Source organism: Poeciliopsis prolifica, unplaced genomic scaffold (assembly GCF_027474105.1).
Source record: "Poeciliopsis prolifica strain line A6 unplaced genomic scaffold, Auburn_PproV2 SCAFFOLD033, whole genome shotgun sequence".
NCBI lineage: Eukaryota > Metazoa > Chordata > Actinopteri > Cyprinodontiformes > Poeciliidae > Poeciliopsis > Poeciliopsis prolifica.
Genome location: NW_026562408.1, coordinates 1,795,908 through 1,867,996, shown reverse-complemented (window position 1 = coordinate 1,867,996; position 72,089 = coordinate 1,795,908). Strand labels below are relative to the sequence as shown.

General features: G+C 38.0%; 1 protein-coding gene and 2 non-coding genes across 3 annotated transcripts; all 3 read left to right on the top strand.

Moving 5' to 3' along the window:
• Nucleotides 1–21,338: 21,338 nt before the first annotated feature.
• Nucleotides 21,339–67,783, top strand: pdlim4 (PDZ and LIM domain 4). The gene is made up of 7 exons (XM_055051533.1): nt 21,339–21,618; nt 32,463–32,614; nt 43,283–43,364; nt 53,502–53,767; nt 55,842–55,996; nt 61,905–62,043; nt 65,100–67,783. The coding sequence occupies exons 1-7, from the start codon at nt 21,526–21,528 to the stop codon at nt 65,302–65,304; spliced, it is 1,092 nt and encodes a 363-aa protein (XP_054907508.1). The 5' UTR covers nt 21,339–21,525; the 3' UTR covers nt 65,305–67,783.
• Nucleotides 67,784–68,411: 628 nt separating this feature from the next.
• Nucleotides 68,412–68,485, top strand: trnai-aau (transfer RNA isoleucine (anticodon AAU)). Its single transcript has one exon. It is a non-coding gene; the product is annotated as a tRNA-Ile (tRNA).
• Nucleotides 68,486–68,654: 169 nt separating this feature from the next.
• On the top strand, nt 68,655–68,728 carry trnai-aau (transfer RNA isoleucine (anticodon AAU)). The gene has a single exon. It is a non-coding gene; the product is annotated as a tRNA-Ile (tRNA).
• Nucleotides 68,729–72,089: the final 3,361 nt, after the last annotated feature.

Sequence of the window (72,089 nt, the reverse complement as noted above, 5' to 3'; positions counted from 1 at the left end):
CGGTCATACAGGGACCTGACAGCCCGCATCAAAGGTGGACCAGAATTGCCTTGAAGCCGTGCGGAAGTCTTTTTCCATGGCCTCTCCGAACTCCTCCCACACCCAAGTTTTTGCCTCAGCAACCACCCGAGCCCGCCGGTACCCATCAGCTGCTTTCGAAGTCTCAGAGGCCAAAAAGGTCCGATAGGACTCCTTCTTCAGCCTCACCGAAGGTGTCCACCAACGGGTTCGAGGGTTGACGCCACGACAGGCACCGACAACCTTTCGGCCACAGCTCTGGTGAGCCGCCTCGACAATGGAGGTATGGAACATGGTCCACTCAGACTCAATGTCCCCAACCACCCCTGGAATGTGTTCGAAGTTCTGCCGGACATGGGAGTTAAAGCTTCATTTCATAGGGGATTCTGCTAGACGTTCTCAGCATATCCTCACAACATGTTTGGGCCTGCCAGGTCTGACCTGCATCCTCTGCCACCGGAGCCAACTCACCACCAGGTAGTGGTCGGTGGACAACTCCGCACCTCTCTTCATCCGAGTGTCCAAGACATACGGCCGCAGAGCCGATGGAACAATGACAAAATCGATCATCGAACTGCTGCTAGGGTGTCCTGGTGCCAAGTGCACATACGGACATCCTTATGCCTGAACACGGTGTTTGTTATGGACAATCCAAGACGAGCACAGAAGTCCAACAACAGAACACCACTAGAGTTCAGATTGGGGGGAGGGTTCTTCCCAACCACGACCCTCCAGATCTCACTGTCATTGCCCACATGAGCGTTGAAGTCCCCCAGCAGAACGAGGGAGTCCCCAGCAGGGGCAATCTCCAGTACCTCCTCCAAGGACTCCAAAAAGGGTGGGCAATCTGAACTGTTGTTCAGCCCGTAGGCACAAACAACAGTCAGAACCCGTCTCCCCACCTGTAGGTGGAGGGAGGCTACCCTCTCGTTTAATGGGGTAAACCCCAACGTACAGGCGCCGAGATGGGGAGCAACAAACTTAACAAGGGTTAAGTGCTACAACGCACATTATTTTACAAAAATAGTGATAAAACTACCACTTATTACACTTAACATGCACTTATTAAACACAAAAACGAAACTTCATACCTTCTCCCACGGAATCTGAACAGAAAGAGCGCGAGGGAGAGTGTGGGAAAACCCTTCACAGATTACAATGGTATGATCCACTAATTTATATTTTTAAACTCCAAACTGACACTAGAAACAACAATCCATGAACTAAATATATTCAACAGTGACAATAATAATTCCCATTTTTATTTACAACACATGTAATTTTTAATAAAAATAATAATTTTGAGACAGGAAGTTACAATGGGCCTGTCGTCCTTTCAAAATAAAACTGCCGGTGCTCAGAATTTCCTATCAGAAAATCTTTTCACTTAACAATCTAGTGCAGAGGTCGGCAACCCAACATGTTGAAAGAGCCATATTGGACCCAAAAAACGAAAAACAAATCTGTTTGGAGCCGCAAAAAAGTAAAAGCCTTATATAAGGCTTATAATGAAGGAAAAACAGGCTCTATGTGTTTATATTAGCGTATTATCAAAATGACTAAGTGTATACATAACTAGTATTCATGATTAAATGTTTATTTTTCCTGCAGTGCATCCCGGAAGGAATAACGCACCACGTGACTCTTCTGTTACAATATGAATGCATTTACAAAATTAAAGAAACGCAATAAAGAAATCAGATTTTTGATATCATTTTTATTATGAAGAGCGACAGGGAAAGTGTGATTTTTTCCCTTTTTGGAACACGGAAAATCTGCCCCGAAATGCAGTTTGCATAACGACGATCGCTCTTTGTAAATAATCACCGTTAAGTGTGTGATTAAAAAAAAAACAAAAACAAACGGAGTGTAATAAAACGGCAGCCTTTTGAAAACGTAAAGTATATAAAATTAAATTAATATTGTTTAAGTTCAATTTCTGTGCAAATGCCAAGCAAGTCAGTGCAATAGTAACACATAGCAGCCATGAGCAACACGACCTGAGCAACGAAACAAAATAATATCGCTGTCATTCTAAAAGTATACTGATGAAAATTACTGTATCCCTTATTTATGTAAATCCGTAGGTTCAGCTTTTATTAAGGTGCGCTCCGGAAAGTACGATACTCTTTTAGATATTTGACAACTTATCGCTGCAGAGCGAACATTCAGACAATCCTTCCACACTGGCAACGAATGCAGAGGATTCGGTCCAAGAATTGTAAAATTTAATATTTCTTCTACACATTTTTATAGCACTGGAAAACATCAAGAATGATTGTGTTGTGTCTGTCCTCCTACAGAAACCATATTAAAACACAAAATATATTTCCCACCCCAATCTTTTTCCATTTTCAAACATTTTTGATGAAGCTCCAAAGAGCCACTAGGGCGGTGCTAAAGAGCCGCAGTTTCCCGACCCCGGATCTAGTGTAATAACATCACACTGCTACATTAGTCAGCATCAGTCATCAGGAGTCATCACAAAAGGCAAATTCAAAAAATGTGCCACGTATTAATACATTAGAATAATATTTATGTTCTGAATTCAGATTCCTTTTTTTGGTTTGTTCAGATGTTTCTTAAAATCCTACACCAGCCCTTTAGTAACTGCTTTGGCTCGGTGCCTCAATAAGGATGAGTTTTATTTTCTTCCCTTTATTACTGGACCATTTAGCACTGTCTGGTCTTGGCCTTACATACTTGTCAGGGTTACCTGTCATCATCTTCTTAGTGTTTCCACAGCAGAGACAATATAATTAGTCTCTGCTCATGTCTGGAACATCCAATAAACTCAGATTTGCAAAAACTGTTTTCCACTTTAAAATATACTGGATGCATTGTTTGTTCCAACTTTATAGAAGTAAGAACCTTGTTTTTGTCTGTTTTTTGACTGTTTTTGCTCTTTCACTGGGTACAGTCATGTGAAAAATTCTCCTTCATTTTAGGAAGAACAAAAAAACAGAAGGAGATTCAATAAACACAAATAATGTTAATGACTAAGGTCGAAGTGGAAGAAAACAGTCTCTTTCAAGATGTTGTGATTAAATGCTTTATGAAACTTGTGTTATGAAACAAAATAAAGGTTGATAGGAGAATGACAAGAGGAGAGCAAACCACAAGATGAGTCAAGACCACCATCAACTCTGGAGGAGATCAAATCCCTTCCAGATGGCGCGACGAGTTATTGTTAGCAAGAGACTAGAGACAAACCCACTCTACTTCAGTTAAAAAACAATCTCAGATGATTAATTTGGTAAATGAACTGAATTAATGTAGCATTATCTAGTCAAACTAAAAAACTAAAAATACATTCAAATATTCCAAAAAGGCAAAATTAAATAAAAGAAATGAATGAAAGCTATTCAAAAGGCAGCAGGAAGAAACATTTAAGAAGCAAATTTGTTATAATTTGACATGTAATATAATAGACAAAAATATTCAACTTTATAATAGTGAATTTTATTGAAAAAGGGACAACTTACAGAAAATATTAATTCAGTCTCAAAACTGGATAAACAATACACCAATAAACAAAACAAACACACACAGTTTATGTTCACATACCTGAGAGTTTTAAACAATATGTATAAGATATAAAAACCTTTGGGAGCTGCAGCTCCTCAGATCAGAGAATTGATTAGTAGCCTTTACAGAAACAGCCGATCGATCGCCTGGCGTCAGTAGGGCGAAATGAGATGGTGCAGTGAGTTTAGTTAGAAATGAATTTATAAGGCTTCAGAGTTGCACAGAGCAGCAATATCCACAAGGTGTCAGTAGTTCTCAATGGCTAGAAACTTTTCACTGCCTGAAACCTTCAGCAACACCAAGAAACTTTATCAAGTCTCTCTGTCACTGATTAATAATTAGAACAAATATTTTAATGCTTCTTTCCATCAGTTGCTTGTTTTTATGTAGTTTTTGTTCATGTCTGTTAGAAATATTTCTCTTTCCTCTAGAAATGAATTAATTACTTTTTTATAGAGCTACAGTTGGAAGTACTGTTGCTTTGCAGCAAGAAAGTCCCAGGTTCTGGAGCTTGGGTGCATGACCCCAGCTTCCGCCCTCAATCCAAAAACACTACTGTTATGTTGATTGGTCTCTCTAAATTGTCCCCAGGTGTGTGTGTGTGTGTGTGTGTGTGTGTGTGTGTGTGTGTGTGTGTGTGTGTGTGTGTGTGTGTGTGTGTGTGTGTGGGTGTGTGTGTGTGTGTGTGTGTGTGTGTGTGTAGGTGTGTGTGTGTATTGCCCTGTGATGGACCAGTGAACTGGACAGAGGTACCAGCAACTCTTCAAGAAATACTGGGTATAGACAATGGATGGATTTCTAAAAAACATTCATCAAAGGAGAAAGTCTATTTTCATGCACCTCTTTGGAATCAGAGCCAAAATTGCATCAGTGTCAAATTGCTACACAAAAACCACATATCTTCTTCCACCTATTTATTTAGCCAGAGTTAAAAAGTTCCAGATGTTCCAACTGCTCATTTTGGTTAAATTCATCCCACACTTTGCTCTGGGTGCTAAACTGGCCAATTCAAGGGTCACAGGGTGAACAATGGCCCCCGCCCCCTATGGGGCAGCAATGATTTAGTGAGGACATATATATGGACAGACAGTGTTGCACATGTGTGTCGTCATGCATGCTTTTACTCTGGTGGTCGTCTGCTTGTGCTTTGGCCTTAAGCGTTGAAAGTGAACACAGGGACTGAGGTTTGGATTTCAGCTGCTTTAATCAAAACCTCATCAGCTGAGTTCAGAAGCATGACAGGAAGGCCAGTCTCTGATTTTAATTCTTCCCTGGTGAGAGTCCAACAAACACTGAAACACACAGAGAAAACACACTGGTGTCTTAGTCAGTAACTGCAGCAAAATAATGAGGCTGAAAAAAAGACAAAGTGCAGAAAGATTTAGAATTCCCACGACCGTCTTTCTGTCTGGTTTCTATTCCATCTGTGCCAAAGAAAGATTTGCTATAATCCATGTCAACTATTTATTTATCAAACACATTTTTCTTCTGTACACACAGTATTTTAGTTGTAGTTTGTAGAAATCTGGTGCCAAACAGTGATTCACGGCTGATTGGGATCCACAGTCTGTCTTTCAGCGCTGACAAGGACGAGGAGCATCAGGGTGCTGTTCACACAACACTGATCTCAAATGCTGTTTGGAAGTGATCCATAACATTTGTTGGAACGATCCAAATGTCCCACATGGGTGATGCCTGGCCCACAGAAATCACAGGAGGCTAAAAGTGAAGTTTGCTTACAGGCAGTTTTGTGACATCATGTGAATCCATCCACTTGAGTGTTTGAGGTTTCAAGAATCCTCCCTGGATGAGACTTACACTCAGATCAAACTAGAATAAACAAACTGTTAGATTCACAGTTTATCTTCATTTTTCTTCTGTTTGTCTGTATTTAGCTGCTACGTTACTGCAAAACACAATCTGAGTTTAGACTAATTGAGGAATGTAGCAGCTACAAGAGTATGTACAACAAAATGAATAAACATGCAAGCATAAGTACAACATTTCTGGTAAAAAAAAAAAATCATGTCTGGTGCTTAATTTTAAAGCACAATAAATAATAACAGTCATTAAAAAGTTAGTGAAAGACAAACTCTAAGGTCCGGCAGTTCGCTTTACAGTTATGTTTATGAGAAATACAAATAAATATATTGGAAAAACATGATGAAACTGAACTGATGAGATATATGCCAACCTTCATGGACAGCTGTAGCAAAACAAAATATTTTAGTTCTGATTTAAAGAAGCTAACAATCTTATTTATTCCCTGACATTATGGAAACAGTCACTCAGTGACAGTAAAGGAATGTTGTCATTTGTGGTCATGTGGTGACACACAAATGGAAAGCTTTGTCATCAACTCACATATGGAAAGTAATTTGAACATATTATAGTCTGAGCTAGGGGGAGCATTTGGATATTAAATAAACAATGTCTGAAAACTGAGCCCTGAGGAATCCCACAAGCTACTTCATTAGTTCTCTCAGAATATTCCAAACTAGGAGCAATAGTAAATAATCCTGTGAAATCAAAGAGTTTAAAGGTTAATTTAGTATAACTGGGGTTTCTGGTTACATCCAGGTTATTTGACTACTTAACAATGATAAAACATGTTCAGCTGCACATGTTTTGTGCAGCTGAACAAATGAAATCCTTCATTTCCACATTTGTCAGTTTGCTTCCTTCTTCCTTCTTAACTGTCTTTATGGCGGCTCTCCTGTATGAGCCTGAACGTGTTTATTTGTGATTGAAGTGTTCAATCACGCCTAAAATATCCTTTGACCGAAGCGTTATTGGGCTATTCAATGAATCAGGGAGTTACGACTTGACAAATATTGACTCGGCTCCTCTTGGTGACGAAACAAGCAGCTCCAGCAGATGCACAAACAAGTCGTCGACCATTCCGGTTGCGAAATGCAGAAAGAGGGATGAGGATGAGTGAGTTCACGCTTCGACCTTCCTAAGACCCACCACACAGCCAGCACAAGGTACAAGCAGGTCAAAGCTGAGGGCCTGCAAAGCGTCGGGGGCCTTCCAAGAAGACTTGACAATCAATGAAAGCTGGATTCTTCCTTCAGCTAAACATAAATCTATTTTATTAGTGGTAGCAGGAGGGAGATAAGCTTAACTGGATGTGACCACAAAATGAAATTCAGCTCAAGGCTCTTTACAGTTCAGGTCTTGTTCTGTCACAGCAGGTGATTTGTTTGGAAAACACCAAATTCAATATACTTATTTATCAACCAGTGTTCATTAAGAATGTTGTGTCTATTTATCACATGCTCCTTGAATCTATTTTTGATTTATTTCATCTTTCTATAATTGGTTATAATGCTTTAATTGAAGCCTTGCTGTAACTTGGTTTCATTCACTATCCCCGGTTTGTTTGTGCTAGCATTATGTTGCTAACACAAACACTTTAAATAAAATGTTAGCTTCATTTAAAGCTAACACTTATAAACCATTAGATGAACATAAATGTTTCTGTTGTTTTAAGGAACATTTCTGGTGAATTATTTCCACTTCAGCAGCTTCCAAGTTTTTAATTTGATCTTTTTTTAACTTTAGCTGTAAATTTAGGCTACCTTAGCAATTAAAATCATTCACTTCCTTCTTTTTAAATGGAAGTTCTTTATCTGCACTGCAAATACGCTGCATCCCTGGCAATGTCACCATGCCTGTATTAATCATGTCTCATGATCTGCTGACACAAACCAACAGATCCTTCTCTTTACAAACTGGTGCCAAGTTGGTTTATGGCATAAACAGAAAAACCGTCACCCCAGAGAAAACCAAGAGGAGCTCCAAACATGACCTGAAGGTTGGGTCTCCAGAGAGCAGCAGCCCTGGTGCACAGAGGGGCTGGACTGCTGGTGGACTTCATACCGTAGAGGGATTGGAAACCTCCCCTCTGTCTGCTTTGCTAGAAGTTCCCACAGCAATAAAACAAGTAAATGAGAAAGGCAGATTAACAGATGCTGAAGGGCAGTTTGTTTTTTGCCTCTTGTGCTGGAAGGGTTGGCGCTCCATGACCCAGTTGGCTGCATTGCTTTGTCTTACCTGAGCAGACAGCCATTACTGTCTGTAATTTTCATTTGTATGTAGTTTGAGACGTGTGAGCCTGACCTGAACATTGAACCTGAACTGGTGTTGTGAGGAAGTCAAATCATCTTCGCCGTGTAAGTTATGAGCACACTAAATCTTTAGAAATCCCCTTTACGCATGGCCCCGGATTTTCTGCCCATCACATTACACCGACACGCAGCGCCTCCGCAGTCACTCCAGAAGGGTGGTGGAATGATAACAGCATAGGGAGGAATAAAAAAAACTCCCTCACACATGTGGTGAAGCAATATAAGAGTGAGGGAAGGATGGCAACTTTTCAACTGAAAGATATGGAGCAGGGCCACAGGTTACTATAGCATTTTATTACACAACTGATCACTTTAGTTCTGCTTCCTGTTGGGAGATGTGAGACAGATCCCTCAGTGCCAGGGAGAGACAGAAAAACTGCTCTAACTGTGCCAATCAGATAGCTCACACTTCGGTGCTTTCCTCTTATCTCATTTTTTTTCATCTCAATCATTTAAAGCAAAACTGAAAATCATCCCTGGTAAGAATCTAAAAATGTTCAGACTTATCACAATATGCAAAAACATCAGCATCTTAAGAACAGCAGAAAAGCCAAAACTCTAAGTTTTGGGTTTTGATGCCAGAACGAAAACACATTTAGTCATAATGGTGACATCAAACTGGAAGTCTGTAATGGCAAGTCAGCTCCTGACAGGGTTTCTAAACCTTTTCAGTCTGTGTCATTTGTTTTGTGATCCTGTCACTGCTGTTTGTAGAGACAAGTGACAAATTAAAGGGAAAACCTGAACATTTCTCTCACTATGAGGTGAGGTGAGCAGGAGTCACAGTTATGTTGAGCCACACTCACTGCCAACACCAGAACATGTCCGTCATGATGATGATGATGAAAAGGTGTCTTATATAAACCACTGAACTCCAAGCAGACAAAGTCCAGAGCAGAAGAAGAAAAATGAGACAATGAGAAAAGCAGGGTTCCTACACTGCAGAAAACAAACTGCCAACTATTTTTGACCTAGTTTCTAGTGCAACATCTTAGTACACTTGAAATGAGACAAAGCAAACAGGCAACTGTTCAGGAGCTTGTTTTAAGTCAGTCATTTATTAATATTGATGAAAACATATTAGTTCCACTGGCAGATTATTTCCCTTCAGGGAAAAATTTTTGTCCTTAGAATCAGAAATGTCTTCTATGATTATTTATTCACTAATAACTAGTGGTAAAATATATAGCTTTATGCTTTTCCTGATATATGACTTGAAATGTGCAGTTACAGTCTTCATAACATACTGTCTTGTTCCTCTTGCTAAAAGTTCAGATGTAGCTGTTGCTAGCAGTGCCAGGCTAACACTTTGTCCAGAAATAATTTGTTGATAATTCCATTTGTATGTATTTTATTGCAACTCCAGTTAGTCATGTGGGTCTGCTTCATAGACAAAAACATTTATATTGAATTCAATGTCAGACTTTTTTATTCACTCACCACCATTGAGTGGTGAGTGAATCAGTTTGTACATTTAAGCACAACAGATCACATGACATAAACAGGAAGGTGCAGCAGTCAGTACTGTCTCTCTTGTACTGTAAATGTCATTAAAAATGTTGAACAGACTGTGAGCGTTTAGGGAAACTCCAAATTCTTGTGAACTCAAATTACAGTTTTTCATGTCCGGCACTTAAGTTAATAACTCTATGAGACACAAAAAACACAAGATCCCAACAGCAGCCAGGAATTGAGTACAGATCAGGTGATGGTTTAAAAATGCCTCAGTCTGGACCTTGATCCCGTCCTGACAAACACACTGGGACATTAACATCAACACATTCACATATCATTAAAAACAACAAAAACTCTACACCTCACACACCTTTTGATTAGTTGTTAGCTAGTGCTGAATTTGCAAACACAAAAACTGAGTCACATTTCCCAATTTAGCTTTTACCTTCCTTGAAACTGTACATGATTATGTTTCTCTTCATCTGAAGTTGTAGGTACCAGTTCCATTAAGGGGAGGAGGATTTTTTTTACTATCAGCTGGAGGCTGTGTTAACTTTTTATTTGTGAAGCTTGGTTTGAAATGAGGTGAAAGATTCTAAACACATAAAATTCTCCTATATTATCCCCACTGAGACAGATTTCCAGAGCTAATTTCATTTTTACGTGCAGTGATTTATGAATGTCTAATTCTAAAAAATGCACAGCCTTAGAGATAGCCACAGAAGATTGTTGTTTTTATTGCTTAAATCTATCACTGACTGTCAGTGATCCTGATCCACGACGAAAATATCAGCAATAAAAGTTGCAAATGGATTTGTGAGACTTTGCTCTTTACTGGGCCAAATACATGTGACATATAAATCAGCCAAACCTTAAATCGGTGCCGTAAAACGTTTGTCTCACAGTGGGATCAACTCAATGATGGACCCTGACAGGAGAATGTGGAATGAAAGGGAAGCAACACGCGATAGCCTGGAAGTCATTATGCAAAAGAGGTTTCTCTCTCTCTGCTTCAGTTTCCTGAAAGCGATGTATTCCCTGCAGCCCCAGGAGGCCATAAACAGGTTTGGAGAGCATTTTCCAGGGATGTCTGAGATTTGTGTGTCCAAACAGTGGACACACAAACACACATTCAGAACGCATCCAGCAAAAGATTTAAAATGATTGGAAGAGATCTGGTGATTCCTAAATTATAATATTCTTTGTCAAATGGTTGCCAAGAGTAAAGTAAATGTGGCTTCATAGTCAGAATTTAAGGCAAACAGATTTGTTCCCCTTCAATCCCAGGCTCCTCAGTGTGACATACATTTGACTCCACACTGTCTGTCTTGGTTCAGCCAATGCCTGAGCTGGAAATAAAAGACAGAAGGTAAACACGGTTTCAAGGAATAAAATGAAACAAATAGACACCTGATTACTTCCTGTTTGAAGATATCTGTAGCAGAAAGTTGAAGTTCTGCATGGTGGGCCTTTTGGGAGTTTCTTTTCCACAACCGCTGTTTGACCTTTCAGTTCAGGATAAACTTATAAGATTAACTTTATTTTGATTTTGGTACTCTATAAATAAAGTCTATAAATGAACTAGATTGAATTCAATTTTCTAAAAAGGTGGAGGCAATAAGGCAACAGCTTGAGTAAAGTGGTTTGGATGGTTCTCTGCATGTAATCCAATTTTTGTCCTCAAACCCAAACAGATTCTTTCTTTTATCTTCTCACATTTTCATCTGGATGTTCTGCAGACAAAACCTCTAAACAAAACCTTGCTCAGGTTTTATTAAACGGCTGTCTTCAACATTTTTCTTTATCTGTGTTGTGAAAGTGGCTGACCAGTTGCTGTAATTCTTCCCATGTTTCTGTACTCCTGCAGCTCGGAAATAATGATTGAAAAACCTCATATTTGGAGAAGTTGTTTGTCAGCTTTGTGGGAAACACGCATACTGAATCCTACTGAAGGGTCAAAAAAGGTCAGACGACATAGTAAGAATGAAAAAGGCTCTTTCAAAAGTTCAACTGTCTGAAACTTTCTTCCTCTTCAGTCTAAATCTATTGGTTGATTTGATGTTTTCCTTTGTTAACAGGTTCTTTGGTTCAATAGTTCGTTGGTTTTTATCATCACAAAGTTCATTTGGTTTATTGTTCAAATTTCTTACAAATCTATCTTTTCAAGTTTACACAGACTGATAATCTGATATGGTTGAACTTCATCACCTCTGTTGTTTATAATATATATATATGTATATTTCACTTAGAATCTAAATATTGAGATCAAATACACATTCCTGTTTTGGGATGTGTTTAGATATTGGAGGCTGGAGGCAGTTATGAGATTAATCATTTAGATAAGAAGATAGAAAACATTACAAATGAATCATCCACATCGATGCTGAGAGTGTTGAGAATGTGCTCAGTCATTTTATTACCCATATATCTGACACTGAGAAAAATGCAATTACTTCTCAAATGTAGCCTCAACTCACTCAACCTGTGATGCTTATGGCTTTATGCTGCATGTATTGTTGGAACCTTTTTGTTTCAGTTGATGGGATTTGGTGCTTCTGCCCTCATCCAAACCTCTGTGGTGCGAGTATCAGTAAGTTACCTTTAGTGAGACTGAGACATTAAGTACTCAGAGAAGCACCGTCGAGATTGAAAGTTCAAAAAAACTTGAAATATTTCAAGTCCTTCACATGCAATGTAGAGCTAAGAAGACAGCTGTGGAACATTTAAAGGGGCGGTACACCTGGAGTGTTGCTTTGACTCTTTCAGGCGTTTTGTGAGATTTTTAATCTCCATGGCAACCATTCAGCTTTTCTAAGCACCTGGGTGAATTTAGTGCCACCTTACAGGCGTTGCTCTGAGCTTCAGTTTTACGTAAAAAAACAACAACCTACAAGGCCTCAGAGCAGAGCAGCCTTCCCCTGCAGCTCTCCCATTCCTCTCCTTCACACCAGCCTATTAGCAAACACCTGGTAGAAATACGCATTTGCTGAGCTTATTACAGGAGCTACTTCTCAGAGTAAAGCTGATTAAAACATTAAAGGGTTAATAGAGGAGCCATGTTGTGATGACTTCCTGAAGGAGGAGTTTCAGAAAGAGCAGGAGTTTTTAAATAGACTGAGGCCTAAGTTTCAAGGGATTAAATTAGAAAGTCAACATTTTTGCAAGTCATATTTGATGTATATATATATATATATATATATATATATATATATATATATATATATATATATATATATATATATATATATATATATACACAAAGCGTTTTTATAACAGCTGAAGTTAACATGGTTACTTGATTGTGCTATAAAATGGCACTATGTGCCTGGAAAACACATAATACTGCCTCTTTAAAAAAAACACTTGCACCACAATTGACAAAGAGGCAGATCACAGAGCACTGCAGTTGTAAACTTGCTTAAGAGTCATTCACAAGAACACACAGAAATTGGTGAGTACCTTATATAGTCCCTTCCACTGTGTAAACAGCCTAAAAGGTTGTATTTTGTCTGTAGGAAAACAGAAGTGAAAAATTAAGCTCTTTAAAATTAACTCAATGTTGGAAAAGCAAAAATGAGAAAAACTGTGCATAAAGTCCACTGAAAGTAAGAAGCAGGATCTATTTGTGCTCAATTTTGAGGGGATTTTTATGTTTACATCACAAACATGTGATTGTATAGGACAGATCGCCAAACACAGATAAATGCTAACAGGCAGCCACTTTGGCAGGTTTACCAGCTGGCATCATCGGTGGCGGCCTTCGGCTCGCTCTGCGGGATCGAACAGCCGTAAACACAAACAAAGCAGTGAATGTGCTGAGATCAGTTGTCAACAGTGGGAAACATTTGTGTGTTTTTCCCAGGTCACAAAAGCCTCCCTCAGAGGACAAAGAATGTTTTGTTCCACTGCTGATCTACTTTAGAATCGGTGTGCTGCCATTTGAGGCTGATGATTTGGAAAGATTTGCATCCTGATCAGGTCTTTCATTACAAACCTCAACGCTTACAGCCAAATGTTCCTCACTTTATGACATCCACTGGGGCTCAAAGTACTTATTCCAGTCAACTCAGGCAAACCTCAAAGACCTAAAATGGCATCTCAAGTACAAAAAATATTGTGTGGCTGGGTAGTTCCTAACCAGCTTAAGCAAACTTTTTTATCTACTAATCAAACAAATGTCCAAATTGTAACCACCTTCTATATGTCTTTATTTATAGGTTGATGAAATGGGTAGATATTTATATTGTAAGCAAGACTTTGTATATAAAACTGACATCCTGTGTTGTAAAGAAGGAAGAACTGCAAACTTATCTTAAAACCTAAAATATAAATTTCACATAAAATATGGTATAAGTTTTTATTCAAGTTCCCAACATCATTAAACTATTATGTTATTGTGTGTTATGCTTTGTTTTGCTTTTTTCTAGAGGAAAAGAAAAAATTGAAATACTTTTAAATACCTTTGAAAAACTACTTCCTTACTTATATAGGGAACATGTGATGGTTTTGTGTGTTGCAAGAACTGTCACAACAACTCATCTATTCTAACTATATCCAAAATGTGATAGAAAACTGATTCTTTTACTACTATAGTATATTTTAATACTGACAAATAAATACAAAAAATGTCATGTTAAATCCTAATTTAATTTAATTTCGTCAGAAAGAAGAGTCAAATTTCACAAAATCAAAAATCTAAAAGTGCAATTTGTTTACATTGAAACTAAGTAAAGATTTCAAGCTTAGAGTTTATGAGTGAAAAATATCTAATAATTTGTTTTGAAAATCTTTTATTTTGGAAAATCTTAAATTTTACCTCCATTTTACTTATTTCCTGTAACAGATTCTGCACACACATTTGGATTCTTTTGTGAAGCAATTGAAAACCAACAGTATCCAAACTTGTGAACCCAAAATAAAAATTGTTTAGTGTAACATCATCCTGACATTTCTAAACTGACCTTGTTTATGATCTCCTGGATTCTGCTTTAATATGATCTGTTTGAGAACAAATTTTCGGACTGTTTTCCTGTAGCTGCATATTTAGCAAAAAAAAAGTTTGAGTTTCAAGGCTCCAATATGCATAAATACAAGCAAAGACATAAGAGAGAGCAGTGAGTTTTATACCCATTCATGTCTCTGACTGATTTGTTTTGACTTGAGAATATAAAATCTTCTACACAGTTCCATTTTGACAAAATAAAACCTCCTAAGAGTAAATGTCCTTGCTTTGATGCAAACCAGCTGCCCTGTTGAGAATTTGCTGCAATTCTGTGTACATTCTTAGAAAATCCTTGAGGTTAACACACAATTAAAACAGGCTCATAATCCTCAGCTTACTTCACAAAGGGCCAACTTTAATTACTTCTGCCAGTCTTGTCTGTTGTTGTTTTCTCTCATTTTGGGACCTTGATTGTTTACAAGAAAGCAAGACGTCTGAGATGCAGCCTGAAACCGAATCTGATTGGCTGCTTTGGGAATAATGTGGAGACTAAGAGAGATTTAGACATTTACTTTGTACCACTGGTGGGTGGTTGGAGTGTCTTTTCTAGTTATAGTGGATGTCTTTGTTCAGAAAGCTGAGAGATGATGAGCTTGAACAAAGTGAGAGTCAGCTTAAACTGCAGCAGAGAAAAACTATCAGATGTCTCAATTCAAATACAAGACTTACAGTGGCTGTTGGAAAAAATAATAGGTTTTTATCAAGTAAATTTAAACAGGGGGAAATCTATAGCAGCTTAAGGTTATATGTTCAATAAACAAAATCAGAACTGATGCAGCCTGTAGGCTGTAAGAAAGTTTTATGTCTGTTTTCACAGCTCTCTAATGATGGGATTCTCACACTTGTATGAGATTCAGTAAAAATAGCATGCTGGTCTATTTATGCAACAATTCAAAACTAAAATAATGTGATTTTATCCACTTACTTATAGCAGAGAAGCAGCAGTTATTCATATGCACTTCATTATGATCCATCCTGGCTGATAAACTTCAGTTTTTCAGTCAGTAAATTAACTGGAACAACTTTCTTTTGACTAATGAGTCTAAAACTGACATCAGCGAGCATACGCTTTCAATTATCCACAAAGTAAGAGTTATTGCTGATTTCTGAACATATGAACAGCTGAATATTGAATGTGGTTCTCTAATTTCTTCACGACTGTCAGTCACATCATAGCACACATTAATTTGGCAATAAAAAAATCTTTTTACCACAATAATAATGTCTTTACTACCAGTTGCTACTCAAAATGCTGACATTTCTATTTTCATTGTCTATCATTACCATGGTCTATTTTCAGACCATTCTTAGTTTATGATCGATTACAAATAATAATTGCAGTTTTTGCCAACATGTGACCAGAGGAGCAGTTGGTTATCATGGATACCGGTTAGAGGAAAAGCATCACCACAGAGTCGCATATAAATCTAAAGAAAGTCTTTCAGTTTCATTCATGAAATGGCAGATAGTTATTTCTTAAAGCCAGTTTGCTGCTGGCTTTAAGCGAGTTGGAACTCCTCACACCTGAAGAAGACATTATTTTCAGCATCCTGCAACACCAGTTTCACATCTGTGTTAATTTATAGGAAAACAAGAACTGAAACATTTAACTTGCTATTTTAGCTTTTCTAAAATTTCACTCCTGCACATTGCTGCAACATAAAATAATTCTTACACTTCTCAGCTGTGTCTTCCTTGTAAACACCAAAAGTCTCCTTCACATCCATTAGTTACTCTAACAACAGTTGGGAAGCACCACCACATTAAACAATAATGACTAACATCTGGTGGATGTGCATGTGTGCACCCAGGACATGTAGTTAAGCTCAAAATGCCACAAATCATTTGCAACACAAGATAATGCAATAGTATGTTTTCTCTATACTCCATTATCAGCTTGGCAAAAACTATGAATGTCTTATTTACTTTGATTAAATGTTATTTTTTTACCTGTATAAATACAGGGTTAGTCTTGTGTCAGGCTCACCATTTGTTAATTCACAGTAGTCAGTAAAACAATCTCAGCAAGCACATCACTATTTGGATGTTAAAAACTATTCAAAAGGAATAAAATCTTGTGCTTCAAATTAAGTTTATTTCAAATTTAAAAGGTTTTTCCCATGAAACAGCAAGAATGATATAAACTTGTTAATCTTAAATGTGCATGTCTCTGTTTTAGCTCTGGATTTCTTGTGAGCTTGAATTATATTTGTCTGTTCTCCATTTCTGAATATTGCAACCACATGAATTAAGCTTTATGATTTCCCTTCCATTATTTGCTTCCCCACAAGCTGCTTTAGGCTCAGTAGTACACATGGCAGCATTGTTTCCAGCATGTGCTGTTTGAACTAGGGGAGACATTTGAGGGTTTCTTGTTATCGAGATAAATCTGTTACTAATCAAAAAAAAATGTCAGCAAGATTTTCCTTCTGCTTCTTAACTTTGTCACAATAAAACCTTTGTTTGGTCTTAGCTTTGTTGCTATTTAACTTGTTCACCTGAAATATTTGTAGAACATTTTTGTGACTAACTAATTCACAAAAAATATGCAATAGACAAGGTTATCATTTGTATCTTCTTAAGAAGTGATATTATGCTGATACTTTGCAGTTTAACCCTCATGGGTTTGGTTTTCTTTAGTGTATCATAGCAGCTATTTCTTGGTGGTTCATTTATTCTTTTTTTGTATTTGAAAAAATAGCATGATTTTAAGCAATATTACATGTTTTAAAGATGGCAATAAAACATGGAGTAATATTTCTTAAAACTACATGTTATAATAAAAATATTATAGGCATGACACAGCTGCAGCTCTGCTATCTAAGTTGACCGGTAGTGCAATGGGAGTTTTATTGAGAAAAGCTTTCTTCTTCCAGAGTCTTTTGTTTAAGAATGACTAACAAAAACCAGTTCTTGGAAAAACAAACAACAAAAAAGACAGTTAAAGTTTAATTTGCAGCTTTCCACAAGTGGGGAACACAGCAAACAATTGAGACAAAAATGTTCATTTTTGGTCTATATTCAAAGTACCTCATGCTCAGCAACTAACACTGGACATCGCAAAATTCTCAGCACAATGGCCCAATCAAAGTTCAGAGGAATCTAATTGAACATTTTGGGCAAAACTTGAAAAAATGTGTTAACAGACAAATTGTCTGAGCTTAAGCTATTTAGACATAGAGACAAAGCCTAAAATTGTATACAAATGTAAAATGAGGATAAATGCACTCCAGCTATTTTATACTTTAACAGCTAAACTCTTCATAAAATATCACATCGGTGAAGAGCAGGGAGAGGCAGAGGGTAGGTTGTTAAACAATGAACTGGTCCATCAGGAGGCAGGCTGGACAGCTGATTACTGAACAAGGACCAGAAGGTTGATTAGAAAGTGGGTGCAGCTGTGAGGGAAGGCAAGTCACTGAAACTGAAATGAGAAAATGGAAGAAAAGTCTGATAGAAAACACAGGAGAAGAAGGAGCAGAAAATAAACTAAACCTTAAGACAAAACCAAAGCCCCAAAAATCATGACAGCCATATTTTTTCACTCAGTTAAAAATTAAAATCCAATTGTGGTTTTAACATCCGTAACGGTAGTTAGAACATTTTTTAGAATGATTTCCAGTTTAGGAACATTTGTATCATTAAAAAAGTTGTTTCAGATTTACGTGACAACTTGTCAGAAGCACAGCTTGTGTCTGCCTTGCGTTTGGCAGTGGGCACAGTGGACACATTTTTATCTAGAAAACAGCTGTATCCTGCTGGAATCATATGTTTATGAGAAAGGAGAAACTGAGCCAAAAGAACTGTCTTACACTGACAGAGTGAAAAATAATAAAATAATAATAATATTAAAATCAAACTTTAATTGTGTTTCAAAATTACAATAATTTCAATCTAGTAACAATTAGGGTTCTGATTTTTTACAGATATCTACGTTTTTAAGAAAAAACTTTGTTTTTGTTTGACATAATTTTTAATACGGTATCATTTACAAAACTTATTTATTTGCCTGTTTGGGTGAATAAAAATATTAAAACAATGTCATTAGAAATTAATTAATTTGATTGTGTTTTATACATGACTGCACTAAACAAAACTTTTCTGGCTGGTTTGATGCCAGGATTTGTGCAACTGAAGAGATGACATAATTCTTTCCAACAAGTAACAAAAACCCAGACAGGCAGACAGCTCATGACTACATTTTGTCTTACCTGCTTCCGCTCGCATTCTTCAAGTCTATGCAACACGGAGGTAAAACCAGGATAAGTATATTTGCCGTGCATTAAAAGGACCTTAGTTTCTGTTGAAGGTACGCTAAATTATGATCATCAAGAAAAAGAGAACAGAACAGAAAAAGGAGAGGTTCAACTAGATTTACTGCAAACAGGCTTTTGAAGAAGATGTTGACGTCCCAATAAATCTTCAACACAGACAGCTGTCCTCAAAGGCTTTCTTCTTCTCTGGTTAGTCATCCTTTGATGAAGCCAGGGCTGCAAGCAGATGAGCCGTCTGCTCACAACAGTCTGAGGACAATCTCTGGTGATGTAACTGTTTGCTTTATTTACAGGCCTGTAAAGATTGTGCACATATTGTTTTTACTACTTTTGCTTTGCTTAGATGAAACTCAAAATCCAGAGGAACATGACAAGATTTATCTCTTTGGATGATTGCATATGATTTCCCAAAAGGATGAGTGTATAAAGTTAAGTATCTACACCTGCAAGCTGTTTCTACAGATCTTTGAGAAACATTGTCCTCTTAGGAGGAAGAAAAAAATCTTTTATTAATTGTTATGTTTCCATAAAGTGAATGGAGTAAAACTTTTTGGAAATTATGTCTGTCTAAACACAAACCAAAACCATTTAGAAAACACATCAGTGCTCTGTCTGTGCTGCACCTCTTCAGATCGTTTTCTGAACTAAACACAGCTACTTTGTGTCCATGCAGTTTACAGTTTGACTTGAGAGAAATGTCAGCATATATAGTGTATGACTTTCATTATGCAGTGTGCTCTGAAATTTTCTCATTAGCTGCTCATTGTGGAGTCTGGATTGAGAGGCTGGCATCGATTCAGTGCTGATTCACCTGATGTTGACGTCCAGCTTAAATGGAAGCACACCCTCTTAACTTTACAGATGCATTTATTCGTTAGTGTCTGATTCAAACTGACTCAGATCTCAAGATAGGACTCCACATGTGTGCCACCTACTAAAGGTCACACACCTATGAGGTCATTCCCTCTGCATTAGAGAAAAAGAAAAAGAAATCTGCTCAAACCCACTGACTCTCTCCATAAGTGGCTGGATCAAATAAAGAATCAGGCAGTGAGGATAATAACGGGAGAGGCGTCCTCTGCTACTAGGCATCCATATTACAACACTAACACTTGATCATTCCTTTCTCTGTCTTATTCATCATGACTTTAAACTGAAGGCCCTGGTCAGTGACTAAGGTGCTGAATTTAGGTTTAGAATATTTTCATCATATTGCCGACAGTCTATTAAATATTTGGGGGCATGAATGCAAAATACCCCAAGACTAAATATTGCCTGTCAATATTTAGTATTTTCTGAAGTTAACTTAATACTCAATACTACCAAACCAACAACATCATAATATGCACTGAGAATATTAATTTGGTGGCGTTCCAAAATGCCTCCATTAGCTTGCCAAGACATCTCAACTTTCAGCTTGAGGTCTTAATTGACTGCAGCTGGAAGCTTTTTTGTGCCAGTCTAACAGCGTTTGTTTGACAGAACTCATTTCATAGAGTACCTCACAGGAAACGTATCCAAAAACTTCTTGTCGATTTAACTGTCAACATCATTTATGTGGATGGCCAAGTTGAACCCAATGATATCCAGGACAACAACAACAACAACAAAGAAACAATCACCTGCTAAAACACCACTATTACTGAAGCTGATGTTCCTGTGGATGAAGAGACTTTGAATCTGATGCCAGAATGTTTTAATCTGAAACATGGATCACTGAATTATCTCATCTTAATGATCAGCACTTGATGGAAGTATAAAGTCCTGATGGTCAGCTCTGAGGACATTAATAGTCACCATTTTAATCCAATTGGAGGCATGAATGCTTTATTCATTTTAAAAAAATCTTTATTGATTTAAAAATATCAAAGCTACCTTCTTCTTCAAACAGAACTGGACTTCAGTTCTAAACAAAGCTGTGTTGGCTGATGAATAAAAAAGATTTGTGATGGACAGTAAAACATTGACTGTGTTGTTCTTAAACCACATCTTAACTAATTTGTCTGCATTTGTAAGAGTCAGCAGTCATTTGACAAACTGTTAACTTTAACTTCCTGGTTCTTAAGATGTTGTTTTGATATTTCCACAAAATGTTCTTTCCTTTAGATGCCCTCATCTTATGAAGTTCACAAATCCCCAATCCATCCATCCATCCTTCCTTCCATCCATTCATCAACATAAGATACACAGGACAAACAGTCATTCACACATATGATCATTCCTAAAGGCTATTTGGAGAACCTAATTAAGCTCATATAAATATTTTTGGACTCCTGAAGTGAGCAGGAGAGCCTGGAGAGAACCCCGCATGCCAGAGGAGATTATGTAAACTCCAGGACCCAAGAGCTGCAGGAGCTTTTTGCTGCAAGGCAGCAGCGTTTCCAACAGCACAGCCCTGCAGCCTGCAGCACTCTGCTCCACAACAAAACCCCCAAACAACCTGATGATGCAACTTTCCCCCTTTTTCTACAAAATGTAATGACTGTCATGTTGGTCAAACACTTACATTTAGAAAAATAATTGGAATCTCTTTTTGTCTCTCAAAATAACTGGAATAGAAACAACTTTTGCAGTAAAAAAATCAGACAGACCAGCAGCAATGTGAAGATTCACAAAAAAATAAATAGAATATAAAAATATAAAGTAGAATATTAGATGCATTCCTTGCATTTTGTCATTTTGGCAAACCTAGGCTACCTAAAATGAATGTAAAAAAAAAAAAAAAAAGTGAGAGGAAAAACAAACAGGTCATTCTTATGCTGATACAAAAGTAGTTTTAATTGTATGTTGATATTTTAATCAAATGAGGGGAAAATATTTTCTTGTCCTATATTTTAGTGAAGACTCGGATCAGAGTCCAGTGGGTCTCCTCCCACTCTCACGCCTTCAGTCGGGGTGAAAGCGGGCGGGACAGCCCGGCCAGTGACGTCACAGGCGGCTCTTTACTTAAAGTTGAATCAGGAGCGGAGCGCAAAGTTTTCAGAGCCAGGACGGCGTTGCCTAGCAGCTGCGGGACGACTGACTGCTTCACGCTCGCTTTTTACCGGACTTCCCCCTTTCCTCCTCCGAACAGCTGAAATCTGATTTATTGAAAGGAATTTGTAAAACAGCAGTCATGTCGTACACCGTGACACTGAAGGGACCCTCTCCGTGGGGCTTCCGCCTGGTGGGAGGACGGGATTTCAGCACACCGTTAACCATCTCCAGGGTACGTCGACTCTTCCTGCTATCAGTCCATCCATTGAACTGTGGAAAAAACACGCACAGCCGCGTGCGTGACCCCATGCGTTTGATATGCAGACATGTTGGGATTGTCAGCATCATTGATTGAATAAAAGTTTTCACAGTTGTATTAATCTTCTGAAAGCTGTGGGGTCATAACGGGAAGATGGTGCTGACTGTTTTCTGGCAGGTGATTTGCTCTCCATGAGAGATCATTTGTTCTCATATCTGCAGTCAGAAAAGGGATGAGAATCTAATAAGTCATATTTTTTTACCGCAGGGAAACAGATCCTGGTTGGTTACCATTAAGAAAAAAACATAATGAGGATCATGATGAAAGAATTGCAGATCAAAATGGAATAAAGTTCATTAATAAGACACTTTATGCTATAAAAATACTGACTTGGCAGCTTTACTTCACAAGCAGTGGTAGAGAGGAAAGATCAGACAGTGAAGCAGGTTCACACAGCCATCATTGCTATCATTGATTTTTATCATTCAAAATATTTATTTTTAAAGGTTTATTTAGATACACACACATAGCACAGCCATTTGAATGGTTGATGGTCCATGGCTCTTTACACAGGGCGGCATCGTGTAGGGGACGCCATGAGTGCAGGTCAAATGAAAAACAAGAAGTGCTTCTGAAGTATGTTATTGTCTAGCTGCTAGTTGTGAGTCTCTAAAGTCCAATTTGAGATTTATAATATTTTAGCCAAGCATTTGCGATGCTTTTTTGCATGAAAGCATAATGTTTATTCGTAAGCCTAGATAAAATTATGCCAGACTCAATACTGGTTCTTTTAAGCATAGTTTGTGATTTATGATATTATTTCACTTGTGAAAATAAATTTTTAAAAAATCCAAAATGTGTCACTTAAAATTGTAGCAGTTTTAGAATTAACTTTTTGAAATTATATTATGCCTTGAAACTAGTAACCAGCCCATGTTGGTTAATGTTAGTTTTGCCATCTTGATGAGTGACTCCACATGAAATGACCCTTTCAAACTGATTCCATGTGCCAGAATCCTTATCTTGTAAGACCACATGATAATGTCAATGCATCATTGTTTGAAATATCGACAAAAGTAGATGAAGCTGTACTTTCAACTCCTCATAAACTTCCCTGACCCTCAAAAGTCACGGTGCTTGCAGTGGATCTGGCAGTAGCCATTAGTTCATCACACACAGCCTGGTGCTCCAGGGCTTACAGGAGGGACAGAGTCAGTGAGAAGGAGGGGGGGGGATCCTGACATTTGTTTTTCATCAGTGCTTATTCGTGCTGCTGAGGGATTCCAGGTGTTGTCCTCAGCTGTATCACCAACCCCTAACCTTCTATGTAACTGCAGGGTGCAAGCATTTCAAACTAGAGGTGTAATTTTTACATTTACAAGCAGAGATTAACAACTTTGAAAGAACAAACAGGAGACCCTCTGGATCAGTTCAGGTGTTTGGTTCCATTAGCACCAAAAAGAGGAAAAAAAGTTTTGATGCCACAATGTAGCTGTTTTGAGTCAAACAGTATGTGCAAAAGTCTTGACAAATGTAAACCACCAGGTTTGTGGGTCCATCATTCTCACATCGGTGAGACGCGCTTGCAGACTTGGTGAATTCAGTTCTCTAAAATGACAGTGAAAGTTAACTGAATTTAACATCCCAAAATCAAAGATATAAACAAAGTGGCTCTTTCATGAAATTTGGGAATTGTTGAAGTGGGTTTCTGTTGGTGTAAAGCTTCCAATCTTTTTAAAATATTTGTAAAATGAAGATCTTTCTCAGTGCAGCCTCGGGGAATCTTACATAGACTTTGGTTTCAGTGCAATAAATCACTTAATTTCTCACCAGTTGAATTTGCGAGTTCTTGCATGATTGCCAAAATAAAACGCATGACATTCACAGCATTCCTTCTGATGCAACAGGTGTTGCAAAACCTAGTTTTCTTGGCAACGTTACAGTTAATTACAGGTTACACTTCACAGATTGTTACAGAAGAGAAATACACACAAACAACCCATAGCAGACATGGAAGAGCTACTTGCTGGAATGAATGGAGGATGTTTGGGTAATTCCAAAATCTTGGATTGAAAGTTAGACAAGGAAGCAGCTGTTGAAAAGGAAGCATATCTAACAAAATGTGTAAGAGGCTTAAATATACGCAGAGTATTTGCAACCAAATCCCTACAACAGTAGTGGTATCCATTACACATCAAATCATTGACCATGTGACATAATAACAGCTCAAACTTTATTTTATTTTTGGTAAATATGTTTAGCACTCAGAAAAAATGAAGGAACCCATGATCCTTAAAATGCATTAAAAGACCTGCATTGAGATCATTGTTTGTTTGTTTTTTTTCCGTTGTCCAGTGCTTGTGTTTGCTGATTTTGATGAGAAATTACTTTTATTTCATCTCAACTAATGAGATGAAATGACTGATATTTTGTGGGGGGAGGAACCAGTTTCTTGGGTTTATGCATATTTTTACAAAACATATTCTTTGTTTTAAAGACACAGACTGTATAATAATTCAATCAAGGTCAGACTAATTCAAATGTACATTTTTATGCTTGTTCTTAGGATTTCTCCAACTCCAGTCCTCAAGAGTCACTGTGTTGTAACTTTTAGCATCATGTACTCCGTCACTCTGGAGTCAAATGGCTGAATTACCTCTCAGCATATCTTCATGTCAAACGGAAGCAGAAACTCCAGTTAATAGGAAAAACAAAATCCACTATTTCCATCTCAATAAAAATCAAAGAGGTTTTATTGCAGAAGTTGGTTCTGGCTGACCTTTGCTGTGTTGGCAAACTAGATTCTAGTTTCTTTTTGATGATTTTGCGACCATACCACCTCTTTGTTTTCTAAAACTTTTTGTGCTGCATCAAGCAAGTGTCACAAATAAATGAGCAACATAGAGAGCCTTAAACAGCTGGGTGACGTTTGATACAGTTCAAACAGTTCTTTACAACATGAATGTTGGCTGTGATACACTATCACATTATCTCCTGTGATACTGTGATTAGGATGAATTTTCAATATGTTGCACAGTCCTAATATTGGTTTAACATGTTTGTAACTATTCATCTGTTACTGTTAGAATTGAATAGTTTTGCCAGAGACAGACCCCACTTTGACCAGTAATATGAAGTTGTAATATAAGATTCATGCAAAGCTTTATTGCTTTTTTGCTGAGCATTAACTTAGCATAATCAAAGTAAGTGCCCAATTTCTCATGTGCTGAAGTGAATGACTGGAAACAACCCCACACTGAGAGGGAAAGTTGTAAATACCAGAAAACAAGTCCTGATGGCATTCTCTGGTTCTTAAGCTAAAGTGTTAACACTCCCAAAAAAGACTTAGTCCCCTGCCAAGCCATTAGAAATGATTCTAGTTGATGGTTAGCTTATTGGACTGGAAATATTTGTCCTGATGGTGTGTTTATGCATGTGGTGTTGTGAGTTATTAAATATCTGTGGGTAAATGAGAACTATGGAGAGGCAGAGCGAGGTAAACATGTAGAAATCCCTGAAATAATAAGTATTTTGTGTGGACTTGCTGAATGTGACACATGTAGGATAAACATCAGAGTCACACCAACATCCAGACAGACGAGGAGGAAACAAATCTCCTCACCAGGTGGCAAACATTCAGCTGCTGAATAGAAATTCAGATGTGGGTGTTGGGTAAATATGGGGCAGATTTCTGCTGTTTCCAACATTCCCCTCCAGCACCCCATGGCGTTATGGCAGACGATGTTTGCATATTCCAGGATCCTGTTTTGTCTAAACTTAAGGTGGTGTTTTTAAATCATGGTTTAATTAAAGTTGTGTTTAAATGAACACCAGCAACATGTCTGGACGCCTTGTTTAAAGAAAAATCAGTGTCACCAAGCATTTGGAAAAATAATTAAATATTATTCAATTAAAAAGCAAAGAAAAAAAAACACATTTAAATTCAATACATTTAATGGAAAACATGCTAAATTCTGGCTGACAAATTCAGTAGCTGACATGTTTGGCTGCAGTTTCACAAAATACAAAGTGTGTAATGATCATTGTCAGTATTTAAGCATACATAATATACATCAGTAGTTTAGCTTGGCATCTATTTCAGGGGTGTGTTGTTTATTTAAATAGTGTTTAAATTTTAACAAACACTATTTGAGGAAACGCTATACAGGGTTGTTTCATCAAGATGTATGGTTAATGATTTATTTTTCAGCACAGACACAATTTAGTGTGCAATATAATTTTTCTTTCTGTCATCATTGAAGCTTTGTGTTTGTTTACTTTTAAATCTAAAATGATACCAAAGTGAGTTTTCTCGATTGCTAATAGTAAATTAAGATTAACCTTAAAGCTGCCCAGTAATGTTTTATGTCTTAAGATGTTGGCCTCCCTCTGTCTCTATTAAATGTGTAATCTACTTGTGTAATCTAAATTCAATGTTATGAAGATGACATGCATGATGTCATCTTTGCTGATTGAAGCAGTGTGCATAATCGTTATTTTAGCCTGGAAGTCAGCTGGTTCTTACAATGACGTAGGGTAAATACGATTCATTTAGGTTTCCCCTGCAGGGTCTGGACCACACCGACCTTAAACATCTGATCGTACAAGCAGTCTCATTTCAGGTCTCCAGTCCAAGATTGTGGACTTACAAATAGATTGCAATATGAGGTCAAACAGAAACTGGTTGCTTCGTGTCTGTAAAATGGCTCCATGTTTGACGATGCGTCTCTGTTCCAAAATAAGAGAACATGACTTAAGCACAACTACAACCATGAGGTGTTTTGCAGTTGCATATCATGGACCCCAGTGTCCTTTGTACCCTGTAATCTCTCAAAGTGTGTTTTTTCATATCTGCCACATACCAGAGATATGACCACTGAAGCCTCGTGGTTCTTTTAGACAGTGATGACTACAATAATTGTCTTCAAGAGTCAAAGCAGGTGATTTCAGATGTTCAGATGTTGCATCTCAACATCTGTTAATGAACAACAGGGGGGTGTTCATGTGGGTTTCTTGTCATTAACTATGTGAAACAATGTCATGTTTGGAACGATGCAAAAATTCTCATCTGATCACTGGATAATTGAAGAATGTAAAAAATGACTGGATTTTTTTTTTAATCAGATTTTGAAGCAGGACAATGACATTATGAAGTCATTGGATGTTCACAAATTAAGTTAAGGCTTAAGTTTTAAAGAAGCAAATGCAAGTCAGTTCTCAAGTCTTTCACCCAAAAGTCAAGTCTATAACTGAAATTAACATTCTCAGACTGCATAAATGCTGAGTAGTTGTTACCTTTATAGCTACATGTACCAGTTACCTGTCATTCTCCATTGCAACATAAATATAGTCCCTGAGACACATGTCCCATAGCTGGAGTCCTAGTCAAATCTGGAGTCTTTAGAGCACAAAGTCCAGTTTGAAATCTTTATTTTTGTGAATTAAGTGTGATTGGATGTTTAGCTGCAGTCTCTTTATCTCTAGGACTACTACAGACTTAGCAAGGACTATTTATATTATCTACACAAGCTAACTTTCCCCCCTGTTTGCCAGATAAAGATTGTTCATGAGTCATAAGTCCCCACAGCTCCAGTCTTTCTTCTTCCTCTTGGCGGATCCAGTCTCTTTGTTTTAGTGTGATTAACCCACTCCAGTCGGAACCTCACACTCAAGGCTCTGTCTTTGCTATTAAAAATGTTGCCAAGGTCATAACCATGGTTTTTATCACACAGCCAGCAAGCAAACAAAGGCGTTGGACTCTTTGTCAGGAATTTCTTACTTTGTCACTGAGAAGTGTAACTTTGCCCTCCCACCCAGTCAAAACATTTCCAAGTCAAATTTATTGAAATAGAGTTTATGTGTCAGAGAAATATTAATGCAGGTAAATTACTGTTAAGTTTCTCTTTATGAACATGGCACATGGAGATGCTGGACTGCCAGTTTTGACTTATGTTTAAATAAAGTATTGCTGCTGTTTCAGGAGTTGGGTTGGCCCATTTCAGCGATGAGCAGGAACATGTTTGATCCATCAAGTCAAACACGGTTAACGATTTAGATCTGGATCTTGATAAAAGAGACAAGAAAGACACATGGTAAAAAGCACTAGTGGCAAGACTTTGCCCCCAGAAAGATGACACACCAGGGTGAAAGTTTTCATCCAGTTTTATTACACGCTCTATTCAGTGTCAACATACAAAAACATTCATGAGCTTTCAGCATTTTTCTTCTCTGGGCTCAAAGCCTGTAATTTACCCTGACATATTCAAAGTGGAACCACATATTCACTAACATTTTCACATGATGACACTGGGTGACATGAGGTTTGCATTTTCTTACCAGACTTTCTGTTTATATTTAACTAAGTATTGTTTTACTTTAGACACATGTTAATTATGAATATGATTTTTCAAATAACTTCAGAACCTGAGCGGTGTATCTAACACCTGAAGTGAGAAATGTACCTGTCATCTTTAATGTGACGCATTTACTGTTGCTTTGTTTGGAAAAGACATATCTTTAGTGATGAAACTGAGGTTGTAAAATATGAACACAATGCTATTGTACTTTAGCCTTTCAAACAAATACTAATATCAGATAAGATAAACTGAATAAATACAGAAAGACATGACTAAACATTCTTTGTCCTCCTGCAACCTGAAGTTATTGATGGCTTTACATGTTCCTCCAAGATAATCTGCTACAGAACAGACTTTGTGGATCCATCAATCACAGCAAGTCATTCTGCTCCTGAAACAACTAAACAGAGAAAAACTGTCTCATCTCCTCCACAATGTTGACTGTAAATATAAAGCCATATTTAAAAGCTCTGTTAGTTTTACGCCAAATTTTACCTTCCAAGATGTAAACCCTCCAAAAAGTTCCACTTTTGTCTCATCGGTTCTCAGAATATTTTTCAAAAAGTCTTGGGATTTATTGGGATGTTTTTTGGCAAATATGTGTCTGGGATTTTATTCTTTTTCCCTGTCATAATTTTGGCCGACCAACTCCCATGGATAAGGTTTTAGCTCTGTCTCTTTATTGAATCATAAACACTGACCCACAGAGGCAAGTGAAGCCGGTGGTGCTTTGATAGAGTTTGGGTTCTTTTAGGATGTCCTTCAGAAGTTTTTGATGTACTCTTAAAGTAATTTTGGTAGACTGGCTTGTCCTGTGACGGATTATTAACTTTCCTTGTTTGCTTGTTAATAATGGCTGTCACAGAGTTGTTTTTGTTTTGTTTTTTAGATGCTTGAGTTTACTTCAGGATGTCAGGCACATTTTATCTAAGGGATTCTTGACTCTACAGTCCTGGAAGCAAACTTCCAGGACTATGAACGACTACTTCACTTAAGAAAACATGGTATATTCTTGTTGACTAATGATTCAAGAAGAGTGGGCAGTAACTTTTCACATAGGGCCAGGTTGGTTCCAACAGCTTTTTGTTCCTAGTAAATGAACAAAGGATTTGAAAATTCTGGTTAATTTACTCTAGTTACCAGAAAAAACCCACAACAAACATTTGAGAGAAAACAACTTGTAACTGACACCGCTGAGACATATGTAATTACTTAACATAGAATGAAAAGTGAACGCATAGCAAACTATAATTTTGTATGCTTGCATCACCTTTAGGGCTCTTTGGGGAGACATGTTTGTCCTTTATTGTCTATTTTTGCTATGCTATTGTGGTTATTTGACATACCATCGTGTGTGTCTGTGAATCATGCTGTGCTGTTCAGGGTCTCAACCTAAAGTGATTTAATCCACTGTGTGTGTGTGTGTGGGGGGGGGGGTGGCGGGGGGTGTTTGTGTGTGTGGGTGTGTGTGTGTGTTGTGGGTGAATGGGCTTTGTTCCACTGTGGCACAATCCTGGCCCAGATCCAATGCTCACACAAATGTTTGAAGGGAATTCTTTCTTGGGAGGCCATGATGATGGAGCAACGAAAACTCTGCCCTCCAACGCTACCCTCAGGTTAGCGTCTCGTCAGCCAACGCTTTACAAACAAAAAAAACCCCGTCACATTTCCCACCCTAAGAGACGTTTATTGCATACGCCTTTTGCAAAGACTCAATCTTTAATTAACAAGTTTATAGTCATGCAGTTGTTTATGCCAAATTTCTGCAAGTGCAGTTTTCCCAGAATTGCTCTTGCGTATACAAATTTATGCAATCTCCCCCCACTGCCCTCTGTGTTTACCGGAACTGAGTTAGTGACATCGATGCGGTCGCAGGCTGCAAATTCACAATTCCTCATCTGAACCACACAATCCAGCTATGGGTGCTTCATGGAGCGTGAACTTGTGTGTCTTTTCCACAAGTGCGAGCCAAATCCTTTTCTTCCTGACTTCTGCTTATTACTGCAGCTCTTTACGTATTATTTACACTGGATTAAATTACTATATCTGTTTTTCAAAGGCAGGTTTTCACTGATCCAGAAGCAACATGTCTCAGAGCAGCTGTCAGAATAAAACCATTAGAGTTGGTGTGGAGTTAAGCAGTGGGGGCTCTGCTATGGAGATCAATGAGTTCAGCAAGTGACAAAGATGGATAACCAACACAAGCATAAGGAGTTGATTTAGAAAACATATGTGTAGCTCAGAGACAATTAGCTGGTTTTATCTTTCTGTGTTTCAATGTATCCAATGTAATGAATGTAATACGAACTTTGTGATCAAATTACTATGAATTGAGTTAAACAATGACTATTTTGTGCCATTATTGTGCAAACATTCCTCAAATGTTGGTAATCTGCTCATCTCAAAGCAGATCAATTGTGTTTTTTGTAGTGTTAAAAAGATCTAAAAGTAAAAAATAAAAACATAATTAAAAAAGGACAGTCAGATGTTATTTCTCAGCAGTTTATTCCTGGTACAGAAAGTAAATGAATAAATTTAATCCATTATTTTGAACTGTAATCACATCCTGTTCCACTCCTTATTGCAGCAGAGCTGTGAAAGTTTTAAATAACGGTCGTCTTTCCCCCGGTTAAGTAGGAAATTGAGCCGAAGATGTAAATCTTTTTCAGAAATGTTCAGCAGCCCGTAAAATATTACTCTTTAGGAGTCATGTTTTGGTTATGCTATAGTGTCTATGAAAATCAATGTTCACATACCCACTAACCAGCTAAATGTCATGGTGTTTTCGGTTTCAAAAAACAAATCTGTCGTCAAATTAGCAAAGGATAATGACTTGTAAAAGTGAAATCACAATATTCTTCATATCTCTCTACGTCCTGTATTTGCCATTTTATTTAAAATTTACCATTTTTTTAGTTCATCAAGACCTTGAGCTTAGCTGTTCCATTTCTGTGTGGCTCTTTCTCTCACAGTTAATCAGGGATTCGAAGTCGAATGTGTGCATGAATGACATGCATGCACATGTCATGCATGTTAGCTTCATGCAATTAGCTTAGCTTCAAGAGATCTGGTCCTGCTTTGATTTATACCAGAGAAAACCTCAGTTGGAACCATTTATGTAGATCTGGGAACTCTGCATAATCTTTGAATAAACTTCAGACCGTCTGGTGATATTCATTTTTCAAGTCGTGAAACTGCAGAATTTTTACATTTAACTTTAGGTAAATCACTAACTGTAATGTGTCATTTTCTAATATTTGGAACATGGAAAAAGACTGGAGACACAATAACACCTTACCTCATGTCATTGTTTTTCTTTCCTTCCTATAACAATAATGATTGGCTCAGATTCATGTGATATAACTGGTTCCATTTCATTATGGAGGAAATAATTAGCAAGTTTTTTCCTTTCAGACAGGCTTGGGAATATAAGTAATGTGAGTATATTAGTAATCATACAAACTGATCTCATGTGTTACTCTGTGTATGAGAAGGTGAAACACACACTGGTTCACTGACCCTCCCCTTTCGTCCGCTCATTCTCACCCCTCTCCTCAAATGTCCTCAGATATGCAGGTTTCAGGAATGTGGGCTCGCAGTGCAAAACCTGCTCTTATGACCTGCTGAAAGAAAATCTTCTAAACTAGAGGAATGTGGAAATATGTCATATGCAAGACCACAGAAAGGCCAAGAAGAAAGAACTTACTGAGCAGATATTTTCAAATCGGTCGCATATGTGAAGGTTACTGGGTCACCTTGAAAATCATTCACTGATGGTTTAGCCTTAAGCAATTTTGTGGTTGATCATGAAATTGCTCATGGTCGTGGTTTTGTACTCAATTTCAAAATACCAGCCATATACAAATGGATTAAAACAAATGCCTAACAATTTCCCTACTGTGTTTGTTTATGAAGATATGAAACTGTCAAAATGACTCCCCTAAAAACAGAGCTGCGTTGGATTTTACTTGTGCTGTCAGACACCCCACAACTCAATTGTTTCATCTTTTGCGGATTTGGGCCAAATGGACAAAATCTGAAAACAGATAAGAGAAAACATAGTTAATCACTATTGAGAATTAATTTAAAAAATGACCACAAATTAACAGGGAGTTTCTATTAAGCATTGTGGGATGTTATGGAGTTAAGATGGTTGGCTAATATACTGATATAAAATACTTAGCACTGTGTACTGGTGCAAATTGGCTTTAGGCACAATTATCATGTAATACAAATAAAGTTTAGACCACTGGTAACACTGGTTGTAAAACTACTTAAACATTGATGAACATGTACTGACTGTCCTCGTGTATTAAATCCAACTTCTAACCTTGTTGTTATTTTCCATTTCCTGATAAAATATCACAATTGTTTTTTGTTTTTTTAAACTGCACTATTCTTTTGTCTTCAGTTCCTGAATAACCTGTTTATGTTTGTCTGTCTGTTCATTGACGTTTGTAGATAACATCCGGCAGCAAGGCGGCCCAGGGTGACCTGTGTCCAGGTGACACCATTTTGGCTATCAATGGTGACAGCACAGAGTTCATGACTCATATGGAGGCTCAGAACAAGATCAAAACATGCACTCAGGAGCTCACACTCATCATCAGCAGGTATGACACTGTTGAACACTCTGCTCTGCCAAATGTAATGATGTCTGAAACCTTTCTAGAACCTAATTTAGAGTCTGGTTGCCTCTCTGTGGCTTGGATTTTCAAATTCTGCCTGCAGCTCAGATTAATCTGGGTTGTTTTGGAGTCCTGTGAAGGTATCATGGAAGGGATGTCATCTGGTGACTTTTAAAATGCCAAGTAATCTGAACCATCAAAGTCTTGTCCGATTTTAATGCCGACAGGAGGAATGATGGTCTAACAAAGGAGCAGCCACTCCATTTTTCTTTTGTTTGCATTTTTTGTGAGGCAGGGTCAGTGTAACATGACCAGACCTTTTGTTCAAGCAAAAGGTGCTTCAGAAGTATTTTTGCTAGAATCCTGCCTTTTGCCAATGATCAGGGAGTTATTATGAAGCTGATGACGGTGTTTCTATTTCTGCTCAGCCTGTTGAGTCTGGGTCTGGTACAGTTGAGTCACAGTGAAAGATGACGGCTTTACAACAGCTTAAAATGATCTGGTCGGTCTTCCTATAAAGTACTATCAGATTAAAAGAGGCTTCTTCATGCAGTGAGTCAGACTCTTGGCCTTTACAAATACATTTCAGTGGTGACATTTTCCATTTTGCTATCTAATGAGCTAAAGCTAAAAATCTTTGGTTCTTCTGGCTGTTGAAATACTAAAGCTAGGATTTAGTGATGTAAGGTTGGATAAAAAGATTTGTAAAAAACAGTAAAACTTGTAAATTCTAAACTATAAATAGGGAAAAATTAATTTCCATGTGGTATAAAGTTATTAGGTCTTGTCTTGGTGAAATTTTTGTTTGCTTAGCCTTAATACAATAGTCACATTTTTAATATCTTACACCAATAGCAAGCAGTAGATTTCAAGTGTATTTTGGATCATTGCCTGTTGCATAACCCAGCATGGGTGAAGCTTCTGCTGTCGGACACATTTCCACATATTTCACTCAATAATATTTTGGTATAAACAGCTGTTTATGGTCAACCTAATGGGTGGAGATACTTGAACCCTGTGTCTGCAATACAAGGCCAAGTCATGAACCTTGATCATGCCTGACAGTCGGTGTGAGACATTGGTGCTGATTTGGTTTTCATCAAACCTGATGACAAAGATCTGTGCCCTGGCTCCTTCAGTTCATGTGGCATGCTTACAGACATCAAGCAGATTGCTGGAATGCAGAAGTTGTACATTTATGCTCTCTTCTTTTTTTTCTTCTTTTTTTGTAAGAAGTCTTTCTCATAATATTTGTTCAAAACAAACAATTTTAAAAACAACCCTCCGTCTTTTTTTCTTACCATCCTGTGAGGAACTGATATGTAATTCGAGGTTCTTGTATGATTTTTCCATCAGGTGAATTTACTGGATAAATAATTATTGGGAGGCGACTGAGTGCCACACTGTTGTGGCTTAGCTGTATGTTAAGCAGCTTAGCATTTCTATTCATTGTTCTCCTCTTGTGAAAAGACATTTTTAGCTTATCTACAGCTGAGAGGAATTGGTTAGATAAGTTAATCAAGAAGTCCAGTTCTATGCCAGGATTCCCCTGTGACCAGGTGCAGGTGGAGGGAGAAACAAGCACTCAGGATAAAATAAGGTCACTGATGTCCCTCATCCAATTCCGTAAGTTGTTGCAGAAATGGAAAAAAAAGATTGTGATTTATTTTTTACTTGTTAGGAAATTATCAAGTCTCTACAAACTTTTAATCAGTTATCCATTTACTAATAGTGATTAGTAAATCCATAGTTACTAATCCATATTTGGATTAGTAAACGTCATATTTTCATGGGGTAAAAATATGATAGGACACGGTTTCCTTAAGCCATCTTTTCAAAATAGGAACATTTATGGCAGGTTTATTTGGATAACTTTTGAAAATGCTACATCAATAACAGGTAGTGAAAAAGATTATTGTTATGGATCTGTTTCTTTTTCAAAGGCTTCCTGAGATGTGTAACGCTTAAAATGTTAAAGGGAAGGACTAATGTGTTGACCTGTTGGCAAAAGAGGGTTGTTACATTTTATCACATCAACTCTACTAATATGTTTGAAGCACAACTTTGTCTAAATAAAATTATTTCAAACTGTATTTACTGGAGAAGCAATAATTGTTTAAGTACATGTGCACTTACTATTTAAACCCTTCAAATGAAATTTGTTACATAAAGCTATGACACAATGTATTAGGTCACATTTTTTTCTCTTTTGATGTTTTTAACTGCAGTTTCCACCTTTTAAATAGACTAGATAGGATTTTCATTGCACCCTAATTCAGATCCGTCTAATTAAAAGAGGTGTTGTTACCATGCCGCTCTGGTTTGAACTTTAGAGGAGGACAGAGACAACATGTTTCTGGAATTAAAATCATCAGTCTAAACGGTTAATGACAGAGGGGGGTGAAGGTGGTTGGAAGGTTGCAACCAAGGAAAAACTGAAATGTCAGTTGCTTCCCACATGTCTATTAGATGGTTACTTGGGCTGCTGGCGTACTGGAAAGTGCGGAGTGATTCTGGCAACCTACGAACATCGTCGTCTTAGATGAAGAACATAATGTGGTTTCAGCCTTAGTTACGAGTGACATCTGCCAAGCTGGTTCTCTGGCTCTCTCTTTTTAGTGCTGCAGAGAACAAAGTTTTTCTCTGTCTGCCAAAGAAAGCTCAAAATATAAAGTTGACACAGTCATGAGAGCAATCAGATGGGAAGAAATGTATATGGTCAGAAAAATGTTATTTTTTTCTAATGTATTCGGTGCACAATGCGACTACCTCTTGGGAATACTCCAGCCATACATCAGGCTGAAGCTGTGGAGCATTAAGTGGTTTTTCACATGGGGATTGTAAATTTATCGAACCATACATGAAGTAAGTCAGTGGATTGACATGAGAAGCTCCTTCACAGTTGCTAAGGAAAACGAACATTCCAGCATTTCACTGCTTAAATGTCAAAAATCTGGTAATTTTATCACTTACTGCAAGATGAAAAACATCTTGCACTAAGTCAACAATGCTCATATATCTATACTGGAGAAGAACAGTTTGCTTAGAACTTATCTACATCACCCTTAAATATTGCAGCAAAAAACAAAGTATTTGTCTAAGCAATAAGACTAAATAAGAGTTTAAATAGATCCACAATAGTATTCACAATTTCTCCTGATATCCCTTCCAAAATGTCAGGATATGTACCAAGAGGTAGAACAGGAAGAGCTCCTGGAATGTGACCTTTCTGCACAATGTTGGTTAAATAATTACAGAGTGAACTGCCCTGTTCTGCTGGACAAAAAAAGGATAAGCCACCTCTGAAAGATAGGCATGCACATTTGGCTTAATTGGACAGCCGATAAAGTGGAGGAAGAGAAAGAGAGACGCATATGATTGGAAAAACATGTTTTAAAATTCATTTGAAGAGATACTTGCAGATAGTACTAAGAGAGCAGGAGTGTTGAAACATGTTAGAGAGTGGAATTATGAGAAAGAACAACAGGACAGATGTAACACCAAGGAGCCATGAATCACTGAAGCTGAAGAGAAAGGCACATGGGGTCTGAATATTTGTTTCTGGAAATTTAATTCAGTGAACACAGTGAAACTCAGACAGAGCAGATACATAATCATAATACATAGAAAGAAGAGTGAGAGGGAAAATGTCTTATTTAAGAAAACTCATAAATTGCCTCATTACTCAGATGATGCCTCACAGCAAATATACACAATCAAAACTTTTCTATGGAAGCATCATGCGATATTATAAGTATCAATATCTTCAGTCTTACAGTGTTGGGTGGTCCCAAAGCCACAGCAGTCTTGGTAAGGCTGTTTGAGTGTTTTCAAAAACAGAGTCAAAGTTTTCTAAATATTGTGCTCTGTTTTAAAAATGTGTTCAATTATCCAGACAAAGTTCCAGCGGTCTCAGTATGCAGCACAGTCTCATTAAAAAACACGACATAGTTCTTTTGTTTGGGTTTACATTAGGCTCCAAAACAGATGATAACATTAGTATTATTAGCAGCTAATGCTTAACCAGTTGCTATATTCTTATCCTGACTATAAATAGTTAGTTTGCTGGTTCAGAAGACTTAAAGTGGTTTCAGATGAATCATTTTAAAGTGGTGGAGGCTTCTCTATGTTTCTGCACATAAGGATTGTCACATGGCCTCATAAGAAGTACTTATTAGCCTAATCAAGACTGAAACATCGGTACAACCCTGCGCCGCTCAAACCTCGTCTTAGGTGCAACCCATGTTTGAGAGTATAAGGGATTTAAGGTTTAAGAAGCGAAAGAGGGGATGGTTGTAGGAGTTCAATCATTGGGCAAGACATTTCACCTGCCTGACTTCTGTCAGACTGCCCCAGAGCAGCTCTGACTACCAGTCACTCACTACCATCACTGTATGAATGTGTATATGAACTGAATGAAGAGCTTTGCAGTTCGCTGGACTTGATAAACTGCCATACAAGTCCAGACCATTCGCCATACAGCATGTCAGTGTTAAACACCTTCATATCATAGTAGCACACAGTTGCTTTACCAGTAAAAATCAAATGTTGGCACCTTTTTTTTCTTCTGCTACGTGATCTCACTAGATCCCTACTGAGTTGTGAAAATCAACCATGTCAAGCATGTCCTCACGCTGCTGAGGCTTGGAGGTAATGTTCATCCTGGAAGGATTTTTATCATGAAGGAAAGAGGAAAAAAAATCAAATGAGTTACCCATTCTGTAGACGTGATGTTTGGGACTTAAGGGATTGGAAATTGTCCTCAGCTGTGGGCCACAGAAGTAAGTGAGGAGTATTTAACTGCAACCATTGATTCCAAAGTCAAATAAAATGGAAGTGACTGAAAGCACACATGCTGACTCACTAGAAAATAATATTTTAAGGACAAGCAGTTCTCAGCCCTTATTAAAAGACCATGTCATGAAATACTGCAAAGAGTCACAAGAAATAGGAGACCTGTAATTTTGTGCAGCAGCTCATCGACAAAATATATGAGTCTTCACGATTGCTGGGAACCAAAATTACAGTACACTGGGTGCAGCTGAACTTGAGGTCTTGAGTAACTTAAGAATGTTTCTTTGTAATGGGTTCACATGTTTAACTTTCATAACCCACATTTTTTTATGTCTTTTATGGGGCTTTTTAAAGAGTGTCCAGCACCATGAGGTTTCTGCCTAGATGCTCCAGGAAACTTAGGAACGCTAAGTAAGACATAAAAAGGCAACATGTGCGATGTGATGGCAGTTATGTGCGATGTGATGGCAGTTATAGTTATTAATTTGGTTTTTAAATACTTAAAAAAAATAATATGTCATGATTAACTGCTTTGTCGAGACTACTTTTATTAGATGGACACTTTTTAAGTTTCACAAACCATATAAAACAGGAAGTCTCAAGTGCTATCAAAGTCTGCATGGTTTTTGTTTTGCTCTCAAGGTACATTATGCAACACAGTCTCATGAAAACGTATTAGCTACTTTTGTCTGCAAAACAAAAAAGTAGAAATGGAAAAATTAGATTTAGTTTCTTAAAGGGACTGTGGAAACCCAGCTCCAGGCTAATATTTAATTTAAACTGTTAAAGTATTTTTTAAATAAATTCTATAAGTAAACAGAAACTGACAATAAAAAAGAAGTCTGCAGTAATTATGGATATAACAACATCAGTATTCTTAGTGTCCTGCTGTTTTCTTCTGTTTTTTTTTCTTTTTTTGTCACACTTCAATTTTTCAGGTTATCAAACTAATTTTGATAGAATAAATATTTATAGAATTCAATACTGATGTAAGTTGCGATGTGCAAAACATTGACTATAAATTATGAATCTTTTTCTAAAAATCTCCTGACCTGAATGTATTTTAACAACCCTGATAAAAAAAAATGCTGCCCTCATTAGCCTCTTCTATCTGCCCAATTTAAAGAGATTCTGCAAAAACTACTCTAAATGTTAACTTTAGAGTAGTAAAGTTGAACTAAACTTTAGTTCAACTTTAGTTGTTTGGGTTATGCTTAGAAATCTGTTGAGGGAAAAGAAGAATAAAGAATAATTTTGGTTGGAAGAATGGGAAAACAGGAAAGAGAATGAAAAAATTATTCCAGCATCAACAATGAAAATCTTTCCATTTTTCATCATACTTTCCTGCTGACGTGTGCCTGTCTCTCTCTCTCTGTTACTTCATGACCTCAGTCTTTAAATCCGCCTTGTAATTTTGCGAAGGAAAAGTAGAAGAATCCCTCTTCACACGTGTTGTGCCTAAATTTAGTGTGGATTTGTGGACAGACTCGTACTCTGTATATTTTCAGACATTTACTCATCTGAACCAGCTGGAGAGGAAAACCTCTCCTCGTTCTCATCCTCCCTCCTTGTCCTCCACAACCTCTTTGTTCGTGACCTTAACATGTTCTCCCCGCTGTTTCCCCTCCAAACCCAAATCCCATCCGACTGAATTCTTTCTATCTTTTCTTCTTTTTTTATTTCCCATTTCTTTTGTGGTGCCTTCACTTCACTGCAGTGTTGAAGAAAATGTTTTGTCTGAACAGCATGAGAGACAGATTATGGTGGTTGGAATGCAAGTTTCCGCCGCTGGTCAACGTCTTCGGAAAGAGTCGTGTGTGGCGAGTTAATGCGATGAAAAATGAGTCATCATTTCCGCACTGCGTGTGACACCGTCTTGTTCATGTCATCCAAACAGTTATGGTGAAACATGAACAATCATCTGTTCTCATTAAAATTCTACTTGGTGGTTTGGAGGTTTAAACAAAAGTTTGCACCAAATGGCACAAATCCGCTTTCCTCACATGCATTATTTTTCAGCGTTACAATCAGTGAGGTTTGGCTTCTGCAGAGCTGGATTAAAGGAAATTTTGTTTTGGTCTTCAAACCTTTGAAAACTTCCATTTACAAGAAAGCACTGAAGAGTCGCTTTCCAAACCAAAGTCCATAATATTTGGAATCATCAGGAGGTTTCAGTGAAACCGTTTAACAGAAATATAGCAACACAAATGAAATTCTAGTCGCTTCTTTTTTATTGAGAGCAGATGATCCCAGTCGAGGGTAATTATAGTTTAAAATGTCATTCATCTTTGTTTTGGCTATTTACAGGGATATAAACTTGCTGGTAAAATATTACAAATTACCACAAGAAGCCATTAGGTCAACTGGTTCACTTAGTGAATGTTACTGCTTCTCTGTCCAGACCCCTTAAACATTTTCACAGTGTAACCATACACCTCAATGTATTTTATTTGGATTTTCACTTCCTTGCTAAAGAAAAGTATCTCCACCTCATGTTGCTGTCACTGTGGCTGGAATATGTTTATGGTGATGTAAGGTGCTAATTTTCCACCTAACTTAGCCACAAAACAGATGTCTTTATTCTGAGATTAAATTACACAGATGATGAACTCAATGTACTAATTAGTGGTACACAGTCGAGTAAATAGGGCTGAACACAAGATTTTCTTTGTAAACAAAAAACCCTGGATCCTGTTTAGTCCTTTTCACAAGTATGCTCTATTCTGCATTGGTGTATTTTATATTTTACTGAAATAAATGTAAAGGTTATGTTTGTGACCTAGTGGGTTAAAAGAGTAAGATTATTTTGGAAGGTTCTATAATCAGAAGTGTTTCTGTTGCTGTAATACTTGAGTTACATAAACATGAATTAAAACAAAAAATCCAGGATCAGAAGGTTTTAAATGAGGAAAACATATTAAGTTTTACTACATATTAAAAATAAATCTCATCATCTCCAGATTGAAACTAAAACAAGGGAAGCTTCGAAGGATTTGGAAAGAATCATAGAAATTAGAGATGGAGTTAAAGTTCCCCTTGGTGGAGGCTTTGCCCTTTAAGTCTCGCCCTGACTTTGTGACCTGTGAGTCACAGCTGAGGAATTGAGCATGAAAACTGCATGGGAGCGAAGGAGCAACAGACTCCTGCTGGGGCAAAACAAAAAGAAACCTCCAAAGGAACCAGCTCACTCAGAGGTCTGCCAGCGGCGCCGCCTCTGCTGCCCTCCGTCTCAGCTGTACTCTCACGTTTCTCTCTTTCATGTGGTTATGATTTCAGCATTTACTGCACTGGGGGAATCATTGGATAATTTGATCTCGTCATCAACCGCAACCAGATTTTTGTCAAGGAATGTCTGAAACGGTGCATTTAAATGTAGCAGATGTATTTCAGAAAACACTGAAATTCTTTCAGCACAGAAAGTAGCAGCTTCTGTTGTAACCTATAGAGTCCAGAAGGACATTTCTCCTAAATGCTTTTGATCGGAGACAAATACAACTATGAATCTAGTTGAAGCTTGGAACAATCATTGATCAACAATATTCTTATTTAAACACAGTTGGATGTCAGCTGTTTATTCGATATTTTTGTCTGTAATTGTGATACGGTGGGTTTGGTTTTTTACAATTTTTGAAACTTATGGAGTTCATGCAGATTTTTCCACTTTACTCTGACACCTAAATAAAATCCAGTGTAACAAGTCACCCATTTTGTAAATACTCCAACTGGAGGATGTATAATTTAACTTCAGCATAAATAGAGCTGGAATAATATTAGTTGTACAAATTGTTGACAAATGAATGTCACACTTTCCGTTTGTATAGTTCATTGTTTGTAACTGACCACACTTATTTATTGACCTGGTATTACGTGTTTGTTGCTGTCATTTAGAAAAAGAACTGAGTCTATATTTGAGTGGATGAACTAAACTAACTTATCGAGTTCAGCTGTCTTCCAGCTGGACATTTTATTTTTTTTTTTATTTCAAAAGATAAACAACATGTGTCTTTGGAGTAATTCTGGGTTTGGCAGAGCCAACAATGTGAGGTTCAAACTGGTCATCCTGTGATCATTTCCACTTCAGCCTGTTTTTGTTTGACTCTTTAAAAATGTCGGTCCAGCCAGCAGGCTTGAATTTGAACTTTCACATCTCAATAGGCTGCTTGTGTGGTAACCACTGCAACCAAACAAACTGGGGAAAGAATGATGACTTTCTGCTTCTGAATCATGGAGGTCTTAGTGCAAGGGCGGGAGCCTTCTTCCTACGCAGTTCTGGAGCTGCTGCTCATCCAGCAGACACTCGGCGCCTCATAAGAGCACACTTGATAGCAACACCTCCGTGGTTCATATCTGGAGCATTGCCTCAGCCTGAGTAATGCTGTGCCAGCTTGCAACCCACTGATCTCATCTAGTTCGACAAAGCCTCACCCGTCTGTGGGGGTCAGCAACTGCATGCAGACACTCGCATTTGTGTGTTTCGGGGGTAAATATGCTCTTCTTTGGCACATTGGCCCAGTGTTACCCTTAAGAAAGCTTCATTCGTTCCCTTCTTCATATTCAACACTATGGTTCATCTGGATTCATGTTACATAAAATAACCCTCTTCAATCTTGTGACTTTTACACATAACTTGACAGTGAAACAGAACTGAAGAGAGCTCTGAATGAATTACATTGTTTTATCTGGAAAAGGTGACACATTTTTGGTTTCACTGAAGCATTTTTCTGTATGTTTTCTAAAGGAAGAGGTGAATTATGTGAACACCTGCTTATGTGTATGCAGTAGGCCTATTGAGATATGCAATAAATAATCCATCTCACCCTAGCAATCATTCAGTATTTTGTGCACATTTTCATAAGTATTTTCAGCTGCAGTTAATTATTATGCATACAAACAAAAGAACAATCTAACAATCTTAGATAGCAGTCATAGAGTTGTCACTACTTCTGTAAAATAGTAGTAAGAACTGGCTGTGACCCAAACTACATCTCTCATTGAAGTGTTGGATGTTACATTACTATGTTCCTCTGTGTCTGGAGGGATGATGAGAAGTAATTATACTCATTTCCCACAATAAATTTTGCAATGCAACAACCACAAAATGTTATGAATTAATTTAGTTTTATTGAGATTTTTATGAACAAAAGCATGATCACAACAAACATGCCGTCCCCACCATCTTTTACTTTTTGGATCTCTGCAGTCAGTGTTTCCCCACATGTAGCAAAAATGTTGTTTTTTCATTTGACCTGAACAGCTTCCATTCTGTGGGTTGTGGTTAACTGCAGCGGTCACGCTGCCAGATTGGGAAGTTCATGACTGCTGCTTGTCCTGTTGATTTGTGCAGCGCCTCCGGAACTCCTCCTGGCTGGTCAGGTCAAGTAGACAGACGACAGGTGTGTCAGTGTGCAATACGTTTTCCAAGAGTAACTAAAGATTGACTCTACTTAGCAAATGAATTTTACTGACTGCAATTTATTTCAGAGGATTTTATTTATGGATATAAGAGTACAAAGGGTCGATTACAAAAACTTGATGTACTTCTTAAATATTTGTAAAAAAATAAATAAAAAATTGATTTTCTTCACTTCTAACAATTACCCTATGTGTTGATGAGTGGGTTATTTCCTGGCTCAGTCATGTCAGAAAAACAAATAGGAACAGTGTCTACTTTCACTTTTTCTTTGTTAGTTTTTAGTATTTCACTCTCGGAAAAAATGACACTTAATACAGAAGGAATATTGTCAGCAAAAAAAAAGAAAATCCATCCATCTCAGCAGAAATTTTCAGACGCTTCAGCACTACAGTGTATGTTGGCAGAGGATGTATTTAACTCCGTCTCTCATGGGGCTTGTGTTTCAGATCGGGATCTGGAGAGAGAGTGTGGTCACCAACTGTCAGCGAAGATGGAAAGATAAGTCCGTACGCTGAGCCTGATGCACAGGTAACCACCATCTTCTCCGGATTGCGTTTTGTCAGAATGAAATTTGCATAAAACTTGGAAGCAGTCACAACTCATCTCTTTGTTTCACTATGATCAGGCCTTAGTAGGAAACTTCTCATAACATGTCACCATGTTGAATGGAATTCATTAGATAAGACTTTTAAATAGTGGACGTAAGAATATGACACCATAAAAAAGAAAGTGACTGATTTTTACTCCACAACATCAAATCTTTAATCTAGTGAAGCTAAATTTGAGTTATGCTCTAAAATCCGCTGTCAGTGATAGTGTCTTTTATAGCCCTTTGCGTCTCCCACAGGACAAGGTAAGTCATGTCTGCAGCCATAACTGTGACCTTTACAACTTAGTGGTTGAGTGGTTCCAGTTTGTTTTGACAGCAAACAGAATCTATGGAAACGGGCGCAAAACTCGATCCACAAGCTGCATGTACATGGCCATTAACTCCGTTATAAATGGGAGAATGTGTCCCTCTGTTCGCTGGAACCGTGCTGAAATAGTGTCTCGATTGTTCTCCAAATGATCAGCTGCCAAAAGGAGATTCACGGCATGATGAACTCCACCAGATGAGCTTTTTCCCATTTTTTTCCCCAAGTTCTGGCACGGCGGCTTGTTTCTGAGCACATAGAAAATGAGACGTGTGTTGGGTGTAAGCATGTGTGTACATATGTTGTGCGTGAAGAGTTTGTTGGATGGAAACAGACAACGAGAGTATTGTATTTGTGAGAGATGTTGAGTTGTCAAGGATTGTGTTGTAGTAGAATTAAGCCTGACCTGCATTTGCAGCAAAATATACAGAAGGTTAGCACTATTGCTCTTTGTTAAAAAATGTTCACTTTCACTTTTAATATCATTTTTAAAGTTTATTTCTTATCTACATCACATGATTTCTCAGCAGTGACTCTGTCAGTTTTCCAGGGGATTTTTCCGTCATCATGCTGTGATATGTTTAGTATTTATTACTAAACCAGAAAATGAAACGACTTGCTTAAAAGTTGTGCCTAGTTTAGTTGGGGGGTTTTTAGGTTTTATTTGCTCTCATGGCCTTTCCTTTATCGTTGTCAGACAGGAAAGCAGGTTGAGAGAGAGGGAAGACATGAGACAAAGGTCATCCTGGGGGTCACGCTGCGCCGCCTCAGCCCCTCTGTGCAAAATTACTTTTCACTAGCGATTGTTTTCAAAAGTAAAACTTTTCAGCAGTTTATGACGAAGACAGCACAATGAGGGGATTGATATTAAGGCTGTCAAGCATCTTACCTTAGCAATTAGCACAGTTAGCATTCCTAACTGGAAATAGCAGGTTTGCTGCATCCGCTGCTGAGAGATTCCCAAAATCTCCAAATTAAGTTGGGTTAGAAAAGGATGACAGCTCACTGATATTAAAAAGAACTTACTTTTAACCCACTTCTGTCAAAAACAACGTTCACACCAAAGATTATTGTTTTTAGATCAAACTATTAGGCGTTTTGTGACCGTAAATCATGCCAGTCAACCATTTCCAGCCAGCAGATATTTTCTCAACAATAAGTAACACAGCTGTGAAACAGTGACTTCAGTCATTCATATTTTTAGAAGAAACATTGACAAAGGATTCATTAATTCTTTCACATCATTTTGCAGGTGTTATCAGAGCTTAGGGTTATTAATGCAGGATAAATAAATACTATAAACAAGACAGTTCATTTTACTCATTAAATTTTTGCAAAAGTCTTTGTGCATTTTTTCCCCTGGAGCCTTGAGCACTGTTATTAGGTTATGTAACTGCAGTGAGACTCCAGCTGACCCAAGATACTATTTGTATGGAAAATATGAAGCTATGAGCAGCAAATATGACACAGCATATAATCCTTTAAGATATTATAATTTTAATCTGCCTTGATGTCTCAATGAAATTGCATTTTATTATTTTATTTTTTTGAAGATAATGAAAATTGTCCAAATCTTTTTCTATAAAACCAACGGCCCTTCAGCTTTCCTGACTCAAAGTCAGTCCAAGCTGAGGTCCTGCTTTAACATGCAACAGCTAAAGCAAATCCCAGACCAAAGTGAGGCAGACCATCAGCATCAGTTTATACAAACACTGACGAGCATGACTGGTGGAAACATGAGAGGAGAAAATCCTCCCTGTTTCCTTTTCTCTATCTCTGTATCATCTCATCCAGTCCTTCCTTCCTCCTTCAGAAAACTCTAAAAATGCTCTCTGGCGTCTTCTCCAATAAAGTGAACATGAGCAGCTTGAAACCAGCAACTCAGGGCCACTTCAGTGTCACATGCAGGTGGAATCTTCTCAGCGTGAACAGAGGAAACATCCGCTCCCCGAGGCCACTTAAAAGACCACAGCTCTCTCTTTCTTTGTTTCCGGCTGTTTTTTGAAACAGCATCACAATGCTGATTGTTCCTGAGTCTCAGTGGAATAGATATACACATCGTATCCTTTCTCAGGCTGACTCGGACGTTATTTGATATTTTTGGCTCTGATGTTTTATATGCAGTGATGAACTGCTATGGAAGCAGCCAACAGAGACTGGCTGGGCATGACAATTCAGTTAAAAATGTTGTTTTCAGTAACTTAAAGAAAGGTCTGCTATTCAAAACTTGTAATTACAATTTGCTTGTAAAAAATCTGGCTTTATGCTGAGGGTAAACAGTATTTTGTTAGCTGATAGCATTTGAAGGTGGTGCGTTTATTCTTGCAGTCCCAGATTAACAGATGGAATATTTCTTAAACAGTTGGAAATTCCAGTCTGACTTATGGAAATTTACTACTGAGCAGGAAGTGACACATGGAAGGTGTGAGATGTTTCCTTTCACCTTGAGACCCCTGGAGATTCTCGTAAAAGTTTTAGAGGAAATGCTGTAGTTTTTGGCTACCAACCAAGCAACCATATGACTGTTTATATAAAAAAGTAGAACCATATGATGCAGGGTTTTTTCTTAGGAACTGTGCTCATATTTTGGAAAGAGTGACCACAGGCTACCGGATGGCAAATGTAACTTCTTAAAATAGAAATGATTGTGATGAAGCAGAGTAGTAGGTGTCATAGCTTGGCCATCATAAATTGCTTTTGTTTTGAGTGTATTATTCTTTTTGTTTGGTCATCAATGTTGTTTTATTGCAGTAAGTTGGCCAATCGTTTGCCTTTACTTCTTCGCATCAACATGAATCCAAATTACATGTTTGCCATTCACTGGGCATTATGAGAAGCACTTACATAACATCACTGGAAAGTAGACAGCACAAGTTAATACAAAATGTATTTAGTGGGAGCCTTAGCCCAATGAGGGGAAAACAGTTCCTCCAATTCCTCCTGATCAAACCCACAAACATCCTCGCCTGGCTCTCCATGGTGCAGACCAGCAGAGAATCCACTCTAAGCTCCCAGCAGATGATGACACTCTGGATTTTTGTCATCATGATTCCTAATCTCAAGTCTTAAAGGCTCCTAAGGAGAAAACGTTTTGCACCACAGTTCCTCCCCCAACAGTTGCTCAGCATTGCTAATCATCAGACTGAAGCAAATTTCCAACTTATTGACCAGCTAAAATAAATTTCTAATACAGCAGCCATTCTCAGTGCAAGGTCAGGTCAAAACCTGAATCCATTAAGAGTGAGTCTGTTTAATGGATTAAAAAATACCTTTACAAAATATGCATCAGATCTTCTTATAAATGGCTTTAACTGCATGGTTATCAGCTTTTTTCTTGAAACATTTTCATACACCAGTATGGTTACTACTCTATCAGTTACTCATATCTTAAAGCATATTCACTGAAGTTATAAAGTGGCAGCTTCAAGTAAGTGGGAAATTGCTGCTGTCAATGTTTAAGTCAAACAGCAGTTCTTCTGGCTCACAGTTCCTCGGTGTCATTCATGGCAGCTAACCTATCATTATACTGTTAGCTATTGTGGTCAGGAACTATGGTCCTGTGGAAAGAATGGGGCCTCACAATGATGAAGCCGAGGGATCTGGATCACACGTCACTGGAAGCTTCCAGTCTCAGCTCAGGCGTTGGCAACAGAAAGAAAATTCTCCAAGCTAACATTAACAGGAGCTGACAGATGAACTCCTTGCATGACTTGCAGGCCATAATTCCCCCGCTGCCTGGAACTGAATTATGCTTTTAAAACAAAAGTGTGCACATAAAACACATTTGTTTTGTCAAAGGAACAATGCTGTTGTTTTGAAGTACTTGCTGTGAAAGCTCCTGCTCCTTTCAAGATGGGATGTCCAATTATTTAATGGTTTATTGGCCTTAGCAAGCCTGACTGTTTGGTGTACCAAATGCTTCAGTAATTCACTAAATATTCTTCTTTGACATCCCACATGCATCTTGCTTTTATATGAGTGTTTGTGTTCAGTAACTAACCACTAATCTCCTGAAACGTCCACGTCGGTTTCAGGTGCGTAGCTCTCGGCATGTTGTGAAGTAGATGGAGTCATTAAAACCTTTTTTCTTCATGAGGCTCCACCTGTCTGGAATCATTTAGATGCATTTGATTTACACATCTTTCATTTTCATGTGTGCGCAGATTAAAAGGATTCCATTTTGGACTCATTTTGACCTTCTTTCCAATAGCAAACCCACCTGAGAGTATTTAACTCTGATTTAACTGTGAGACAGCTTTGATTTAAAACTTCTTTAGTGAAAAATGGGAACATTGCACGTGGATTAAGAGTGGATTACTGGCCTTTCAGTGACCACAAAACTACTTGGTCCAGGCAATGACACTGGAACAAGCTTTAAAACTATTACACTACCTTTTCTCATAAACAAAAAAATATTTATTGAGGTTCCACCACACACATCTGTGTGGCTGTGCTTGACTTGTGCCAGACATTTGCTGTGCACTGTTGGCAGATGTCTCTGCTTTGGTCTCTTCTGTCCTCAATGAATGACTTTACCGTCAATGTGCAGAGAATCGGAAAAGGGAAATTAAGAATGAGTCTCTTTTAAGGCACCATCAGTAAAGTAATGTCTACAAACAAACCCGCTTTTATGTCCAAAGAAAATTGCAGTCTTGAAGTTGGAATTGTCTTCAGATGCAGCCAACAAACCTCGACTATATTGCCATACAAGCTAAAAAACTTTTTAAAGCAAGGATCCAAATGAAATAAAACACATCTTCAGTCTTTCTTAATTGTAATGCTAAGGCCTGTAGATTATAAGATGGAGCTTTGCCACTTTCTTTCCTGTCCTCTCATTGAAAAATTGACACGTGAAAAATATTTCTTTCTGTACTTTGACCCTCCTTCTATTAATTTGCAGCATCAATTGTTTTTCTACAGTCATCGTATTTTCTTGGAATGTGTTTATGCTTCAGAACAACAAACTTCCAGAAATCCTGTTAGTTAATCTAGTTTCCTGATCAGCAACACCAGGCTGCTACTTTCTCTTTTACCTGTATATTCAGTAAAACTGTTACTAAATCATAAATACATAAGTATGGTTAGGTTATTTACAAAATTTATTAGAATTAACTTTTTCTTTATAAAGTTTGTAAAACATTTTAGATTTTCAGACCAACTTTTCTGCAGCACTCGTTACTCATCGTTGTCTTCAGGCCTTTGCTGTCGCTCTTTCAAACGGGGGTCAGGCCCAGGGAACCGTGAAGCCTCGGTTTGTGTTTGGTTAGTAGTGCAGACTGCTATCTGAAAAGCTTAACTTTGAATGAATTAAACTATGCAGGAGGCAGCAAAGACAGGAAGTGGGTGCATGTTTCAGCATTGTCATGAACTTGTATGTGTGTCTGGTGAAGCAGTTGGGCTTAAGTCTTTGTCTCCCGTTATAAACAAACATGTGCTTTCATTTAAGCTCCTCCACCTTTCAACCCCCAACGTCTGTCCTCTGGTCCCAAATCACCGCTTCTCCTGCAGCCGCCCTGCCACAGTCTGACCCGCTTGTACCTGCACATTGAGACACTCACATGAATCAGATGGACTTTCTGTCAGTGTATTGAGTGAACAAGTTTGTGGCTTAAAATTACCTCAGTAACACGTTTTGAAGTGTGTTTGTACATTCAAAAGGAGACACGCTTTTCTCTGTTTGCCCTCACTCTTCATGGTCCTTTCTGTGTGTATACACTCCCTTTGACGGCAAGTCTTCCTGAAACATTAGCCATGCTTGGTTACAAGTGAAAAGCACGCTGGTGGAATCACGTGGATTCCTCGATTTATGGGAATTGGACAATGCTGAACCTCATAAATAGAGTAGTTCAGTCTGTTTTTGTTTGATAAAGCAGATTGCACCAAATTTTACTGAATTGTAAGAGTAATAAAGGGTTATTTTATTTTCATATAAAAGCCCACATCAACATCTCTAAACTTTCAAAATGAAAATATGCATCTTACTGAGGAAGATTTGGCACAGGTAACTTAAAGACGGCAAACTGCTGCACCGTTCCTGCAGCTCAAAGGCACAAACAGGTTCTGAATGTAACTATACTGGCATTTTTATAAGGCATGCACCAGATGTGCTGCCTTATAAATCTACCATCCATCTAAAGAAAATATCTGTGAAACGGGCGTGGACAGGGAGAGTGGAAAGAGCGCTGCAAGAATGAAAAGACAGAAGGAAAGGATGAAAGGTTTGGCTTGGCTGGTTCAGTCAAAACACACGAAGTCGCCCCGTTTCAGTCAGGTGTGTTCAAAATATCCCAGCTTTTTCTGTATTTCTGCAGGAAAAGCTGGAAAATCAAAGCACATCCTTTGCCTTTATTATTTTTATTCAAAGGATAATAGCATCTAATCTTTAGCAAATTTACAATCATAGGCTAATCAAGCAAACTTTGCGCAGCTCTTCTTGGTCACTTTGCTCTCGGTCTGAAAAACAAAAATTGATTCTTCAACTTTTATCTTTCTTTTGAACATATCATTATATGTTAACAAAGGTTAACAAAGGATTACCTGTCGTTCTCCACTGATGTTTGCATAGATCAGTATCATAAATAAAATGTCTATTAAGTTTCAACTGGAACGTGTAACAAAATCCACTCCCATGGATTTTCCTTCCCTCTTTTCTAAGAGCACAGGCATGACTAAGCTCGCCCGATTGTATCAGTTATTCTTCTGATTGTTATCTGGAGATTTAACCTTGTCTAAGAATGAGAAACGAATAATGAAGACTAAAAGACATGTAGGGACAGCTATTTGTTTTTGAAGAAATTCTGTCTCAGTTTCGGATATACTCTCAGGAAATTGAAAGATTAAAGAGGATAAAGAAAAAGTGCACATGAGGATAGCAGTCAGAAACAGAAATCTTAAAAGTTGAATATTGTCAAAATGTTTTGTTAGAGGAGAAAAGGAGATAACTGGAGGGGAAGGGTTTGGCACAAACTAGTAATAGTAACATCAAATTTCCTGCCAATTCTACATTTTTGGTGGATCTTTTCATTTTAAAACAAAAGTTGATTTCAGAATTTAATTTATTCAAAGAATCTTCACACTCCTAAATTGTTAGGCCAAACCAAAGAACTAATAAAAACATTGAGGCCTTAATGTGGTCGTCATGCAGTCAGCAGCGTAAGAACAAGAATCTAAAGATAACAAGCAGGATCCAGTCTGACCTGTTTGCTTCTATTTTGGTCGTCATTTCTTTATTGTTTCTTTTCTTCTAAACTGCCTCTCAAAAGTAATTCACAGGTAGCTTTTGTGTTAAGAACTTAGTTAGATTAAAACCACAAAATTAAATGTATTTTAGTAGAATTATATGTAATACCACAAAGAAAATAAAAGCCTGTGCTTAACAAATGAAGGACTGTTTTGAAACAATTTAACATAAAAAAATGTGAATTCTCAGTCCTTCATTTTGATACAAAAAATACTATTCAGTGTAGGCTTTAGGTTCTGTTTGATCATTACTAATGGTCCATTAGTGAACAAACGGCAAAATGAAGACCTAGAAACACAGACAGTTTAAACATCATTTTTCAACCTACTGTCTTAAAACAGAAACTGAGTGGCTCACCTAATCTGATTGCTGCAGAGATCCACAGCTCAGGCGGCATGCACAATGCAACAATCCAGGTGATGATGGGATAAGTATTAGTTTTAAACTCCACTCTGGATTTTGTGGAAAAATGGCAAGAAGAAAATGATTGTTGAGATAAGCCATAATGGCTGGTTGCAGCTTGTAACAACCAAGCAGGAGAAAAAGAAAGTGCTTTGGTGAAATGAGACCAAAATAAACCGTTTCACTCTACACCCAAACGCTAAGTCTGAGGTAAACATAATCCTGCATCATTCTGCACACATCAGTCACTCGGGGTAACATGGTGGTGCCAGCATCACACTGCAGGAACACGGAAGCTGATCAGAGTTGATACGAAATTATCATCCTGGAATAACCTGTTGGTTTCTGCAAAACACTTAATACAGACAGAGGTATGTTTTTCCACAGGACAATGACCGCTTAGATCTACACTGGGATTCCAGTGTGGAATGGCCCAGTCAAAGTTCACACCTAAATCCATGTTGGAATCTTTGGAAGGATTTGAAGTGCACCCTTCAGAGGTTCTCCATCCATCCTGACTCAGCTTGAGCTTTATTGCAAAGCAGAACAGGCAAAAATGTCTCCAGATGTATGAAACTGTTGGAGGCAAACCCTAAAGGACTTACAGATGGAGCCCAACTGGTTTCACCTAAATGCAAATTCACAACACAAATTTCAAATACTATAAAAGGAAAAAAAAACACTATCTTGTGTTGGTCTGTCACATAAAATAATACAATTCTTGATGTTTATGATGAAAAATGGAGAAAACTATATTGTAGTTGCTGTATCTCTGAATACAAACTCTTTTCACTAATATTTTAATCAAAGCCTTTTTGTTCAAACTTGCCTGTGTGGTTGAATTTTTAAGGAGCGTTTGTGGTTTTCATATTCTTTAATAGCGTGGGACTTATGGAGGACCGAAACTGACATAATACAAAAATAAAACCAATATTTTATTGCTTAATATTATATTTTTATTATGTCAATTTTGGTCCTCCATAGCTTGAGCTTTATTGCAAGCTATAGGTAATAAAAGATAAAAGCATAAATACATATTTATGCTTTTATTGTTTTTATTTTCCCTCTGGAGTTTTGGTCATCCATAGGGACTGGACAATGGTGGGAAATTTCAAAGCTAAGGCTTGCTGCTGTAGAGGGAAATCCTACTACACTTTGAAAAGCTTTGATTGCACAATTACCATAGACCTGTGTGTGTGTGTGTGTGTGTGTGTGTGTGTGTGTGTGTGTGTGTGTGTGTGTGTGTGTGTGTGTGTGTGTGTGTGTGTGTGTGTGTGTGTGTGTGTGTGTGTGTGTGTGTGTGTGGTCCAGGGGAAAGCTGAGAACAGGAGGACATCCAGCAGATCCATCTGTTGAAATAACAGGCTCTGACTGCAGAGGCGCTGAACCTGCAACACCTGCGGCTGAGGCTCTTTAAACCAGCCCAGAACACACACATGCTCTCACACACACCCATTCCACTGGCTCAGAATGACAGAAATCTGTTTTTCAAGCTGATGCATGGTCAAACTTGTAAACAAGTTTCTCCATCTCAGCTAAAATGTTTAAAAACTCTGAAGCTGTGATAATGTGCAGCCTTGTTCAGTCAGTAAAGCTGCTGGCTATCTCAGAAATTCAAAGGCCTGAAGCGGTATCAGAAGTGGTGACATAAGCGCGAGTGTTGCAGTAAAACCTTATCTGGAAAATTCTGTCTGTGAGACATCCGAGCCCGGCTGCAAAGTGAGCATTATCTCTTAAGTGCGCTGATAGCTGCAGTAAACACCGAGCAGCTCGATGATGTCATCATTGCGTTTGTACAAATGCATGAGGAGGGTGTTGACCTCTGCACAAACTGCAAGGATACAGCAGAGTTATGTAGGTGTCGTGGCAAGGCAAGCTAAATGCAAATATAACAGAAAATAGACAAGAAATCATAAAAACTATTTGACTCCTATTGGAAAACAGTTATTAAAAAAGTTGAATCTTTTAACTTTTTTGTCTAAACATTTTCAACTTTCTTTTCCATAAAATTCTGCAAGCATCATCTCCACTATTATGTTTGGTTTTAATCCAGTTTACATTTAAATATTATAGTCATCCCTTTCTTCCTCTTCTTTTTCTCCTTTGCAGAATTTCCGTCCCATCACCAGCAGTTCTGGGAACTACGGCCGTAAACCTTCGTACACCTCTGACCCGCCGTCGCCTCTCCCTCCTCAGCCCACTCACCTGAATAATGGACACACCAGACCCAACAACGGCCACATCTATGGATATGGGAACGGAAGTGGGCATGCTCAGTACAACAACCCAGCCGGGCTTTATGCTCACAATGGCAGCAACGGGGACAGATCCCTGCCAGGCAAGATGGGAGGTCTCAGCCTGAGTGCCACACACAGGTGAGACAATAAACGAGATTTTCAAACGACATAAGTACCGACAATGAACCATAATTTGCAGGATCAATAGCTCTAGTGGATTAACTGTGTGAGGTTGTTTTTGTGATCTAATTTGCACCTTATTTTTGCTGTTTTAATTAGTCTTCTTCTGCCTTTCGGAGCTTTTCTGAAGAGCTACCTTCTAAATAAGCCCTCATTTTAATGTGTTTGTTCCATATAAAACCCAGATTAAAGAAAGAACAAAGAGATCCAGGTTGTTTTCCTGCTGTAACCTGTATGAGTGGAGAACAGTGAACCATGTCCGTGCAAGCTGTTAAGGCTTGTTGGCTTTCAGAATATCTCTCCGTGAGATTTCCCAGATCAGCCTCATTGCACACCACGGCTGTGAGAAAACCACACAAGGAAATAGGAGCCCGTCTCCAGCGACTGGTTCTGAAATCCATCAAGTTAAAACTCCTCAAAGTAGGATTTCATTTACAGCCGGAGCTGCAGTATGTCATACATGGCAGATGTCGGTATGTGTGGATCCTAACAGAGACACATTTGGACATCCTTCGACACACCTGCAAACATTTTTTGTTGCGTGTTCCCAGCGGGTTGCAAACCTGTGTCTCCTGTTCCCTCATCCTCTGACAAACTCCCAGAGTTCCCTGCGACTGGACTGTTAATCCCATCCAGGTCTCCACCCCAAACCGAACGGAAAACCCAATATTTAAAACTATTTTCCATTGACTTCTGTCACGCTGCTTCTCCAACTTCGCTTATTCCTGTCATTTTTCTCCACCACTCAACTTCACTTCAAACAGAGCTGAGCTTTTTTCTGTCATGTGACTTACTGGTGGTGGAAAAGGAGTCTGGAGACAAACGTCCCATTAAGTGTGTCCAGTCTCCACACATCTGTCAGCAGCTCAGCTCGTCATCTTCCTAAAGCTTGAAGCAAGCATAGGCGTGGCATGGAGCGGCTGATAATCCCAGGCTAATCCCAGCATAAGGAATCACATCTAGAGTAAAGGAACCTCTGGTTCTGGTGCATCCATTCTGATTTTACAAAAACGTTTTTCCACTCTTGCATTGGTGATTCCCAACATCCCCCCACCCTTTTATATTCTTAGTTTTTTCTCAGGTCATTGTTGTATATTGAACCTAAATCCAGTGTTAAAGATATTTTTTCATACCTGATTATGTAGAACATAAATGTGGCTGGTGACCACATGTCAGTTTGTTCTGCTGTTGACATTTCCAACCCTGAGACTGTGACCCAAACAAGGGTCAAAACTTCAATTAATAGAAAAGGTTATAATATACAATCTTATGAAAAAGAGATCAATCAATTTAGTTATTGATGATTGTTTGTCAATCACCTTATTTTACCAAAACATTTTTCTTTGTAGAAAAAGCCCAATAAGTTAAGTTTCCAGGAAATTATTTAAATGTCAAAAAATATTATTCCTGACTGATGCAATTACAGAATTATATATTTAAATATTGCCTCCAAATGCAATTTGAATGTAAGAGACAGTAAACATTAAACTCTGCTGCTGTTTCTCTGTGACGGAAGTAGTAAGCATGTGCATCTACTTTTTATCTGATTGTAACAAAATTCAAAATACATTTTACCATACAGCATTCTGTTTCTTGATGCATTTACAGTCTCCGTGCAGTTTTGGTGCATTTAAGTCGATAAAGATGAACGTTTTTCAGCATTTGACCACCTGGCTGATTGATTGGTGCATCACTAACCAATAACATCTGCACATGTTTGATGTAACTGCAGGTTGTGCAGTGAGTCACAGTGTGTGACTCAAGTTGACCAAGGATAGTGCAGTCATTTAATGTGGGATCTACTCTTTAAGTAAATTGTTTCTTTATTAGCTGTGTTTTGTTCATATAAAAATAATGCTGCATAATCAGAGTTTGTGTGTGTGGGTAAATCGGAATCTGTAGAGATTTATTCTTTTCACCCTCATCCGTTGCTAAACACATGCTGTTCTTCACCCTTCTTCACTGCTAATCGTCATCTGTTGGCTGCCTTGCAAAACCTTTTACTGAGTCATGCTTCTTATGTGGTTTTCAGTCCAGAGCCTCCTCAGTCCCCAGTGAGCCGTAATGGTTTCGACCCCCAGTCAGATGTCTACAAGATGCTTCAGGACTATGAAGAGCCAGTCTCTGCACCCAAACAGTCTGGATCCTTCAAATACCTCCAGGAGATCCTGGACGCTGAGGACGGAGGTACCGGCTCATGTGTTTGTGTCTGATATTAAAGCAACAAATGGAATCGGTCCAAACCTTTGCAGAAATATCAGCATAATCCAAATATTTAGAAAGTCTTCTGATTGTTGAATAGTGGAATTGTAGGTTGAGGAATACAGTTATGCTCCATTAAAGTGTTTTTCTCTCTGCAAAAGTGTGAGGAAGTGGTTCAGAATAGAATAGAATAGCATTTATTGTCATTGAACAGGATTCAACGAAATTTCTATTGCAACTCCCGTGCAAAAAGTCAAATATATACAATATTAAATAAATAAACACACAATAATAATAATAATAATAATATATACAACTAAAATTAACTAAAGGCACTCAACCACACCAAAGAAGAAGCAGCAGGTCCAATTATGGTAAAGTGCAGATGATGTGACAGTGCAAGTGCAGAACCATATGGCTGTGTGGGGGTGGGGGTGTATGTGAGGTTATGATATGTGTGGGAGGGGGCGGCAGGGAGTAATGGCTCTGACGGCTGTGGGGAAGAAACAGTTTCTCAGTCTGTTTGTTGTAGTCCGTATATTCCTGTACCGCTTGCCTGATGGCAGCGGCACAAACAGTCTGTGGCCCGGGTGGCTGGAATCCATGGCTATGGATCCAGCTCTCTTCTTGACGCGGCCCATGTAAATAGAGTCCAGGTCTGGGAGGGGGCATCCCACAATGCCTTGTGCTGTTCTCACCACCCGTGTCAGTTGTTTCCTCTCCAGTGCTGTGCAGCTACCATACCACACAGTCACGTTGAGGCAGAGGACGCTCTCGATCGTCGCCCTGTAAAAGTTCACGAGCAGCCGTGAAGAAAGTCCAGCCGTCTCAGTTTCCTGAGGAAGAAGAGCCTTTGTTGTGCTTTCTTCACCAGGTGGGAGGTGTTGTATTCCAGGAGAGGTCAGACGTGATGTGGAGGCCCAGGAACTTGATGTTGTCCACACGCTCCACCTCTTCTCCATCTATGAGAAGGGGAGTGTGACCCGTCCTCCTGGACCTTCTGTAGTCCACAATGACCTCCTTGGAATGACAAAGAGAATTTTAGAAAGTTGTAGATTTTAATTTGTGGCTTTGTTGAACTTAAAAAAAATACATGTAACATTACCACCAGCTGCCACAATACAGTTAAGTTTACTTCAAAGCAGGCATGGAATAAGCATTCAGTTCTGCTCACAGACATCAGTGCATTTCTTCTAAACAGTCACAGAAACACAAGGCGTTTGGGAATAAATAGTTCCTACTTTGCAGATGTGGCTCGTGATTCTCGGTCAGGCAACCTCTGACTGTTTGAAGCTCCTCTATCTAGTGGCATAGTTTTCCTTTTATAGAAAAACACTGACAACCAAGTTAAAAGACAGATAGGAAGGGGGAGAGACATGAGGATAACCCAAAGAAAAGCAAAGAAAAAGGAAAGAGAAAGTCTAAGAGCTTTAAAATAGATCTTGAATAGAAGAAAATCCGGGAGAGGGAAGTTTTGGTAAAGCAATTTAGAGCAAAAACAACTTCAGTAGACAATAAAAGTGAGAAATACGGCTTTCCTGTCCGACTGCTTGGCATTCCTTGATGTGAGGAGGAGTCATGTGACGCTGACAGCAGCAGAAGCAAGTTAATCCCTGGAACTAAAACCTTCTCTTCATGCTCCATGTTTATCTCTGAAGCTGCACAAAAGCTTAGGGAGTGGGAGAGGTAATTATAAGTTAGTGAGTATTTATACACCAATAACAAAAGATATTCATCATTAATGATTCTCTTAGAATCTAACGTAAAAAGACTCTTCATAATAGTGATTGCACTGAGTGGAGTTTACAACTTTTAACTGCATCAGTAAACTTGTCAACCACTTTTTATATTTTCTAGTATAAAATATTATAAAACCTTTTGATTTTGTTCTCAAGATGAGAATCTAAATCATACCCTGAACTCAAGACTATTTTTGGTTTTGAGTAGGATTTTTGCTTTTGCTGTAAGTTAAATAGTTTCAACCCAAAATTGCATTTATTGAAGTTGCAGCTTGCAACACAAAAGTCTTTTGCTAATTAAAAATACAAACAGAAGAAAAGTATTTGTAAATGTAAGTAAAGTGAACATTCAAAACGATGTAAAAGAGCAGAAAACGTTTATGGTACAGATTTCATTCTCAAGATGAACATCAGCACGTTGCTTGTCTTTCCCATTTTGGGGAGTGGAGAAGTGAACGGTTCTCCTTCTCACATTGTTAATATTTAGCAGGGAAACAGGACATCATGGATTATAGTTACTGGTTCCTCCACATTCTGGTCAACGGCCACTTTTTGTTGAACCAGGTGATATAATGAATGTTTACTGATAATGAAAGATAATGACGTATTCTTCAAGACATGAGGTGATTGTGACAGAGAAGTGGTTACTGAACAGGAAGGACTATTTAACTGAAGAGAACAAACTGCAAGGAGAAACATGGAAAACAAGGATCAGTGGATCAGTGGAACTATAGCTGAATTCAAGAAAGAAATACTTTAGAAAATGAGACAAAACTAAACCAAAACGCTCATGACTTAAAAATGAAAGTAAAAATTACAAACATGCTTCACTTACATTTATTTGAGATACTTTTGAAGAGTACATTTTTAAAAAATATTTTCTATTCTAATTCAAAAACATTTTTTTGTTCAGTCTTTTTCTCACAGTCTTTTTTTTTTTCTTCTGCATTAGATACTGTCACAACATTTCAGGCTGTAGCTTTGAAGTGAGAGTTGACAGAATAATTCAAAGCACCAGAAACAAAGTAAAGTGCTCCCACAGTGAGGCCCGGGGCAAAGCCAAACCGCACAGCTTCTCTAATTTATCACCTTCATAACACTTAGTGGAGCACAAAAAGCAAGAGCTGAAGAAGGAGACAAACGCTAACGACAGATGAAAGCGTCTGGAGGCAGAGAGAATCGAACACCACTGATGAACTTTACAGATTAAAAGCCGCCTCTCTTGTCTGCTGTCGGTTGTCTTTCTGTTGGGGGAATGAAGGGATGATTGACACTTAAAGCTCTTGTTGAAAAAGAAAGATGCTTCAAGTTTATACAGAGACCCTTTTAAAAGCCCTATGTCTCTTTGTGACTTCTGTGCCTTTAAATCTGAAATCTAACCACAGATGTTTCATGTCTGTTGTTTTTTTTTTTGTTTTTTTTTAAAAAGGTTCCTCATCAAGAAACAAACTGTTGACATGTGACTCCAGTTGAACAGTGCCTTACTTTATTATTGAGCTCTTAAATCTCTTCAGCTGGTTGCCGTCTGAAGCGTTCGCTCCTGCAGAGGTCATGTTGCAGAGGTCATGTTGTGTTTAAGGGGCTTTTAGAGGTAAAACAAACAGTGACAGTTGACCAGAAATCCTACAGGCTCTGGCCTGGTTTACTGGAAATAATAGTCGAGTTGCTGTTATAATTCATATTCTGTGTCGTTAAAGACAACATGGAATTTTTGAACAGATATATTCATAAATGCATCTGTTGTCTTACTGTGGTTGAAAGGTGACTGGGATTGTTTACGTGAGTTAAATAAGCTTTCATTCCAACGTCTTTATTTGGGCTACATTTGGATATAAAAAGTCTGATATTTTGCAAAATATTTGGTTGACTTAACCAAAGTATTGGACGTACTGTGCAACATAAGTGTTAGAGAAAGTGAGGTTTGTGTTGCAAGCAGAGTAAATCAGATGGTGTCGTTCTGTGAATCAGGCTACTGTATGCGGTTCCACCATCTGAACAGAAAACTTGAGCAAGACTAAACAAGCCCTCACTAATTGCACTTGCGTGTGTGTGCGTGTGCGTGTGTGTGTGTGTGCGTGTGTGTGTGTGTGTGCGTGTGTGTGTGTGTGTGTTGTGGGAGAAACCTTTATTAGTTAGCCTAATTAGCAGAAAGTCACTCCAGAGATGTGCAGCACATTAATGTTTTTTTCCATTAAAGCCACATTTAAGAGTGAACGTCGGTGAACACAGCATCGTTCAGTCACGTCTGCAGTTGCTGAGGAATAAAAGGTGCATAACGCCCAGTTCCAGATGAAAGCTGATTAAACTGTGTTCATCATACCAGCCCGGCTGGCTTGAATATCCTCTCCTCTCCTGACACATCATCAGTGATGTTGATCAGTCATACTATGAACTCTTCTGATCTGCTTTACTGCACTTTAAACAACCAAAGTAGCTCAGACATCCAGGGTAAAGCACGACACATTCATACCCACTAAGCAGGCGTAACTAAACACCTGATGATCTAAGCTGACAGCTCTTCATAAAACTCACCATCTGTGGGAACTCATCTGCACTCACCATGATTATCACCCCTATCGCTTATGCATCATTACTTTAACAGATTGTAACAAGATTTGGATTTGAAGTCAATAAAAATGTGAAGAAGCTGACTCCGACTGTTCCTTCCGTTAATTGTAATCACAGCTCATGTGATTGTTGCATAACGGTATGATGATTAAATTGTGGATTTTGCGGCGTTGGATGTTTTCCCTTTATCAGTCGGCTTTGACTGGTGAATTCTGAGCAGGAAATGCTGCTGCAGAAACATGAACAGAGAACACAGTCTGGGAGAAGACAAAACGTAGTCAGAGGAAGAAAAGGGAAATTCAAGACAGTGATGCAAGTTGATGACGAAAGCAGAGAACAAGGAATGTTTATTTATTTCAACACTTTTCTTTTATTGTGCTGCGAAAAGGAGTGCAGTGCTCTGCCTACGCTTGCAGTGGCGACGCATCATTCTGGTCTCATGTTTCAACTTGCCAAGGATCAAAACCAGTCTGCATTCACTGGCTTTACATTTTTAGAAAAGGAAATGTAAGGCTTTATAGTTTAACGATCCAGGTTAAGCTGACGTCATTCATTTTCAAGTAGTTTGAATAAAAAAGTTTAACCTATTCCTAAACCTTAACTCTTTATTTTTGTGCGTGAAAGATCCACTTTCACCACTCTTCCACTAAACCAAACAACTCATAAATATTACTCTTTCTAAAAGCTCTCTTATAAATGTTTTTCAAATGTTTCCAGCATCGGCTCTTATTAGGAGGATTTCTCTGTCTGTTAGTCATTTTGCAACAATATAAGCTCCATAAAGAACAAAAACATGTCACCAAAAAACAAATTAACTCATCAGTGATTTGTAATTTTTGACAATTCCAGTTTGTGATGTTCATTATGGGATATTCACAACAATAAACTCCATCAGATAATAAGCTGATATTGTTCAGTTTAGTCAGTAGCATGTAAGTAGAAATTAGAAATCATTTTAGTTTCATGCATTTATCACATATCTTGCATAAATTGCAATAGTGATTTATACCAAAGTATAATTTATGAAATCTTAATCTCCTGTCATATTTTATCCGTTTCCAGGTTTCTGTTGCTGCAGATGCAGTCAAGTAAAACACAGAAAAAAATATTCTTCTTGCCAAGTCACACAATATTTGTAGCAACTTGTTATAGAGAAACCTGTATCCTTTCTTACAGTAATTAACTCATTTTCAAATATTATTGTACCTGACAGCATGAGAAATTACTCTAATCTTCCTGCATTACACAGAACTGATAGTCATAATTTTCACATCTTTTGAGAAGTTACAGGAACTTTCTGTCTAGTTGAAACACGCATGGAGAATATTTGAATGAATGTCTGAAAGCCATTCATCTTACTGATAAAATAAACAGAATCAAAATTCTATTTATCATTAAATCACATTAACCAAAGCAAATCCAACCTGTGTGTAAGATGAACATTTAGCAGAGACCTGCAGAGAAAGTGTTGATGTTGGAAAACTGTTCCGTGTTTATGCTATGAGAGTCTTGCTTGTGAGATGTCTGAAAGCTGAATATTTCTGGGTTAAAGTTACATTTATTGTTTATTGTTTTGTTGCCAACAGGTTTGTCACCAACAGAAAGAATGAGAAGCTTAAGATCTCCGGTCAGGTCTCCCATACCGAAGCTGGGCAGCCCGATCCCCAGCCCCATGTCTGGCCTGCAGAAGCTGCCGCAGTGCTCACGCTGCTGTAACGGCATCGTGTAAGAAGTACTTTAAGTTCAATACGCAAAGAAACTGTAATACTTTTTCCAACTCAGCTGAAAACGTGTAACGAATTGCATGGTTTAGATATAAGCTTATGACTGCTGAAATGCTCAAACTGCATCTGGAAATCATATTTTCTGCCTGTTTTGTCACGTCGCCTACGGCCGTAAAGTTTTAAGGCCCACACTGTGCTAGGTGAGTCAAGGTTTTACTCTGGCTGGAATCAGAGAGGTTAACTCACACCATTCGACCTGCGCCAACCGGCCACCATTTCTCAGAAAGCTTATTGTAATGATTAATCAAAGACACGCTCCACACCCAGCATCACATAGCTGCATGGTTAGACATAGGTACACAGATGCATACAGTCTGTTTGCCACAGTAACCACCAGCACCAGTAACCCGCATAAAAGCTGCCACAGGTAGGCAGTGATGTCATGCGCTTTACACCAGCAGGAACACATTGGGGGGCTTGCAGGCAGGAACAGCCTGTTATGACCTCTGAGCATTTTACAGCTTTTTGTATGGAGCTTTGTGACAAGAGGTTTTACAGTCAAGCATGAGTGGTTTCATTGTGGCTAAAAAAGAAGCAGGATTTTGATTTAATGTGCTGAACTAAAACATTAAGCTGCTGCCACAGTCCTTCTCATTTTGGCATTTCTGAATGCATGTTTAATGTTCATCTAAAAGTAAGGGGATTATTTTGTGAAAAATTAGGTCTTGTCATTTTTATAAAGTTCTTGTCATGTGCTGCATGTGATTTGGCCACATTCTGTATGTCGCTGTGCTTTGAAGGGTCGCTGTGACGGCACCATGTGCTTTAATCCAGATTGCCTCACCATCTTCTCTGTCTAAACATTTATGGTCTGCGAGGATGAATCTCAATAAATTACACTACCATGGCAACATATTAAACTTTCTGCTGCACTTTTTTCTGCTACTGAAGTTTTTATTGATAGACTTGGATAGAGCAATCCATGAACAGCTTTATTCATTAGCAATGGTTTATTGTCACAGTGGATGATAATAATGACGTTAAAGTCTCTCTGCATTCTTTCACATGACTGGGTGGGTCATCCCACAGTCTTTCTGTATTAACGTCATTTTATGGTCTTTGTCTTATAAAAATCCAAATTCTCTGAAAAACTGATTTGCATTAGTTATAGGCCATAACATTTTTTATAGAATAACTCTAAAAACATATAGCAGAAGCATACAGGATTTTCCCTTTTTAACTGAATTACTGAAACTTGGTGGTATTCTAATTCACTGATATGCATTGGTGCATATTAATAAATGTGCAGTAGTTAAATTAATCAGAAAATTAGTTGGACGTCTTACATGTTGCAGATCTGTCAAGCATGTGGCGTCGTGTCGGAGTGAAGGAATCTTCATGAGTGCAGATAGTGTGTCTGCAGAAGTTAGCATGAGTTAGTAACATTGATATTGAGACAGGATTTTTCAATTGATCCTTAAAATCTGAAGTCTGTTATTTTCTACTTAGATCTATGAAAGTTCTAAGTGAAATAACTTGTTTGTACAGAAGTAATAGAACTTGTTTTTAAAGTTCTGTGACTTTAAAAAGAAAACTCTGTTCTTGTGTGGTAGCCTACCACAGAACATCTCGGTCTGTAAATAGTGTCACTAGAGTTTCACTCAGAGCAGCAATAAACTATTTGGGCAGCCAGTATCGTCGTTAATAGTTTGCCACCAGAATCTGTTTTGCTGCATTCCATGTGAGCTGTGAAGTTGGATTTCCTGTTGCATGTCTTATAAACAAGTTTCATTAAAGATTAAATGCATAAAAAGCACAGAAACCCATATTAATGAGCTTCTCTGCCTAATAAGAGTCAGTCCCTTTGTTAAACACAACAATTAGCAAATTTATCTGTTTTCAACTTGCAGCCTGATGAAGTTGGTTTTCATTTCAACCTTGACTTTCAAGGCAAATAGAGCCAGTTTCCAGGCGTGACAGCTCTGATCCTTCTGCTCATGAACACACTCATAACTTGTCCTTTGATACTTGATAACATGTGGGACACATATATTCAAATCAGCAAAGGGCTATAAATGACTGTATGAGAAGATAATGTCTGATTTGCATAGATATTGTTTAAATAAACAACTCTGTCACTGGACGGTTCATCGTAACTCATTACCTTTTAAAGTGTTAATACCTCGTTGCTGCGATGATGTCATCTTTCTAAAGCAACTCAAACTTTTTGAAAACTGTTTTGTTTGCATATGAATTGCAGCACTCCACAATTATGACTGCATTTAAAAACAACAACCCTGTAATACTTTGAAATAAAAGATGTAGATGTGGCACAATGAGGTTCAAGGTGCGTAAAGTCTGAAATGAATTTATATTGTGCTTATGTAATTATCAAAGCAGCAGCACACACCCATAGACACTGAGGCTCTCCAAAGCTACACACACACCCTTGAAAGATGAACTATGATAAATCATTTTGAAACTGTTTCCACATATGACATCACATTTAAATCCTGTGCAATTCAACGGAAAAACAAACACATCTGTCTAAAAACAACCTGGTTACCTCAGAGTGCACACCTTTCAATGAATGCTTTGTCTAAGCATCTTGTGATGGATTTTAATATTCTGTCCTGTTCAGTAAAATTCTGTCAGCATTTTTCACTCTGAGTAATTAGATGAGTCTCCATTTGATTCCAAAACATAATTTTCCCTCTTATGAAGTTAGAATTATGTGTATTTCTGTGCATGTTTGGACTCAGTGATGCTGCAAATGAAATCTCTCTTTATCTTCAGCTTTCTAGCAGAGGCTTAAAGGTTGCAGGTAAAAACTGACTGTAATCCAAAGCTTACATCCACCTTAAGGAAAAGTAATATGAAAGCATGATGCTTCCCCCGCCGTGCTTGGCAGTGAGGATGGTGTTCATGATGATGTTTCATTACACCATAAAAAATACTTTGTCAAGATTTCATGCCTTTTTCCTGACTGGTACTGTTTTGCAGTTGAATTTGCATTGAAATGAAAATGCTCTTAACATTTTTTACATTTTTGCGCAGTGGCACCATTGTAAAGGCCCGGGATAAACTCTACCACCCAGACTGCTTCATGTGTGACGACTGCGGCATCAACCTGAAGCAGAGAGGCTACTTCTTTATCGAGGACAGTCTGTACTGCGAGACCCACGCCAAGGCTCGCGTCCAGCCGCCTGAGGGCTACGACGTGGTCGCCGTGTATCCAAACTCCAAGGTGGAGCTGGTCTAAGAGGAGGAGACTGGCTTCATCTGTCGTAGAAATGGGAAACCAAAATCTAGTGGCGTGAGGAGCTGAGTGTGGTAGCCAGCTGTGATCAGGCTCTGTCGTCTGACTGCTGATGTTGGATCAGTTTGCCTCCCTTGGTGTGAAATTTTCATGATCCCAGATCAGTACTCTCACTCTGACAGGTTTGATAAATGCGGTGCATATTGAGCATATTGAAATTTGTAAGTTGAGGCCTGGAACCGAAGAATCTTCAAAAACCATTCATTTGGACACTTCATCATTCATCATTCATTGAATCATGTTTTAACCTTCCAAGAAAACCAAATCACTTGCTCTCATGAACTGTGTTCACATGCTTTCAGATCACAGACAGTAGTCTAATATTTAATGTCATTTATGAAACTCACAATGCACATTTAAAAGATGAGACAAAAACTAAAACTGATTTCAAGAAATACTTCTGTTTTCTGCTTATAACAATTTTTTGCTTTGCATATCCATGGGGTCTGCAGTGATCTGTGGTTTAAGTTTTGGTTAAAGGGGTTAAAATGTCACTTAACAGTACTACAGCTAAATATTGTTCTTGTTCTGTTTCTAATTTACTGCCAGTTCATTTTTCACTTTTCAATGCTGCAAATAAGACTTTTTTCCCCCTATTAGTGAACATATCAATAACGTTGATCAGAAGCTCAGATTCAGAAGAAATCATTGAAGAAAATAAATCTGTATGCAGAGTGAACTACATTACCCTGCACTTATTTCCACATTAAAATAGACATATTTTTATACAGCTTTCCATAAACATGTCCATCAACTCTATGGTCATTTTGCAGTAGATTTGTTTGTTTGGCAGTCAGGAGAAGAACTGGATCAATAAAGTTAAATACTTTTATCCTGAATAGATCAAAAGTATGCATGCAATATCAAATATGTACATTCATCCCCCCTCATATTTGGCTAGATATCTCTTAATTTGTACTTTACCTACATGTTTTATTGCTATAATCAAACATCCTATTGGGTGTAAAACCTCAGTGAAAAATCTTGGTTCCTGACGCTGAAACCGTCTGTGAAGCTGAGACCATAGAAACGTCTCAACGTCTCAACATGATCTCTAATCAAAACCAGTTTTGATTAGAGATTCAGATTATTATCCAGTTGGAACCTAAATGGGTTTAAAGTTTCTGACAGTTCTCCTTCATTTATCGTTACACCAAATCGGCACAAGTTTTCTTGGCAGAACAGAACCGCCACCCAGCATGATTCTGCCACTACTGTGCCGATCACACTGATCTTATCTTATCAGTGTTTGTCTTTGCCAGAAAATAAAACTTTTCTGCAGAAGATTTTCTGTGTTCAGATTGTGTAGCTTCAACAAAAGAGGAATTTATTTTAAGGCTTTTTAAATGTTTGTATAGTTATTAAATCAGTTTTAAATCGCTGAAGAACAACTTAAAATGATACTTTCAGTGACATTAAAATATGACATAAAATTGTCAATAAATCTGAGCTTAAAACAAATAAACTTTTTTTCCTGAAGCTTGGAATCCGGCCGTTTGGAGCAGAGAACAGATCTTGTCTGAGGATGTTTTCTTACTTTTGCACCTGACTGGGAGAGGAATTTCAACTATTGCTCTGAAGCATTCCTGCTCACACAAACAAGACTCCCTGGGTGTTTTTAAAGCCTCCTCCGGCTAAAACCAGAACCCCCTTCTTCTCCTGGCAGTTTTAAATATGACTTTATGCATTTGAGACTAGAGGGAACACAATGGAAATGGTTTCTAATAAAATTAAAAACTAGTAAACTTCGGACTTTATGACATGTGGGAGTAATACCTGCAGCCTCGGGTTTTCTTGGTGCCAAAACATCTCATGGGGAGAGAAAAAGAGAGAAATTGGGAATATGCATGTTTCTATCCTTATTAAGAATCCCCCATGTGTCCACTTAGAGCCAAGGTCATGAAGCCAATAACATTTATTCATCCATTTCCTCTGAGGAGACGGGAAAGTGTCAGGAGGGAGAAGACTTGAGATGATATGTAACTTCCTTTCCTGGAAGAATAAAAAACAGCATCAAATTGTGACCATCAGTCTTATCTTATTGTGCATAGTGAAGTGAACTGGATGGAGGAGAGTGATATTATTCTTAATTTTAGGAAAATATCTAACAAAGCTATTTTTTATAATCTGAAAGAATGAATTTCACAGTAGTTCCTCCTTTGTTTTTAGCTTCTTTGCTTGTAATTTCTTTAAATTATGTGAAAAACTTTAACATCACCACATGTTGTCTTTGATCTTGTACATATTTTGTTTCATTGGGATTGGTTTAGAATAACTTCTCACTTATAGACCATTTTTTCCCTCTGTTGTTTAACTTATTGTACTTCCAACACATTTTTCCTGTTTTTGTTTTTGTTTTTTGTATCCTTGTCATTTACTGTTCTTTCTTGGTTTAAATAAAATGAAAACTGTAATTCCATGATATGTTTTCATTCTGGATCTATCTACAGGTTTTTCAGCCACAAAGATTTCTCCAAACAGAGTCCATTCAGTTTATCCTACTTTCACACAACAGTTGTGACTTTTCCGTGCAAAGATCACTGGGCTGCAAAATTTCTGCACAGATGTCATAAATATGATTACATAACTATAGCAGTCTAGTTTTAGAATAGTTACTTATTGTTTTTAAAGATAATTTTTAAAATGGTATGCATGGTACATTATTTCTAGTCTTCAGAGATTCTGAAAAAGTCATTTTTAATCACATTTTAGATCCTATTGACAGGTAGAGGTTTAGAAAATAATAAATAAATAAAAACTCATCACTCTTAGAAACTGGAAAACAAAATTGATGTCAAAAGCAGAATCCATGATTGTCCTGTCAGTTATAATACATATAGTTTCATTTTAAACCACCTTCACTCATGGGTTCAAACCCCATATGGGCCAATTGAAACATAAAGTTTTCAGAAAATCCACTGTTCAAACTATTAGAAGGCTTTGAATTAAACCTTTATGCATGATGATTTTAGAAAAACATTAGAATTTCACTGCTTTTGTCAAGATCCTGTAAGTTCTTCTTAAATCCATGAAAATGAAACATAATGTATGGCCGGTTAGCTCAGCTGGTTAGAGCATGGTGCTAATAATGCCAAGGTCATGGGTTCAAACTCCATACCAGCCAATTAAAACACAAAGTCTTTAGAAAATTAATACTTCATAATAGCAAGAGGCTTTAAATTAAACCAATATGCATGTTGATTTTGAAAAGAATATGTGCATTTTTCTCAAATCTTCATTGTGGTAACATCAAGTAAGTTTTCTTAAATCCATAAAAACTCCCTATTCTGTGTGGCTGGTTAGCTCAGCTGGTCAGAGGGTGGTGCTAATAACGCCAAGGTCATGGGTTCAATCCTCATATCAGCCAATTGAAATCAAAAGTCTTTCTGACATTTGACCCTTCAACATAAAAAAAGGGTGGAGAATAAAATCAACTCTTCAAAATATGGAAAGGCTGGAAAATATACCCTTATGCATGTTGATTTTTTAAAAACAGAATGAGGGTTGGGGTATGTCGAGGGCTGTATTGCACTGCAGAAATCTGCAAACTTTGAGATTCATATGAACAGCGCAATATATGTGAAAATAGCCACAAATTGACATGTCCATAAAGTTGTGCACCCAAACGGCATTATATTTATTAATATTGAGATTAGTGTCACAAATCTGTGCAGCTGGGCGTCTGAGATGAGGAGCAACAGGAGGAGCGATGTGAGCAAACAGGCAGCTGTCTAAAAACAGCAGCTGCTGACAACAGCTGTTGTCAGCAGCTGCTGAAAGAAACTCAAAAAGTAACTTTTAAAGTAACTTAGTTACTTTCCTTGAAGTTACTTCTTCTTCAAGGAGTAATCAGTAATCCAATTAAAGTTTCTTTTTCAAAGTAACTACGTCATTGCTGCTTCCAATTCATTTATTCATTCATCTATGTTCATCCAAATATTTATATTCACTAAATTATAGGACAAAACAAACATATATCATAAATGTGGACAGATTATCAGCTCCCTCGGTTTCTCTTTGCTTTTTGGTGCCAACATCCTGAAAAGTTTTGAATTAATGTGTTGCTGTGTTTGGAAGATCGTCCACTTTTTTCAGGTGTGAAAATGTTTGAGCCAGCACACACAGGCCTGGTTGAAATGCTCAAACATGCAGTGTTCCTGCTAAAGCACAGCACCTTCCAAAAGTAATAACACTTGAATAGTCGCACATTTTGTTGTGTTTTAAGCACTAAGATGGATATATTTTATTGAGATTTTATGTGACAAATCAAGAAAAAGTTCTGCACAGTTGTAAAATGTAATTTATATAATAGGTGTAAGTTTTTATTTTACTTGAAAAGCGTGCACTCAGTTCTGCTGAGTCAATATTTTTTAAAACCACCAAAGACCAGGGCATTTTTTTTTTTATCTCAGTAAAATTGATGGATAATGTCTGTGATATTTAAGTCTTGCTACACGTTCTTCCTAATGAGATTTAGGTCTGGACATTCAATGGGCCCTCTGTCAAATATAAACGCTTTGGTTTAAACCAGTTTATTGTCACTGGTTGTAGGTTTAGCATCACAGACCAGCTGGAGTGGGAATGTTGAGTCAGTTGCAGGTATTCCTCCAGGACTGCTTTGTGTCGAGCTTCAATGATTTTTGAACAAGTAATCTGCATTATCATTTATTAGAGAAGAAAAGCTGAGGTACTGACCAGAGCACAACTCTGACTCCTACATTTTCACAAACTGATTTCCAAAAGTAAATCTAAAATGTTGTGTAGGAATGTTGGCACAGAAATAGACGCCACAGATTCTCTATCTATAAACTCAGTTTGAAAATAAACACTTGAGGTTTCTGAGTGACGAGTCTTCGCTTTGCAAGATGTGACATCACTCACTCACAACTTGTGTAGTTTTGTCAGTAGGATTCAAATTCAAATTTTATCATCTTGAACGCTTTTCAACTCTGTCAAAGTGTTTTTTTCTGTACCTCATTCTTTATGTAAAGAGCATAGTTTTCATTCCAGGTTTGAAGCTCCATTTGGTCCCAATTTGCTGCCATGACTGATTTATATCGTCCAGGTCAAAAAGTTTGCACACAGTTTTCTGATCCATCTCAGATATAAATGCATTCTACAAACAAAAGGTCATAAAAGCAGAAAACCTGAATTCATTAGTTTCTTATCAGGCTGAAATTATCCAGACTTCTGTCATCACATATTTTTCTTTACAAATTTTATGTGTCAAATCAAAAGAAAAGAAAAGCTCTTACAAATAACCCTCATGAGAGAGGATTCTGGAACTGTTCTGTGTTTCCATGCAGATGCAGAATGAGTGTTTGGAGGCTAAAATTGGGCCTTTAAGCCTTGAACAGTCTGGATTGTCCTGGAATGAAAGAGAGGATGAAAAAAACCCGGCATCCTCTGTTTAACATGGTGGAGGGACTATGATGCTGCGGGCCAAAAACGTTTCAGTGAGAAATCAATGGGTCATTCTGTATGAGGCCAGAATGTGCAGCGACTCAGGAGGGATTCATCAGACGTAAAATCATGACGGCCTCTGCTTTCAGAAACACTCAGGACAATAAAAAGAAAGAGTAAAAAAGAAACTGTCAAATATTTATTTGCTCCACTTCTGTAAAATCTAAGTGGTTTCCTACTAAAATGAAAAACTGTGACAGTTTGTGGAAACAATCATAGATTTGTAAAGAAAAAGCTGAACATTTGTGAGTCGTTTACAGGTAGTTTGTAAAATAATCCTTTTGATAGATTACCAGGCCTTCACTTTGTTTCCATGGAGTCTTGCATTCATCTCTGTGGTTCCTTTCAGCTGCTCTCATGGTCCAGTTGACCCTTTGAAGGGATAACACTCAGACTGAACTCTTGTGTGATTCTCCTCTCACAACCAGCAGGCCTTAAAGCGTTTGGAGCCCAGCTCTTGTGGTGGCAGACTCTGCAGGGCACTCGGTGTCCCTGTCCTGGTGACTCACAGCTGCAATGGCAGGATCAACTCAACAACATTTGACACTTTAATGTTGTGGCTGATGAATTTACTATTTTGTGCTGCAGTAAAAATGAATTTCTCAACCAAATGAAATTTCCTTTCACTCTAAAGCAGACTTCAACCAGGCAGCAGTTTAACGTCATTCATGACAATTTAATCCTGACTGGGTTGTATTTCTTGTTCCTGAAGAACTTTCAAGTCTTACCTAAAAGAGCTTTTCTACTTCTGATCATAAATTTGACAAGTCTTTTGCAAGTTATTATTTGGACAGAAAACGCCTGAGAATCCATTCAGTGCACATCATCATTGTCTCATGCTGCATGACTAAATCTATCAGAGCTTATAGTGCAACTGTGTCAGAATTATTTCCCAATAATTCTGAGTTTTCACAGATGTAGTTCCCATCTGACCCCGCTTCGAACTGAATTTGTTTATGCTCAGCGATCCGCCTGAAAAAGAAACAAAACTGGCAAGTCTATAAAAATGATGCGCTTGGACACCATCCTGACAACTTGTCTTTTAGGTTTATTTAACAAATCTTGCACTACTGAAAATGCACAAACATTGGATGAGATTTTTAAAACAAATCTGGAAAAATATTCATTTGGTTTTGGAGATTGTATTTGTTCATTAGACAGTGAGGATATACATTTATCTTCAAGGATCTGTGGAGGTTTTCCATTTACCTTAAAGTAAATAAATATCCAGAGTGACCCGCTTCAGGTCAGCAGACTGACCCGAC

Bases quoted from the DNA above. Each gene is read 5' to 3' on its own strand.
- pdlim4 (XM_055051533.1), top strand. From the start codon at position 21,526: ATGTCGTACACCGTGACACTGAAGGGACCCTCTCCGTGGGGCTTCCGC. The intron at 32,615-43,282 runs GTATGACACTGT...CTTGTGTTTCAG, and splicing joins CTCACACTCATCATCAGCAG to ATCGGGATCTGGAGAGAGAG. The intron at 53,768-55,841 runs GTGAGACAATAA...TGTGGTTTTCAG, and splicing joins AGCCTGAGTGCCACACACAG to TCCAGAGCCTCCTCAGTCCC.